The sequence below is a fragment of the Hordeum vulgare genome, chromosome 1H (assembly GCF_904849725.1).
Source record: "Hordeum vulgare subsp. vulgare chromosome 1H, MorexV3_pseudomolecules_assembly, whole genome shotgun sequence".
Classification (NCBI taxonomy): domain Eukaryota; kingdom Viridiplantae; phylum Streptophyta; class Magnoliopsida; order Poales; family Poaceae; genus Hordeum; species Hordeum vulgare.
This window is the reverse complement of record NC_058518.1, coordinates 176,772,121-176,844,209: the sequence shown is the minus strand read 5'-3', so window position 1 is coordinate 176,844,209 and position 72,089 is coordinate 176,772,121. Positions and strand designations below refer to the sequence as shown.

At 48.1% G+C, this 72,089-nt stretch overlaps 1 protein-coding gene across 1 annotated transcript; it reads right to left on the bottom strand.

Moving 5' to 3' along the window:
- Positions 1–14,533: 14,533 nt before the first annotated feature.
- LOC123428140 (maspardin) lies at positions 14,534–60,167 on the bottom strand. The gene is made up of 8 exons (XM_045112305.1): positions 59,975–60,167; positions 32,120–32,245; positions 31,399–31,497; positions 30,172–30,314; positions 15,914–16,022; positions 15,683–15,790; positions 15,221–15,361; positions 14,534–15,144 (listed from the first exon to the last, which is right to left on the bottom strand). The coding sequence occupies exons 1-8, from the start codon at positions 60,053–60,055 to the stop codon at positions 14,872–14,874; spliced, it is 1,080 nt and encodes a 359-aa protein (XP_044968240.1). The 5' UTR covers positions 60,056–60,167; the 3' UTR covers positions 14,534–14,871.
- Positions 60,168–72,089: the final 11,922 nt, after the last annotated feature.

Sequence of the window (72,089 nt, the reverse complement as noted above, 5' to 3'; positions counted from 1 at the left end):
CTGATTTTGGAACGGAGTCCAAGCGGAATAAAATCACCTAAATGATTTTTTCCCGAACGGAAGAAGATCAGGGGGCCTGTGGGCCAAGCCAAGAGGGCTCCTGGGAGCCCACAAGCCCCCACTCCGCCACCAGGGGAGGCGGCGGTGGCAGGGCTTGTGCCCTCCCTGGTCGCCCCCTGACCTAGATCCTTGACCTATATATTCCCTAAAATACAGCAAACAATCAGGGGAGCCTCGAAAATACTTTTCCGCCGCCGCAAGCGTCCGTTTCCGCGAGATCTCATCTGGAGACCCTTCCCGGCGCCCTGTCGGAGGGGACTTTGGAGTTGGAGGGCTTCTTCATCGTCATCATCACCCCTCCAATGACTCGTGAGTAGTTCACTTCAGACCTATGGGTCTGTAGTTAGTAGCTATATGGCTTCTTCTCTCTCTTGGATCTTCACTACAAAGTTCTCCATGATCTTCATGGAGATCTATCCGATGTAATCTTCTTTGGCGGTGTGTTTGTCGAGATCCAATGAATTGTGGATTTGTGATCAGATTATCTATGATATATATATTTGAGTCTTTGCTGATTTCTTATATGCATGATTTGATATCCTTGTAAGTCTCTCCGAGTCTTGGGTTTTGTTTGGCCAACTAGATCTATGATTCTTGCAATGGGAGAAGTGCTTGGTTTTGGGTTCTACCATGTGGTGACCTTTCCTAGTGACAGTAGGGGCAACAAGGCACACATTAAGTAGTTGCCATCAAGGGTAACAAGATGGGCTCTGTCGTTGATATGAGATTGTCCATCTACATCATGTCATCTTGCTTAAGGCGTTACTCTGTTCTTTTGGACTTAATACACTAGATGCATGCTGGATAGCGGTCGACGTGTGGAGTAATAGTAGTAGATGCAGAAAGTATCGGTCTACTTGTTTTGGACGTGATGCCTATAGATATAATCATTGCCATAGATATCGTCATGACTTTGCGCCGTTCTATCAATTGCTTGACAGTAATTTGTTCACCCACCGTCTACTTGCTTTCATGAGATAAGTCACTAGTAAACACTACGGACCAGGGTCTATTCACATCCATCGTTTACACCTCCGCTTTTACTTTGCTTTGTTACTTTGTTGCTTTCAGTTCTCACTTGGCGAACAATCTATAAGGGATTGACAACCCCTTCATAGCGTTGGGAGCAAGCTTTTGTGTTTGTGCATGATCTTGTGATACTCCTCCACTGGATTGATACCTTGGTTCTCAAACTGAGGGAAATACTTACCACCGCTGTGCTACATCACCCTTTCCGCTTCGAGGGAACACCAACGCAAGGCTCCATAGCCGTAGCAGAAGGATTCCTGGTGCCGTCGACACGACTATTCCTGTCGCCGTTGCCAGGGAAGCACAACTGACATCAGACGCCGGGGTTGGCATGTAGTACAATACCACCGAAGGTGAAAAGCTGGCCAGGGATGAAGGCACCACCGCAGCAACACTGTTGTCAACTATAGACTAGTCATCCATCCTGGTGATCTACACATCGAGCTATCAATGAAAGCACCAAAGTCGGTGTCAAAGTTGATAGATCTCGGGAAGGGGTCCCGAGTTGTGAGACCGGGTCGAGGGTAACAGAAGATAAAGATCATAAGGCTTTTACCCAGGTTCGGGCCCTCTCGATGGGGGTAAAACCCTACGTCATGTTCTTGTTGTATTGACATTGTAGCAATTACATAGTTGATCTACCTCAAGATAGTGAGATTGTGGGCTAAAACCCTAGGGGTTAAGATGTTTTGTAAGGGTATGTGTATATTTTTGTCCTCTACGGGCTATACCCCACGACTTATATAGGCACCGGGGGTATCTAGGGTTACATAAATGTCAGTTACCATCTATGGATTACATGTGGAACAAATCATCCTTCCCTTAGAGCGTACACAAGACTTGGTAGAATCCGGAGTATCCACACTTCGTCATAAGGCCTTTGTAGTCCTTCTTCTTGATGGGCTTCCAGTCCGGCCCATGGACTAAACCACCTCGGCCGAAACCCCGAAGTCCAAGACTCCCTCACGTGCTCCTCTACTGTCGTCGTTGTCATGGGAATCACACGCAAAGCATGTTTGCTGCAGCGGTGGCGACAACGCTTCTCCTCGACCAGCGCTTCGGTCAAGGTGGCGGCGGTCCATGCCATTTGGAGCTATGGCAGTGGCGCGGGGCGGCGGCGGCCAGATTCGCATGCAAGCAGCGGTGTACAGTGACAGGTCCATCGGCGGTGGCTTGGGCGCCTGATCTAGAATCAGATGGGCATTAGCGGGTTGCACATCCTGATATCATGTATGATCCTTGTGCCATCAACTGCATGCTGCCTCTGGGCTCGACCTCCAACACGAGGATGTCAGGGGCTCTGGCCCTGGGCTTGGCGGTGGTAGCCACCTGCTTCGTCGGAGATGGTTGGCTTGAGGCTGGGTGGTCGGATCTCAAGATCTGTCATCTAGTACCGGCTGCGAGTTGGGGAGCCATAGTTGTCGCTGAAACCCCAACCAATGGCGGTCGATGGTGGTGTTTTGCATTGTTACCTTGATAAAGGCATCATCGCGTAACTACTCTCGACCCGCTCGTGCTCCTTCGGGGAAACCCTAGGATCTCGTCTTCCAAATCGAACCATGGTGGTACTATGATGTCATTTCTCTGTTGGGAGCATCGTTTGTGGAGACGCGCCAGAAGATAGAGGCAAGAGGTGGATCTGCTTCGTCTGGCATGAAGCTTGTGTGCAGATTTCAAGGCATACCTGGCCGACAGGTGCTACATTGTTTCATGACTAGTGGGCAGGTGCTACGCACGACAGATCTTTCAGAGTCTTCGCGTCTGGATGGACGAGCGCATGGTGGTGGCGCCAGTGGGCATCGTGGTGGCATCGATGTCGGGACTAGCAAGGATGATACAGATCTCTCTCTTGAAGATGGGTCAACGATCTGATGATGATGGCGACTTATAAAAGATGTGCATGTGGTGTGCACTTTAGGTCTATTGCACCGTCTATTGGTGTTGATATGTTATGTGGATGGATCAACGACGTCACCAATTTTAGATACGGGGAGTGAGAGCACTCCGAATTATTGAGTTTGTAGGTGTGAGTGGTCGCTCCGAGTGACTTGATGTATGTTCTTGAAAGACTTTTGTTGAATGATTAATAAAGATGGTTGTATGCATCGATTAATGTAGAGGTCGGGGTTTAACCTCCTTTTCTAAAAAAATATGTATCACAAGCTCTTTCATGGATTCAGCTACAGTCTTATGTTAACTTCCTGCAGGTCTAGCTATATTTGTAAACTATACTTTGACTTGTCCTCTAATCATAGAAGTGTCCCAAGTAAATGTTCTCATTTATATTTTCCTTTGTACACATACCACTAAGACCGCCATGTAGTAAACATAAGTCCTAAGAAATAGGCCACCAAGTCACTAACACACTCCAAGTTTCGGACATCAAGATTTCAGTCATTTTATGTACTGTAGAAACAAAGTTTCAATATAAGTAAGTTTTTTTTGAAACGCGGTCCCTTAGGTACCGATCTCATTAAAAAAGGTCAAAGAGAGTTGTCCGGTTAATAATCGGAAAACCGGACTAAAACCGTCACAATGCGCCCGCCACGACAAGGCACACAGGGCGACCTGGCAACCTACACAAGAACGCACACACGCTGCCTAGGGGAAGAGCTCCGTCAAGGTTGTAATCCGGCGTCATAGTCATCACGCATCCGCGAGGGCAACTCCGACTTCACCATCGACGACCACCGATGTAGCCTCCACCGCAGACAAGCGTAGAGGCCTGCGTCGGACAACGCCAAAAGTCCACCACACGCGTTGGCGACCAGGCAGCTTTGACTCAGCCGACAAGCATTGAAGGAAGAAAAGCACAGGACCTGCGTCGAGCCAGCGCCAGAACCGACCACCCGTCTTCACGTCATCGTCGTCGCAAGGATCCCCCTCAAACAGCCCCGACTTCAGAAGACAAGAGAGGCACGGCGACCCCTCGAACACGCCGGACGAGACCGACTACCAAAACCCAACATCAAATCCTTCTTCCCATGAAGGGGCCATCGTTGCCGCACAAGAAGCCGTGCAGATCATCCACATTGCCGGACGAGCCCCAGCCGACCGCAATGTCGCGAGCGTCTAGCCCCTGGAGAGTGCAATCGAAATCCAAAGCTCTTCAAGACGACGCCCCCAAGGAGGAAGCGACGATGCCGACGCCATCGTCCGACCCAACTCGGCCTAAGGTTTTCACCCAAATAATTGGATCCGAGGGTGTGTAGGGACAGAACTCCTCAACGGTGCCTCCAAGAAGGTGAGAAGACGTCCACAGCCGCCGCCACCGCCGGCCGGCAAGCTCTTGCCCATCAAGCTTTCGCCCGGAGCACCTCCCAACACCACAACCCCACGCACAACACCTCCACTAGCCCACACGCCTCCCACGAAGCCACCGCGCCAGCGGCACCGGGGAGCCACCAAGCACGTCCTCCATGCAGCACCGCAGCAGCCCCAGCGACACGACACCTCCGAAGCCACCATGACCTAGGCCCGAGCACCACCAGATCCAGATCCAGATCCAGATCGGGGTCAAGGGCAGGCCGCAGCCGCTGCGGAGGCAGCACCACTGGACGACGCCCTGCCTCCAGCCCGCTAGAGGACCCAGCCCAGGCCGGAACTCCGCCGCACCACGCCGCCAAGCCGCCATCGCGGGACCCGCACCCTGGACCATCACCAACCCAAGCGGGGGAGAAGGCGTGCCAAGGCCCAGCCCCGCCAAGCCACCCACGCCGCCATCACCGGGCCGTCGCCCCGACGACCAGCCTCGTCGAGCCGTCCGTGCCGCCGCCCCGACGCCCAACCTCGCGGAGCAAGCCGCGCCGTCCAGGGCCGGTCCCGGGATGCATCCGCGCGAGAGAGGCCCGCCGCCGCCGGCTGTTGCACGCAGCGACGCCCGACGGTGGCGGGGGCGGGGAGGAGCGGGTGGGGAGGCGGCGGCGGTGCTAGGGGACGCTCGGGCCGCTTCCCTGGAGAGCGACGCGAGCGCGTAATGCTGTAGTGGTAGTATAAGTAAGTTGTTCTTCACATACACTAGAAAAATTGTCATCATGCAGAAACTCACAACGCTTGTAAGTTCGTTTAGGGCTTCCAGGAAGTGGTTGCGGCGGCCTGGAGCAGTGTACCTACGATGACAGACCCAATTTCCTCTTTCTAGAACAGTAGCACGGGCGCTGTCGGTTTGGAGCAAGGCCAGAATTGGGAACCTGTAGCTGCAGCTTCTCACGGCACAAGAACTAATTCTCCGGTTGGATTTTGCCCAGGATGAACGCGCTCTCGCACCTCACGAAAGCGCAACCAGACTGAACCTTAAGTCAAGGTGTCTAGGACTAGCAGTTTTGCTGAGAATTAAACAACGACATCGTGTGAGCATGATCCATTCACTATTAGACCCTCTTGGAACGCTTCTGAGCGACCAACCAAGCATCATCAATGCGGTTGGCGAACATTTTTCCGCTGTTGTGGGAACACCGACTGAAATTTCAAAATATTTTTGCTGGGACTTCCTTCAAATTACTCCTGAATATCTCCAGGATCTTGAGCATGGTTTCTCTCTTGAAGAAATCAAGAATGCAATCTAGGACATGCCAATGGATAAAGCGCCTGGCCCCGACGGCTTCCCAGGAGCGTTTTATCGCGCGTGCTGGGAGATTATTAAGGAAGATCTGCTCGTTGTTTTCCAACGGCTTTTTAACCTCAACACCAGATCGTTTCATAAGGTCAATGATGCTTTGATTGTGCTGATACCCAAAAAAGCAAGACCCTACACAGATTGGAGATTACAGACCAATCAGCCTGATCCACAGCCTCATGAAATTAGTAACGAATGTGCTCGCAAGAAGGCTAGCACCACGGCTACCTTCCCTTATTTCAAACTACCAGAGCGCATTCATGAGCGGACACAGCATACAGGAAAATTTTCTCTATGTAGAGAGTCTATCAAAGCACTACCATCGGACACGGCTCCTATCAGTCCTGCTAAAACTTGATCTCGCAAAAGCTTTTGACACCGTTTCCTGGCCATACATCTTAAACTGTATGCAGGCAATGGGTTTTGGACAACGATGGTGTTCTTGGATCGGCATGATCTTATCCTCCTCTTCATCAATGGTCATGGTCAATGGTGTGCCGACTGCAAGGATCTGGCATAAATGTGGAGTTCGACAAGGAGATCCAATATCACCTTTCCTCTTCATCATCGCTATGGAGCCCCTCCACAGGATTTTAGACATGGCAACCTAACATGGGCTCCTCTCACCACTTCGGGGACGGGCAGCCACAATGAGAACATCACTGTACGCTGATGACCTGGCGCTTTTCGTAAACCCGGTTCAAGAGGACATGCCAATGGTTGGATTGATCCTACGGATATTCCAGGAGGTAACTGGCCTTCATACCAATTTTGCAAAGAGTGTTGCGTTGCCAATCCGTTGTGATGGCCTTGACCTCCAACAAGTGTTGCTGCCACTGGGAGTACCAATTGGCACATTTCCCTCAACCTACCTTGGGATGGCGCTCTGTGTCAAGAAACTACTGAAAATTCACTACCTCAACATCATGTCCAAGTTTGACAACAGAATGGCTGGATGGAAAGGCAAGCTAATGTCCAAGGGGGATAGTCTAACCCTCGCAAAAGCGGTTCTACAATCCCTGTTTATCTACATGCTCTCATCGCATAAACCTCCAAAATGGCTACTAAAATGGTTTGACCAGCGCACTAGAGCCTGGTTTTGGTGTGCCGAAGAAAAATGAAATGGAGGGCAATGCAGGGTAAGATGGGACGTCATCTGTCGCCCAAAACGGCTTGGAGGTCTTGGGTTGCATGACATGGAGAAGTTTGCTCATGCACTCAGATTAAGATGGATTTGGCTATGATGGACCGATGCCAATATTCCGATTGCTCGCGCAGGAGGACCATGTGATGATAGAGATTTCGTTATATTTGTCGGGGCTACTAAAGTCAACATAGGTGATGGAAAAACATCTCTTTTTTGGAAGGATGCATGGCTACAGGGGATGGCACCAAGAGATACTCCACCAAATCTGTTTGCGGGCTCATCCAGGAAAGGTAGAACCGTCCATGATGCGCTGTTGAGAGATAACTGGGTCCACGACCTCCAGCGCAACTGGCGTGATGATATGATTGATGAGCTTATTAACCTCTCCAATTTGTTGGATCAAACTCATCTGAGCACGACGATCAGAGACTCAATTGCATGGAAGCTAACCACTGATGTTACATACTCTGCCAGATCTGCCTACCTCTTCCAATTCGAGTGTATGATCAACTACAATCTATACACCTCGATATGGCGGACCTGGGCACCTCCCAAATGCAAGATATTCCTCTGGATGGCCATGCAAAAGAAGATCCTCACCGCAGACGTGCTGCTATTGCGAGGTTGGGACAATAATTATTTTTGCCCTCTCTGCATCTGCTGCCTGGAGACAGCCGCGCATCTCCTGTGTGAATGCTCATGGCCGAGGAACGTTTGGGTCGCAATGGCTGTTTCTGCAGGTAGGCCATCCTTGCAGCCCGCTTCCTGGATGGCTGAGCGATCCCTCAGCGATTGATTTCAGGCTCTAAGCCCTCCTGACTTGGACGCACATCGTAGGAAAGGGATACGGGCACTTGCAATGTTGATCTGCTGGGAGCTTTGGCTCGAACGCAACCGTAGGATTTTCTAGAAAAAAAAGCTTCCGATGTCGGCGTTGATTACACGTATTAGAGATGAAGCTCCAGCCTGGAAACTTGCTGGCTGCCCAATTACTTTTGACCCGGGCTGAAACCTTACTATTTCGTCCCGTTTGTTGCCTGGCAAAGCCGGCAACAGTTGTCTTCTCTTTTCATTGTGTTCTTTTTCTCTTTTGCATAACGTTGTAATTGGCCATCGGCCTCTTTCTCCTTAACAGAATCACAGCAGATCTCCTGCTGTCTTACTAAAAACAATTTGGGCGAAACAATACTTCCAAGTTCTCACTTTTTGTCTAGTGATTTAAACATCTTCCTTCACAACAGGACACCAAGCATACTCACTACTAACACAAAATCTTGCAAATATCCCAGCCTAAGATAGTTAGAGTAGATAATATTCATTCCATCGCTACTGTCCCTCGTGAAATAAACTCTCCCGCCAGCTTCTCATGGCTGGCTGATCCATCTAGGCAGTGCACTGCTCGACCTATGTACGGCACGCTTTGCCAAGGATTGGAGAGAGTACCATTTGCAGCTTGTATATGAAAGAGTTGGGCACCTTAAAAGTGCAAAATACACTTGGGACGCGTTTGGTAGACTGCATAGAGCCCAACCAGGCCCTGGCAGGATGAAAATGGGTCGTTTGGTTGCCTGCATTGAGTCTTGGCTCGCATCGGCATGAAATTTAGAGCAACCCAGAGCCTGGCTCGCTAGGAATGCTGGAATCGTCTGTTTCCATCGAGCCATGCTGAGTCGGGCGCAAAAGGAAAACGCGGCATAGGACACGGTGCAGGGTGGATTCGGTCAAAGATGGTGGGAGGGGGAAATCTGCGGAGACGGGATGGCGCGAAATATATCCACACCACCCCATTTACTCGCTCACCCCTAGCTCTATGACAAGCCATCCTATGTTATTGCATCGACGACAACGATGGCTCGGATCTACGGGTGCGACGACGGCGACGACATTGGTGGTGGCAGAAGCACTCCCCAACACCGACATATGCTTGTCCTCTTATTTGACTCCATCCGACTATCCTCGTCTCCGGCATGTCTCCCCCAACCCGGAAGTTGGTAAGCTACCCCCTCCCCTCCTCTTCTAAGACTGTTTTATGGTTGGTAGTGCGTAGGCTCGCCGCATCATGGATGTTGCTTAGGTTGTCGATGAATGGACAAAGCTTCTAGTTCAGGCAGCATCACTGATAAATTTGGTTCAGGCCTGGATCCTATTGGTCCATAAGAGAGTTGTTCATCAGAATGAGAGACCTCTCATCCGGTATGGTCCGATGTTAATCCGGGGTAGGGAGAGGTTAGCGAATCTAAACTACATCTACAACTGCAATGACACAAAGGCTTTGTGGATGCTTAGAATGAAAAGAGTACCATTTTCAATACTTGTCCACACCTTCAGGAGTAAGGGGCTGCTAAAAGATATCATCCACACCAGTGTTGAAGAGCAAGTGGCCATGTTCCTTCATGTTGTTGGACATAACTAGAGGTTTAGGGTTATCCACAACACGTTCATGAGATCAATGGAGGTCGTCTCCGAGTACTTCAAGAAAGTATTGTATGTTATTAGGGAACTCAGAGGAGAGATGATCGTGTCACCAAGCGGCTGGGCTCCTACCAAGATTCGCACTAGTCCAAGATGGTATCCATACTTCAGGGTGAGCATTGACAATATGTTGTTAATGCTTACATATGTTGTTCTTGTTCTGTTGTAGACATAACACTGTCTTTTAATGCCATTCCAGGATTGCATTGGTGCAATAGATGGTACTCATGTCACTGCCAGAGTGTTGATGTCACAAGCTGCAGCATATAGAGGGAGAAAGCACTACACAAGCCACAATGTTCTTGTTGTTGTTGACATTGATCTGAAGTTTACATATGTCTTGGCTCCCTCGGAAGGATCAGCACATGATGCTAACATTCTCAGTGACAGCATGTGTAGGCCTAATGGCATCAACATCACAGATGGCAAGTTCTACCTAGGAGATGGCTATGCTTCTCGGTGAGGTGTTCTTCCACCCTTCAGGAAAACCAGGTACCATGTGAACGAGTTCTCTAGTAGGAACTATCCTAGGACTCCACAGGAGTTGTTCAATCTCAAACAGTCGAGCCTTAGAGTAACTATTGAAAGGGCATTTGGAGCTCTGAAGAATAGGTTTAAGATCCTGGATCAAAAGGCATTCCAACCTTACCCTACCCAGGTCAAGCTAGTTCTTGCATGTTGCATCATTTACAACTAGATCCTATAATGGTGAACTAATGAACTTGTGCTAAAGGAGGATGATGTGAGTCCTAATGAGGTGATCAACTCCGGCCATGGTGTGGAGGCGTTTGAGAATGAAGCATGGAAGACCAAACGGTTGGAGTGGGCTCGGGCAATGTGGGATAACAGAGGTCAAACCATGATTTGAAGAAGAATAAGAAGAAGAAGAGAATGAGAGGAAGAGGGAGAGGAAGAGGAAGAAGATGAACTTACACCTAGTTAGCATCATTGAACTTTCGACTATTCAGCTATATTGACACTTAATAATTTGTACTCTCATTTGCTAGTCGCTAGAATACACTGCCATTTGTTTCCTAGCTAGGAGAAGACAATGTTGTGTGTGTGTGGTAAGGTCACCACTAGTGAGAAGTGGTGATCACATGTTTAGCCGATTGCAATCAGACAACATGTTATTTGTCTAACAACAACGATGGAGGCAACCAAACAGCATGCTAACATATTGCCCCCCTCATGCGAATAGCCTAATGCAGATGGCCAAACTACATGGAGATGTTGTTTTTTAGCCTGCATTAACTCAGCCAGGCCCAGCCGTGACAAGTATGAAAAAAATCCCTCAAACACAGATGTGAACCAAACGCATCCTTGGCTGGTTGTTCAACATCGGTTAGACGTGCCAAGCATGCACTACAAGACCAACGATCACCATGTTACACGTGCTTGCAAGAGGAGGATAACATGGAACACATCAACATACAATGTATATATGTTAGGCTAGTATGGGACAAGTGCCTAGCTAGTCTGAACTTGGAAGTGCAATACCCGCAACTAGAAGACAACATGTTGGAGTGGTGGCTACAAGCAAGAAGAAGTTTCACACTGTGGGGAAGAGATGATTCGACAAGTTTGTTATTGCGGTGGCTTGGTCGTTTTGGGAACAAAGAAATGCTCCTATGTTCAACCGGATTGACCAACAAAAAAGATCGGCGAGCTACACAACCACATAGGATATTGGACTAGGTGTTGGTGTTCTCAACCGTTTTGTGAGAGAGTAGATTTATGCTTACGTGTTGGAGTAGGAGTGTTGTGGTTCACTTGCGTTGATGTTCCCATCGATCGCAAGTTCTTGTAAATAACTTTCTATCTTCTATAAAAATATGGTACGTCATTGGCGTACTCTCGAAAAAAGAACAAATATTGTCGTTACTTATCTATGGAAGTATGTGTATAGTAAATGGGGAAATCCTGTCGGTATATGCATTTGATGTTTATGCTTGTTGGAGGTGGTGCACCTCTTTATGATCTTTCTAGCAAGTTTATGCTATTATGAAATGTAAGCTATGTATGTGCACCCCTTATTGCAAGTTATGTTGTGAAAAAAATATTATTGACTCTTCTCTTGTTTTTCTTTATTTCTTATTTAACTCGTGCTTATTAGCATATGTGAAAGACAAGAAGGTGATTGGAAAAGAAGATATGCAGTTGACGGAAAAGCTGCTTTGCAAGTATGAAATTAGCCTTTCAATTTATCTTATAAAAATAATTTTGGGACAAATTATATCGTTTATTTTGAAGTGTTGTTGAATTCTGTGTTTGTATCCATGGCTTAATATGCATTTTAAAATTATGAAACACCTTAAAATTGGTGTCAAATCCTCGTTAAAAGATGTTTTTGCATTGAATGCATGCAAAAATATTAAAAGTATGTGTTTGTTTCATGAAATTGAAATCAAAGCGCATGTGTTGTATTGTGATTACAATGTCGGGGCCGAAGCAAGTAAACTTATAATTTTACAAGTGGGATCCAAACAGAACACTGAATCTGTTGTTACACCTCTGGTTCTAGCGTTTCCTATTTCCATTCGCCTTTCCGTTTGTCAAACAAACACCTCCAAAGTTACCCCCTACGAAGCACCGATACTTCAGAAATCTGTGTATCGCCGTTCAGTACTTCGTCGATACTCCGATACGTCAGATACGTCTTCGATACGTGTATCCCCGAAGTATCGTCTTTTTAAATTTAAAAATAAAAGAAAAAATAGCGATACGGGTATCCTTGAAGTATCGCCACTGAGTATTGCTCATAACTTAATGTATCGATGATCTGTTCATATAGTTAGTGTACGTGTACTGTGTACTGATGTAGTAGTTGGATAAAAGTGCTTTCTAAGAATGTTGTTTGCTGGATAAAATTGCTTGTTGATGTTATTGGCTCGTTGTTTGTTGATTTTTATGGCGTAAAATTACTTGCTGATGTTGTTGATGTCTCCTATTGCTAAGAAAGAAGATACAAATATAAATCATGTCATCTTTTAACTTTTGCATTATTGATGTGTATTGCTTGCTGATTTTAATTATCGTCGTGTTCATAGGTGAGAGTTTTTATATATTTATTATTATGAGAATAAAGAGCTCAATGAAGATTGTGCTCTCTATATCGTTATTAAGAAAAAACTTTTAAAATGTTGGAAGAAGAGTAGTACCCCTCCATTATTTGGCCAACTTGTGCAATCTAAGGTTGCTCTTTATATATGTTTGTCATTTAACAATCTTAAGTTTTTAACACTAAAAGATTTGTTGACTTTATGTTGTCATGTTAATATGTATTACAGTTCAAATTAGATTGTGGCAGTCTATGATCGATTGGTTGTGTTACCCCATTGCTGATAGTGCGGTTTTTAGAATGAGAAACACGAAGGTATGGAATCAATTAGGCAATCAGTGATGCGGTATTTTGATCTCATCTCATACATTTTGTTACGTTAGCTTTTTTACATGTTATTTTATCATTATTTATATATGCCTAACGTATCGCCGTATTGCTGTTTTTAAAAATTACCGTATCCGGTATCGATGCTTCGTAGGTTACCCCACAAAGAAGCACACCACAAGGAAGGTCCATCAAAACACAACATTATGGATATGCATCACACGTAGCAAAGTCCGAGGACCGGACTTGCCCTCGCGTCACCTCTCTGTCGTGACTCGGGGGATCTCCCCGGCGCCGTTACCACCCCAGCCCCCTCCTCCTCCTCACCTCACCACCGCCTGAGGAGCCCGCCGGCGAAGCCCGGGCTGGCTCCGGGTGGTGGTGGGGGGGGGGGGGGGGGGTGGATCTGGCGAGTAGGGCGTGCGGGCACGGCTTCGTTGCTGGTCAGCGCGAATCCGACGGCCCTAAAGAAGACGGCGTGGTGGCGGGCTACTGGCGGCCACTAGCAGCATGGACACGGTGGGGATGGTGTGCACGCATGGTGGAGGTCCGGTTGGGCGAGGCGGGCGCGCGCAGAGGTGGATGGTTCATGGCATGCGCGTGCAGCGTGCACGAAGGTGGCTAGGGCGCGGCTCCGACGACGGGTGACTCGGCTCTGGCGGGGGATGGCACAGATCCACTGGTCTCAGGAGGGAGGGGAGGGACGACACATCGGCATACTCGTGGTGGCTTCATGCGGCACGGCTGCACGACGGGTTGTGTTGGTGCTCCTGCGGGGCAGATCTAACGAATGTGTGGTGGTCGGACGCGGGGGCAGTGGCCCCAAACCCCTTCTTCGATGATGGCGGTCGTGGAGGTTGTGTGGGCAGCGCCACACCTGGAGCTTGGGTACATTGGAACTCTACGGCAGTGCGTCGGTCCTCAATCATGTCAGGGACGCTTGGTGATGGCCGCATCGAGGGGAAGAGTTCTTTTGGCTTCTGGAGGTGAAAGCCTTGCTCTAGCCTTGGCCAAAGCAGACGACGGCAACACTTGTGGGCGCCCCACACCTTCTTGAAGGCGTCTTCGTTCGAGGGCCTAAGACCTCTTCTCTCGTGCTCCGGGGAAACCCCTGTTGCAGGTTCCTAGAACAGACTATGGCGGCGGCGTTTTGGAATGGTCTTGGCCTGCAAGAGCAATCGACTCGTGTGATGCGCAACCTTGGGGCTGGCCTGGAAGTCAAAGCGATGATTTCGAAGCTCATCATCATGGAGGGGTGTTGGCATTGGTCTCGTGGGTGACAGTGTTGTTGACCAACCTGGGGCGTAGCCTCAAGGTCGACTTTGATGTCGAAGCGACGACTCCAGATATGGTTGTGTGGTGTCGAGTTCAATTACTTGGATGATGAAGCTCGCGGCTTGCCTAGTGCACGGCCTCAGAGACGACATGCGTGGTTACTGTTTGTATGTCAAAGCGGCTACTTCAAAGATAGATGTAGGATGTCGGCTATGAGTTTGCTCAGATGACAGAGACGACGATGCGCGGCCTCAGGGTCAACGTGTGTTGTTGGTGCCCCGCGAAGGATGTGTTGGTCTCCTCACAGTTTCCGTTAATTAACCGAGCAACTCTCCTCGATCTTAATTGATTCAAATTAATGAATCAGGGTCTAAGGGACTGTGTTTAAAAAGAACACAACATTATAGAAAAAGGAAAACACACTCCATCTTCCCCACACGCCATAGCAAATAACAATTTTTCTATGAAAAAAATCCCAACACCAGTGACGCAGCAAAGCGCGTCTAACTATTCCTGTAGAGATTAAAACAGGGAAGACACTACAAAATTATCTGAGATTATGCAATTTATTCTGTTCAAAGAAAAACAAGCAACCACAATCATGTCTCAGGCATCTACAATTCATCAATATACAAGCCTACAAACACAAAATAAAGAAGAAATTCCTATTACACAAAATACATGAATGAATTCCATCAGTTGCTGTGTAACTTCCTGGCAGCAGTGACGAGATAGAACCAGTTCCAATGCAGTTGCGCCACTCACGGGTCTGCTGATATTCTAAAAGATGAGTTCTATATTCCGGCAAATGGCATAATTCGCTACTTCATACAATAAACAACCGGCTTGAAGAAATATACAAAACAGATGTATAGTAATGGTGCATCATGAGCAGACGCATACGGAAACATGCAGAGCTGAACTGACCATACCTAGCACTATGCTTGTTGGTACCAGTCCATCTGAATTAGGTGGCCCTGATTCAGAGCGCTCCGTCTTACGGCCATCTCTTCCTGAACTACGGTGCCCATCATCTCTAGTATGGTCATCAAAACTGTTTCCATCTTCGTGGTCGTTTGAGCTCCCGGAGCTACCACCCCGTGTGAAACCCTGGACTAGATCCGGTCTTGGTTCTACTCCAACTCGCCTTAAGTGTAGCTGCCAGTGTTTTGCAATCTGTTCTTCAAAGTTCCACATTAACAAACAAATGGAAAAGGAAGGTAATCAACAATACCTGAAGGTACAGATTGACCTCATCTGGACGTGACAGGAAGGGAAAATCCCCACCAGTCCTCAGTACTGCACGCTTTGCACTTGGGTACCTTTCATTCACTTGGTCCTTCAACTGCTGAGGAACAGCAGAGTAGTCGCTCGTCTGTGCATAGAAGTTAACTGAACATAGTTACCGTACAAGGGATGCTGGAGTGTCAAAACTAATAGATAGGAGAAAGAATCAATCTTGGATGTCCTTATGAATTGAGGGTTTCAAATGCAGAGATTATTATATGCTACACAAGATTAACATGCTTGTCTAAGCATAAGAGTCACAGAGGTTAGGAACTGATTTATTAATCTTAAATTAACCAAAGACCACAGCAAAAACTCTCGCAGGCAATCGTTGGAATTATGTAAAAATAATAAAGAAAAACTTAAATGCACTAATCTGTCATGTTATATAACTGAGTTGGGTACTTACATCCATTATGGTGACGAATGAATCAGGTAGTGATAATGACCCAACTGATGCAACATTAACATTTAATATCAACCTTGACGAAAGGTCTTCCCTTGATAATGTCTCTACCTGGCATGCAGAAGTTCAATCTTACCAAATCATAAACTAGGAAAAACAGAAGAGCATCAAGATCCATTACTTATAGATTACTTATTATTTATAACATGCCTAAGTATTTGAACGTGATACAACCTGACCGACTACAAAATCCACAGAATCTGCAATGAATGGTTCATGTGGACCATCTCGGATTCCTGTTAAGAGATATCTCTTCAGCAAAAAAGAAGGGGTCCAGCTGACACTGCAATATCAGAAAGTAGTTGAGACAGAATAAATGATTAGTATCTGTAGTTATGATTTACAGGAAAAATACAAACATAAAATATTAGCTAATGTTGCATCGAAGAAATCTTTTGACATTTTCTTTTCTTTTCAAACCATGCAGAAGAGCTGCATGTAATTTCATTATGATACAATGCTAAGATAGGCACGGCCCATGCATCGCCACAGAGGCATGGCCCAACTACAGAACCAAACGACCAAAGGATCGCCAACCTAAGAATCGGCGATCCTCTACTAGAAGACCGACAAGCCCAGCCTAAACTAGAACAAGAGTGCCTGGCAGGGCAGTAGATAGCAAAGACAACGTCCACTGTGAGAGCCTGAACAACAGCCAGCAACAACACGACCCATACAGGATTACAAAGACGATGACAAACACGACTGCACAAGCATCACAGGGACAAGTCCGCCAACATCTATTTCTGCAAATCAATCCTTCTTTCTTTGCGTGTGCCATAGGAACCGAGGTCAATTCTCTCCTACTTGAGCTCCATATGCATTTGGATGAGACTTGGCTACTACCTCAAAGTGAAACCTTATGCATGATTAGGTACAACAATGACCACCACGAAGAAGCGAGGAAGGAACCTCAAGTCCATGAAAGGGAGTTGGATGGAGGCATGGAAGACGGTGCCCAGAGTTTGAAGACTCTCTGGACACCCCGTGCCCACGGGGCTCTGACCACCCGCGCGCACAGTGTACCCCCGACCTATCCCCTACCTCCAGCCACTATATATTTTGTACCTCTTGCACTTTCTGGGGTTAGCAAAGCATTAGACAAGATCTTGAGAGAGCTTTGCTCATCTTATCTCCTCCTAAAGGATCAAGACCTCCTACTAGGAGAAGAATCCTCCTAAAACATAGTTGGGGCGTGCTCGACCAGAGATTGCCATGCCTCCCGCACGGACTCGATAGACCCCGAGCGCGTCGGGGTCGTGGCATGTCCGACCAGAGCGTCGCGCCTCCTGCACAGCCTCGTTGGTCACCAGAGTCACGGTCGAGGCCTTGCCGCCCCATGACTGTCTCTTCATCGCCTCCCAGTTGATAGGCCTCGAAAACAACGTTGTCGGGGAGTGGCTTGTCAGAGTTGATGTTAAGGCGAACAAAGAGTGCCGCGTCACCCACACGGGCTTGGAGAACCCCGAGAACCTGGTTTTCGGGGTGTGGCCGACGTAAGTTGACGTGCGCTCCTGCACGGGCTCACTGGTCGCGGAGGTGGCCCACCAGATGTGTTGTTGTCGTGCCTCCTGACACGGGTTTGTCGTCTCGAGGTTGTGGGGGACGCCATTGCCGTGCCAACTTGCACGGGCTTGTCGGTTCTCAAGGATGTCGGGGCCGCAATTGTCATGCCAACTTGCACGGGCTTGACTGGCGTCGCAGGGGACGTGGTTGCCGGGGTGTGGCTCCCCCACACTCCGCTCTTCATTGCCTCCCAATCGTAGGCCCCCGAGAACGTTGTTGTCGGGGAGAGTGCTACCGATGTTGGGAGGGGATTAGTGGAAGAACTCTGTGCCTCCCGCACGGACTTGACGGTAGCCGGCACCATGGTCGCGTGAGGTGTTGCGCCCTCCTGCACAGCTTCGATGCTTGTCGGGACCATGGTCACCGGAGGCGCTGGGCCCTCCTGCATGGTCTTGACGCAAGCCATCATCATTGCTAACCCACCGTCCTCTTCAGCCTGCGGCATCCTCGTCAGCTATCCTTTTGCGGCAAACACGGGCCCAGTGGCCCTTGATGCTGCAATATCGGCACCTGTCTCGGTCGTCCTTGTTGGCACTTCGTCCGGCCCCGCCCTGGGTGTGATCGCCGCCTTTGCCGGTGTCGCCTTCTCTGCTCGGGGCATTGCCACCATGTCCTTGACGCTTCCTCACCTCCCACTCCTTCGAGAGTAGGAGTTGTCCGCCACCAAATCTCTCGCGTTTGTCCTCAAGGCGGTCCCCGACAACCCGCACCCGGACTGTGAGCTCCTCGATGGAAAGCTCGATCAGGTCAAGCAAGGTCTCGATGGAGACTGCTACCCGAGCGAAGCGAGGTGGCAGAACGAGGAGAAATTTCCACATGACTCTTGCATCGTCCATGGTGTCGTCAAGCGCGTGGAGCTGCGACGCAAGGCTGGAGATCCGCAAAGAGAAGTCATCAACGAGCTCACCCTCCTTGAAGGCGATGTTCTCGAAGTCCGCCTGCAGCTTTTGCGCGTTCCCCTCACGCACGCGGTTGCTGCCGAGACGCTGGGTCCGGATGGCTTCCACGCCTGCTTGGCGCTTGCCTTCGTAGCGAGCATGGTGTGCATCTTCGATGGCATGGCGCGCATGAGTGTCGTCATGGCTTTCCTGCCCTCCTTTCTCTCGACCGTGTCGTCCTCCATGGGAACCCAGAGGGTCGCCGCATGATGGTTGCACTCCATGATTAACGCCCACTCGTCGTAGTTCGAACACATGAGCATCTGGAAGGTGATGGGCATGCTACCACTGACTACGGCTTCGCACACGATCTCCCTAACCACGACCTCACCGCCACGGCCACGACTTGACTGGTTGCGCCCTCGGCGCTCCCGCAGAGCCGGCGACTGGGAGCTACTGTTATGTAGGCGCCAACTCCCAGTTCTTTCTCTTCTTTCTTTTTGATTTTTTATTCTCATTTTTTTACTATAAACGTATGATCTCCTTTCCGAGGAAGGGGTAACATACACGGAGGCACATGTAGACAGATACAAACTTTTTCAATCTTTCTCTGATCCTAGCATGTGATGTCTGTAACTTGGAACCACCCGACATGACTACCGCAACCTGAGGCTCTGATGTCAATTGTTAGCCCAAACTACGAAGTAGCTGGCTCTCGAGGATCAGACGAAGTCGAAGAAGAGCTGAACTACGCAGGGTAGCGGCTATGTGGTATTGCTACTTGCGCTCAGCCTTTCTAAATTACTATGCGCGCACACACTAGTGAACCGCAGTAGTACTAGAACCCGAATGGCTTGCTTTTGATTTGGCCTGGAATGGATTGGTGTGGAATGAGTTTTACAACCCGATGTGCAGCTCCTTTTATAGGAGAATTGAACCGACTAACTCTAGTAGTTGATCTAAGCACATAGGTCATATACCCTAATGTCAGTGCTTACCTACAACAGTGAAAATCAAAATGGTCTTGCCGACCTGTCATTTGCTACTTCACTTTGTAGCTAAGTGATGTGCTGCCGCTCGTGAATGCATGCTGCCGACATGCACATGCATGTCTACTGTAGACAGAATTTAAAGCCTACAGAGAATCTGCCTCTGTCCTTGAGATAAGTTTCTATACTTGGCTTCAATTGTTGATCTAGACACAACTGTTTATTTCTTGCTTCTCCATGACTCCAAATTTCCTCCCACAGAACACAATAGCCAGAAGTTGATCTTCTATCATCTTGACAACTGACCCAATCAGAGTCACTATAGTCATCCACCTCAAGATGCCCACTCTTCGCAAACCACAACCCTTTACCCGGAGTGCCCTTGAAGTATATCAGGATTCTGTGCACAATATCGAGATGCCCACTCTTTTGTTCATGAATGTATCCCACCACAACCAACACATGCATAATGTCAGGCCTGGTATGGCACAAGTACAATAACCTCCCAACCAGTTTCTAATAATCTTTCTTATTCACTAGCTCTCCTGATTGTGTCGTCACTTGATGGTTTTGTTCAATCAGAGTAAGGGTTGCACAGCATCCCATCATGCCCATGTCACTCAAGAGATCCAAGGTGTATTTCGTTGGCACAAAGATTTTTTTTTTGAACGGAGGATATTCCCTTCGCTGTCCGGGCCACTTCAATGCCAACCAAGGAAGTTTTTTAGGTTGCTCATATCCTTTACCTCAAACTCCTTGCTCAGACACCCCTTCAATCTTTCTATTTCCTTCTTATTATCTTCAGTGATGATAATGTCATCCACATAAACTGCAACAATGGTGATATTTCAATCAAAGTGACTGTAGAACACCATGTGGTCACTGTTACATTGACCCATACCACGGACAACAAGTTTGAACCTATCAAACCATGACCTCGACGATTGCTTTAGTGTATACAAGGACTTCTTCATCCTGCGTACCTTTCCCGTAGTTGGTTCCGTACCAAAACCTGGTGGTATCTCCATGTATACCTCTTCCTGCAAGTCACCATGTAAAAAGGCATTCTTGACATCTAATTCATGGAATTTTCACCAAAATTTTGCAGCACAAAAACCAGTATCCTTACTATGTTCATCTTTGGAACAGGAGCAAATGTTTCATCATAGTCCATCCCATAAGTTTGACTATATCCATTGGCGACCAATCTGGCCTTATACCATTACACCTTCCCCTCAGGATTTTGCTTCATGGTATAGATCCACTTACAAACTCACTACGTTCTTTTCTGCCGGCAATGTGGTGTGTTTTGTTTTTCTTCAGTGCTTCCAACTCCTCTATCATCGTTTCATGCCACTTTCGATCTTGCTTTCCAGCCATCCAATCCTTTGGGATTGTCATTGTTTGTAGCGAGAGACAAAACACTCTACAGGAAAGAGACAAATCCTCATAAGGCACAAAACTGCCAATTTCATGATCATCAAAAATATCCAATGGTAGAGCCTTCTTTGCCGCTTCACGTGTCCCCTTTCGCAACACAATAGGCAGTTCCATTGAGTCGGATGAGCTTGCATCACTACATTGCTGCTTCCCTTGCACTGGTTGCTCCTTCTACACATGTGGTTGTCGTCGTGAGTACCAACCAGAATTGTACTCACTATTGGCTGGACCTGAGCCTGCACCTCATCATCAGTGTTAGTCCCTCAGAATCACCATGAGTATGAGAGACGGCCTTCTCCCCCTCTTGACCATCTTCGACGGGGTGTAGGTGATCAAGCTACGCAAACAACAGACTCAGGTCTGTCGGCTCACCATAGAATGGCTCGGACTTCTTGAAGGTGACATTCATACTTACAAATCTGCGTTTCTCATAGGTACACCAACATTGATACCCCTACAGCCTAGAAGCATAGCCTAGAAAAATACATTTCACTGCTCGCGGATCTAGCTTTCCAACAGAAGGTCGGTGATCACAAACAAAGAAAATACTTCCAAACAACTTTGGGGGAACAACAAACTTATTTTCTCCAAACAACAACTCACTCGGAGGTTTCACGGCAAGCATCCTTGAAGGTGTCCGGTTGATCATGTATGTGATTGGCATAGCTGCTCCACTCGGTAAACATCCATTCTAGGGGGGGGGGGGGGGGGGGGGGGAGTTTGATGAAGAATCCCTTGGTCATACAATAACGCCCCAAAAGTGTTGTTCACAGACTTTGTGCCATTATCAATCCTGATCACATGTACCTGCATCTGAAACTGATTATTTACAAGAGCATGGAAGTCTAAACACCTCATCCTTGTGAGGTATCAAATAAATCCAGATCACATGAGAATAGCAGCCGATAAAGGTAACAAAATACTTCATTCCATTCACTGACACCACTGGGCTAGTCCATATGCTCTTAGGGTGTGTTTGGTTGAGGTCATCAAGTGGAATGTAACGGGTCGATTCCATCCCCAGAGCCCATTCCAGTGTTTGGTTTGCCGAAGGAACAAGAACCAACCGATTCCAAAGAATGGCATATTCCCTGTTTATGTGGAACTAGGCGATACCTCCGAATCGAGCGGATGACACGAAACGGCCCGCTCGACTCTCGCTCACCTTTTCTTCCTAGGCGCCGCATCTCCATCCCCAACCTTGCGCACGCCGACGCCAGCAGCCCCAACGTGCGCGGCCATGAATGGCTGCCGCCGCACCCGTCGCGCTCGCAGCCGGCCCGGACATCCCCTCATCTCCCCCCTCACCGGCGCAGCAGCTCCCGCTACCTTGCGTGAGCTGCCATCGTTAGCCCCACAGCACGTGGCCATGACTGGCCCACTGCCACATCCTCGCGCTGTCGCGTGGCCGAATCCCAACCGGGCGCACTTGATGCGTCCCGCCCAGCAAGGAGGTCGGGTGGCCTTCCCAATCGTCTTCTTCGGTCAAGCAGGCAGGACGGACAGCCCTCTCAATCGAGTTCTTCAGCCGGGCAAGGAGGCTGGGCGCACCTAAGGCGCCATGGTCATCGAGGAGCCCATGGTGTGCAGTCACATTCTCCGTGGGTGGGTGTTCTTTTGCAAGACTTGAACTCCAATATATTTTGTTCTTCTATATTCAGCATTCAGTATTCCGTGGCTGTTCTTCTGTACTACAACGGCAAGTAACATCTATTCATTACACTCGATGTAACGAACTATTCAACATTCATTTTAGATTTCTACCAAAATCTAATTTAGTATGAATCAAAGTAATGAGGTGAGATGAACAATTTCATTCCATTCCATCTCTCAAATCAAACACTAAGATATAACCATTCCATTCCTCGAAACTACCCCTACCAAACATAGGGGCGAAACCGACCCATTACACTAGAATGGAACCATGACATTCCGTTCCACTTTGTCCCCGAACCAAACACACCCTTAAGCCCCTTATTCACAACTCTTGTGTGTTCAGCATATTAGCAAGCATCAAAACACAAGTTGCCCTTGCCTATGCCGCAGTTCGTGTTGTTTGGCATTCACTGCTATCAACAGTTGTTGTCGGTCCTCTACCCGTTTCCTTTACTTCCTTGCTAGCCACGACGGTCCTCTCCTCCTTGATGCCTCTACCTCTTCGAGATCCCTGATGAAGCTTGTCGTGTTCATCATGCGAGCCACCCTTGCACGTGCAACATCAAAGGCTGCTTCGACGGAGGTTAGACGTTCATGCAACAACTACCACCTTGATGACGGTGAGCGGTGATGGATAAGTCTATGTACTATGGTCTTTTGTGGGACTGCAGCACATAGTCCTTTGTGGGGCTGCAGCACATGGTCCTTGTGGCTGTTAGGATAGAATCCTTGACCATCAAGGACTGGCAGTTAGGATAGCATCTTGGACTAGCATCTTAGACTAGCATCTTAGCATATGCTTGGCTGGCTAGCAGCCTATAAGTATGTATCCCCAACCCCTCAGGTTGGCATGGCATTGTGTGAGAAATAAACCAACGAAAATTGTCCCAACTCTCCTAGTGTCATCCACAACTATCAATGCTCAGGCTGAAAGGTCTAACAAGTGGTATCAGAGCCTCGTTATCTTGTACCCTGACCATTTCCTGCTCACCTCTCTCACCGGGAGCTGAGCAGCCTAAGCCGGTAGCAGCAGCTGCTCCGACTTCCCCTAGCTACCTCCCTCCCTCCGGACTGTCGAGCAGCAGCTCGTCAGCAACAGCCTCCTCTTCACGCAACAGCCCCCCTGCAGCGAGCCATGTCTGCAGGTCGCTCTCAGCACACGGCTACCTCGAGCATACGGCGCCGGCAGGAGGCCGAGCGCGCCGTGGCAGAGGAGCGTGAGCGAGCAGCTGTAGCAGCAGCTGCTGCGTCAGCAAGGGTGTCGAGGCTGGCTGCAGCGGAGCTGGAAGCAGCCAGGGCGGAGGTAGAAGCAGCAGCGGAGGCAGCACGTGAGGCTACAGCGGATGCCAAGGCACTCCGCGTCGGCTCCGGCAGCTCCAACGGCTCCGCGCCTGCGGACGACGGCGCCGACGCAGACCGCGCCAAAGTGGCGCAAGAGCGGACAGCGCAGTGGGCAGCCGAGCACGCCCGCGCTCCAGGTGGAGGTGCGCACGGCGACGGCGGCTGCAACGACCAAGACCGCGGCCTCTACGAGGTCCGGACTGTGGTCAGGGATGTTGGTCCCAGTGTTGGGTGGCCTACCCTCACTAAAACCAACTACGTCGAGCGGGCCGCGATCATGAAGATCAGGCTCCAGGTGCGGCGGCTGTGGGAGGCAGTCCAGGACAGCAACGTCGACCACCAAGAAGATCGACGGGCGCTGGACTCCCTCATCGCCGCAGTCCCGCCCGAGATGCAGTTCTCGCTTTCCAACAAGCGGACTGCCAAGGAGGCTTGGGACGCCATCGCCGCGGCACGCATCGGCAGCGACCGTGCTCGCAAGTCCACACTGCAGGCACTTCGTGAGGAGTGGGAGAGCCTGGCTTTCAAGCCAGGTGAGGACGTTGATGACTTTGCTCTCCGTCTCAACACTCTGCTGCAGAAGATGGTGAAGTTCGGCGATGCCACCTACACCGAGGAGAGAGCTGTCGAGAAGCTTTTCCGGTGCATTCCCGAGAAGTACAAGCAGATGGCTCGCTCGATCGAGTCTTTGCTGGACCTCTCCACGATGACGATCGAGGAGGCGATAGGTCGCCTCAAGGTCGTCGACACCGACGAGCCACAGCCTCCCTCGGGGCCCATCACCACCGGCGGGAAGCTGCTCCTAACTCGGGAGCAGTGGGATGCCAGCCTTGGTGACAAGAAGAAGGGGGAGCCTTCTTCCACGACGGGCGGCCGCAAGCGCGGCAAGCAGCGCAAGGCGCGAAGGGGCGGCAAGGCACAAGGACGTGCCGAAGGTGACGCCCGCGGAGGCGCCAAGGACGGCGTCGCTGGCAAGCCCAAGCCGGCACAGGACAACAGCTGCCACAACTGTGGCCGGCTTGGCCATTGGGCCAATGAGTGTCGCCAACCACGACAAGGCCAGGCTCACGTCGCACAGGCGGCGGAGGAGGAGACGGCTCTGTTCATGGCGCATGCAAGCATCGAGCTACCTTCAGCGACACCAGTCGCAAAGGCTCCCCTCCACCTCGACGAGCCAAAAGCACACGCTCTTCTCGGCGATGGCTCCGGGAAGGACAAGACTGCGGGGTGGTGCCTCGATACCGGCGCCACCCACCACATGACCGGTCGAAGGGAATTCTTCGCCGAGCTCGACTCCGACGCGCGAGGCTCCGTCAAGTTTGGGGATGCCTCAGCGGTGGAAATTAAGGGCGTCGGCTCCGTCATCTTCACCACCAAGACGGGAGAGCACCGGCTGCTCACCGGGGTCTACTACATCCCCGCGCTAAGGAACTCCATCATCAGCTTGGGACAGCTGCATGAGAACGGCTCACGCGTGCTGATTGAGCATGGGGTCCTACGCATCTGGGATCGCCAGCGTCGCCTTCTCGCCAAGGTACCCAGAGGTGAAAATCGACTCTACGTCCTTGATGTGCAGGTGGCACAACCGGTCTGTCTCGCTGTCCGTCGGGACGACGAGGCGTGGCAATGGAATGAGCGCTTTGGGCACCTTCATTTTGAGGCCCTGAAGCGTCTAAGTGCCAAGGAGATGGTGCGAGGCCTGCCATGCCTCGACCATGTGGAGCAGTTCTGCGACATCTGTGTGCTGACGAAGCAGAGACGACTCCCCTTTCCCCAGCAGGCGAGTTTTCGGGTCAAGGAGAGGCTGGAGCTCGTGCACGGAGATCTGTGCGGCCCGGTGACGCCAGCCACACCAGGAGGTCGACGCTACTTCCTGCTGCTCGTCGACGACCTCTCTCGCTACATGTGGGTGATGGTCCTCGGCAGTAAGGGAGAGGCGCCGGACGCCATCAGGCTGTGCGCAGGTTGCTGTGGAGGCGGAGAGCGGCCGCAAACTGCGCGTGTTGCGCACTGACAACGGTGGCGAATTCACGGCGGCTGAATTCGCGTCGTACTGCGCTGATGAGGGCATCCAGCGCCACTACTCCGCGCCGTACAGCCCGCAGCAAAACGGCGTCGTCGAGCGGCGCAACCAGACGGTTGTGGGGATGGCTCGGGCTCTCCTCAAGCAGAGAGGGATGCCGGCTATTTTCTGGGGAGAGGCGGTGCTAACAGCCGTCTACATCCTCAACCGCTCGCCTACTAAGGCACTCGACGGCAGGACGCCGTACGAGGCCTGGCATGGGCGGAAGCCGGCGGTCTCTCACTTGCGGGTCTTTGGCTGCCTTGCGTTCGCCAAAGAGCTCGGCCACATCGGCAAGCTCGACGACAGGAGTACTCCGGGAGTCTTCATCAGCTATGCGGAGGGCTCAAAGGCCTACCGCATCCTCGACCCAGAGACACAGCGTGTGCGCACGGCGCGAGACGTCGTGTTCAACGAAGGGCGAGGGTGGAAATGGGACAAGGCGGTGGACGACGGCTCGACGCCGACGTATGACGACTTCATTGTCGAGTACGTCCACTTCAAGGAAGCTGGGGGAGCAAGCAGCTCCTCTTCGCCGAGCACGTCTACCCCAGCCCCCAAAACTACATCGACTCCGGTGCCTGCTACGCCGACGGCACCACAACCGGCGACGCCGCATACTCCAGCCCCGACAGTCACCACTCCGGGCTCGTCTTCATCAGCACCAGCTCACGCAGAGCACAACCCGATGAAGTTCGCTTCCCCGCTCACTCACGACGAGGAGCGCATCGACGCGTATCATAGCGGCGAACCGCTACGGTATCGTACGATGGATAATCTACTCGGCGACCAGCCGGTGCCGGGACTGGTGCCACGCGACCTGGAGGCGCAGCTACAACTTGCGTGTGAGGACGGCGAACCTCGGTCTTTTGCAGAGGCCGAGAAAGACGCGGCATGGCGCGCCGCGATGCAGTTGGAGATGGATGCGGTCGAGCAGAACCGCACCTGGGAGCTCGCTGACCTCCCTCGTGGTCACCGCGCAATCACCCTTAAGTGGGTGTTCAAGCTGAAGAGGGATGGAGCCGGCGCCATCATCAAGCACAAGGCTCGCTTGGTGGCCCGAGGCTTCTTGCAGCAGGAAGGAGTCGACTTCGACGACGCTTTCGCTCCCGTGGCACGGATGGAGTTCGTGCGACTTCTCCTTGCGCTAGCTGCCCAGGAGGGCTGGCGTGTCCATCACATGGATGTCAAGTCGGCATTCCTCAACGGCGACTTGAAGGAGGAAGTCTATGTGCATCAGCCACCGGGATTTGCGATCCCTGGACAGGAGGGCAAGGTACTCCGCCTGCGTAAGGCTCTCTACGGCCTACGGCAAGCACCTAGGGCGTGGAACGCCAAGCTGGACTCCACGCTAAAGAAGATGGGCTTCGAGCAAAGCCCGCATGAGGCGGCCGTCTACCGACGGGGCAGTGGAGGAAATGCCCTGATGGTGGGCGTCTATGTTGACGACTTGGTGATCACCGGCATCAAAGATGCAGAGGTGGCGGCGTTCAAGGAAGACATGAAGGCCACCTTCCAGATGAGTGATCTGGGGCTCCTCTCCTTCTATCTAGGGATCGAGGTGCACCAGGATCACTCCGGGATCGCGCTTCGACAGTCCGCCTACGCCAAGCGCATCGTTGAGCTAGCTGGGCTCACCGACTGCCACCCAGCTCTCACTCCGATGGAGGAGAGGCTGAAACTGAGCCGCGACAGCATGACGGAGGAAGTGGACGCTACGCAGTACCGACGCCTTGTGGGGAGCCTTCGCTACCTCGCCCACACACGGCCGGACTTGGCATTCTCCGTCGGCTATGTCAGTCGGTTCATGGAGCGACCGACGTCGGAGCACCAGCAGGCAGTGAAGAGGATCGTCCGCTACGTGGCAGGGACCCTCGACCACGGCCTCCACTACCCTAGGTGTCCGGGGGCGGCACACCTCGTCGGGTACAGCGACAGCGACCACGCCGGCGACATCGACACCATCAAGAGCACGAGCGGGATCCTTTTCTTCCTTGGCAAGTGTCTCGTGAGCTGGCAATCGGTCAAGCAGCAGGTGGTGGCCCTGTCCAGCTGTGAGGCCGAGTACATAGCGGCCTCCACCGCCTGCACTCAGGCGCTTTGGCTCGCTCGACTGCTTGGTGATCTCCTCGTCCGAGACACCAGAACGGTGCAGCTCCTGGTGGACAGCAAGTCCGCCCTGGCCCTGGCAAAGAACCCCGTTTTTCATGAACGGAGCAAGCACATCCGATTGAGGTATCACTTCATCCGCAGCTGCTTGGAAGAAGGGAGCATCGAGGCGAGCTACATCAACACCACGGACCAGCTCGCTGACCTGCTCACCAAGCCTCTTGGGAGGATCAAGTTCCTCGAACTCTGCTCCAGGATTGGGATGATTCGACTCTCCCACAAGACGACGTACAAGACTTAGGGGGAGAATGATGGATAAGTCTATGTACTATGGTCTTTGTGGGGCTGCAGCACATGGTCCTTGTGGCTGTTAGGATAGAATCCTTGACCATCAAGGACTGGCAGTTAGGATAGCATCTTGGACTAGCATCTTAGCAGCATCTTAGACTAGCATCTTAGCATATGCTTGGCTGGCTAGCAGCCTATAAGTATGTATCCCCAACCCCTCAGGTTGGCATGGCATTGTGTGAGAAATAAACCAACGAAAATTGTCCCAACTCTCCTAGTGTCATCCACAACTATCAATGCTCAGGCTGAAAGGTCTAACAAGCGGGGCATCGTTCAAGCACCTGCACCCAGCTACATCTTCCTTTTCGGGCAGCCACATGCAGCAATCTCCTCTAGAGCCCATCAAGCAGTGATGTTGTTGCTGCCTCTCCATCCACCGCAGCAGCCCCAGCAACCTCGACAACCGCAATTGCATCCTAAATCACAGCAGTCCCTACAACCTCCACTACATCTCCTTGGGCTCAACCAAAGCAACACTTGCGTAACCTCAACTGCAGCTCCATTTGCAACCCCGACAACACACACCATTGCTGTTGTTGCATGTCCTCCTCCTCGAGCCCTCTCCATCGCCTTCACCTCCTGGAGCGGCGGCAAGGACGCGCCCGCTGCCTCCTCACGGTCACCGCCATAGATGGCCGCCATGACACAGCAAAGCCCTCCATGGCAAGCGCGAGCAAGAACGCGACGAGGGCCTCCCTACGCACCGCCGTCGTGCCCGTGGTGCCAAAAGCCACCATTGCCTCCGCAGGCACCGCTCTCCTCCACAACTCACTTTCCCGAGTTGTTGAATCTCACCTCTCTTCTTTCTATGGCTATGGCGGCTGATGTCTGGTCGGGGGTGCCCGCTACTAGGTTCTCTTGCTAGAGAGAGAGAGAGCTCTCCATGCTCCTCATGCTCTGTGAAGATGATGTGCTGCTAGTCGACGATAGTCGGACGAGGGTTAACAGAAAGTTAGAGCTACGGAGACAGGTTTTGGAATCAAACAGTTTAGCTTAGTAGAACTCAAACTGAGTAAATGAAGTGCGCTTTTAGTACTACTAGGCACAAGGAGGTCAGACTTGTGGTACCTCAGAAAAACACCTTTTGATATTTGGATCAATGTTGTAGAAGGATGGCGATATCGATGAAGATGTGAGTCATCAAATCAAAGCTGGATGGATGAAGTGGGGCCAAGCTTCGGACACTATGAGAATTGAATGCCACAAAAGCTAAAAGGAAGATTCTATAGGACGGCGATTCGACATACAATGTTGTATGGCACTGAATGTTGGTCAACTAAAGAGCGACATGTCCGACGGTTAGGCGTAGTAGAGATGCGCATGTTGAGATGGATATGTGGCCACACAAGAAAGGATCGGGTTCAAAATGATGGTATGCAAGATAGAGTTGGAGCAACACCGACTGAAGAGAAGCTTGTCCAACATCGTCTGAGATGGTTTTGGCATATACAACGCTGACCTCTAGAAGTGTTAGGGCATAGCAGACGGTTAAAGTGTGATGATAATGTAAAGAGAGGTCAGGATAGACGAAACTTGATATGGGAGGGCTCCGTAAAGAGAGCTCTGAAGGACTCAAATATCACCAAAGAACTAGCCATAAGACAGGGTGTGTGAAAGTTAGTTATCCACGTGCAAGAACCATGGCATGACTTGGTTTTGAGATCTTATGGATTTCAATTCTAGCCTACCCAAATTTGTTTGGGACAGAAAGGCTTTGTTGTTGTTATGAATCTATAAGTACATTTTGTAACTTTTAAAAATATAGGGATCAATGCAATTTGGAAACCAAATATTACTGCCAGAATTTCAGACCTCACAAACCATTATATTGTATTCTAATAAAAAATATACATCTTGCTTCTAAGGTGTATTTCCAGCTAATTCTATACAGAATGCTAATATGCATGTGACTAAGACTTTATACGTATAGAAGTGTGTAGGCATGTAAACACAATAAAACATTTTCGCATGTGCATATCACTAGGCTATAATAAAGCAATCATGTGATCTTACAAAAAAAAGTTCTTAAAATAGACTACATACAGTGGAGACCATGGCATAGCAGCAGCAAACTTGTGTGTCTCAAGAAAGGTATTTGATAGCACCAAGGACTTCACTCTCCTTGGGCGGTATTGAGCAAATATTTGTGCAAGAAATCCACCAAGAGATGTACCACAGATATGAACCTGCTTCATAAGATGGATGAATATAAATCAGTACCACGTCATCCACTACTAACTATTTGAGTTAGCTTTCACCTAAGTAAAAATTCTCTATATTTTACCAAGTCTGAAAAAAATGTGCAAATATCTACATAATGGAAATATATTCTATCATTAATCTAATGAAACTAATTTGATGTTGTGGATGTTGATATCTTTTATATGGACACAACTATGTAGCAGCCGCTGCGTCTTAGTCTTTCCATGGGGCCATCCAACCTCTCTCTTTCTTTCAGACAAGCATGGTATAGTATTGCATGCAAAACAAGACATATATTTTAATATATTCTCTGTTTTGACTTTTAATATATTTGAAAGTGCAGTGTAGAGATGCAGAGAGGCCGAATCAAACCAGGACATCTTGGCAGAAGTGGGGAGTACTTCACCACTGCGAATCGCTAATCGGTGTGAGACAAGTCATTTTAAAAATTCCAATTTAGCAATTAATGCAGATGAAGTCAACATGTCGAGGCAGATTCCTGCCCTATTGGAAGGTGCAACAAATGTGCATGTGTGTGCCCATTAGATTGTCAAATTTTACAGACTTGGTTAAAACTTAAAAATGTTTGACATAGTACAAAGCTAGAATTTCAAATAATTTGGAACGGAGGAAGTACTTCGCAATAGTCCCTCAGGGATTAAGCAAATAAAATACAACATCTGCTGTTAATTTGCACAGAATAGGCAATTAAGTTAGAAAACCATGCTACAGCCGTCCCCTGAGGGAATCATAGAAAACTAGTAAGTACAAACTGTACCACGTGTATTCCAAGAACAGGTAGGAGCAGAACTAATTTAGGTTCACATGTTGATACATCATGATACCGTGCTTATATATTTTTAGATGTACCAATAAAAACTTGAACAAGACTACAAAAGTAATTCAGGATTATAGGTGCAGCAGGCACACACACATGAAGTGAAGATGCATTAGATCCTAGGAAATATGGGTTCCCCATTTTAAGCAACGCTGGAAATGAAATAGAGCAACAGATTATTAGGCTAGCAGCCTCGTAAAAAAAAGGAAAGTATTATTATACTTCCTTACATGATGGATATTCATGGAGTCCAAGAACTTTTCAAATGAATGAATCCATTCATGGTGATTCCAAACTTGGGGAACATCAATAGATATTACTCGATAACCCTGAAAAAAATGAAGACAAAAATATTAGGTTGGTCTGATATGTATCTAACAATTATACATGTGTCAAGCAGAACTAAAGGAGGATTCTGCAATTGTTGACCTCTGTAATAAAATTTCAAGAAGAGAGAGATGGCTATTCAAATTGGATACACTTAACAGTGCCACCACAATTTGGACGTCACTCAAAGCATGAATAACTCATAAAATACTAATGTAGCACAAAGAGATCAAGGCATCTTGCCCACACTGATGCATTTTTATGTCAATTTCATTTCTTGTTGTAGGTATAGAAGATGAAGAGATCCTTTTCGCCAGTGCATTGAGTTTAAATTCTTGATTTAATGAACAATTAAGCTTTTTTTGTATATTTTCTTCTTGGATATTTTTGGAATGTATGAGGTATTTTTGGGGTAGTTTATAAGTGTCAAAGTCTATCCATGTTGCCAGAAAAAAATTGGCCCAGGGTTTGCTTCAATGCTGGCTCTGCCACTGTATGTCAGCTATCGCATTGTGTATACATTTGCAGGTACATATGAACACTCAAGACAGCTATCAAAATCAGAAAAGATGTGTGCGGAACTGACAATGGAATGGGACTCATTCATTCTTATTGTATAAGCACCTTCATAGAGAGGGACATTATCTGTTTATAGTATACATCAGCCGTCCCAGCAATTCCTGGGATGCAGATAAGGGGTGGCACAACCTTGGGGCCAAAATCATAATACCTCCACAATTTTGATCCAATCTACAAAATCCAATAGAAAGAAATAATTTAGGATCTCGCTAACCATAAGAAATGATAGAAACAAGTTAAAAATATATATTTTTTGAGCAATACTTTCCCTTCTTTCTTACAAAAGGCATGAATCACAGAGTGTATTTTAGTAATCAGATTCAAAACTGGATTGATAAGATTGTAAAACATACATTTGATTTTGTACATGACAGGGGACTTGTTAATATGCGTGTATATTTGTACGATCGCGTGCGTGCCAGTTAAATGGATAGGTAGCCATAGCCAATAAATTAATTTTATTATCAAATATGCAACATCTATTTGCTGGGTCCAAGGGCCGGTATATACAAGTACAAATGGTAAATATGCAAGAAACCCCTCATACAACAAGGAAAATACATAGGCTATACATGGAACATAATATAACAACACCCCCCTCAAACACAGGGTGGATCCATGATTCACGCAAAATACTGATAGCACATGTACGATTGAACAATAGTGACAGACACACCAAACTCTTGAAGTAATCACCATAACCAAGTCACCTTTGCCATCAAAAGAGTGTCACAGCTCGCAACTAAGCCTCTTCGTAAGGAATAAGGATGTTCCAAAAATAGGAGCATCAGGAGCTGATTCGAGTGCATATTCCACTATACGCACTAGTGATGTAGAATGCTTCAAGTGTGGAGGTCGTGGACATATGAAGCGTGAATGTCCTAGTGAGAAGAGAGTATTAATCACAAAAGATGGATACATCAGCTAGTAATGAAGAAAAAGTTGATAACAGATCTACTGAGAAGTCTGAAGATCTTGAAAAAGAGTCCATGAGTTTTGAAGATGTTGAATCATATTCGTCCTTGATGGTGCAGCGAGTACAAGACCATATTGAGGACAAGGGGCAGCTCTGGAATATTATTCAGCCTGAGTGCAAAATCAACGACACCAATTGTAAGTTGATCATCGATGAAGGAAGCTACACTAATGAGGTCAGCAAGGGGTTGGAGGATTCTTTAGGATTACGTGTGTGGAAACACCCACAACCCCACTTAGTCAAGTGGATGTATCACATTGGAAAGTTAAAAGGTTACTCAGAAGGTGTGCATCAATTTTTCGGTTGGCAACTATATTGATAGGGTGATATGTGATGTTTTGCCAATTGGGTGCATGCCACTTATTGGGGAAGGCCATGGCAACATGATCGTGGTCTCACACATGAGGGGAGGTCTAACACTTATTCATTTAATGGGAAACGACATGGCTACAACCGATGTTTGCCAATGATATCAAGGTGAATGCTATTATTTCAGTTCCAAAGAAGGTCCCCAACGAACCCACAAAACCAAAGACAACTTTATTTCAAGAGGGAGGGAATGATGTGGCAACTAGAGCCTTCTTCGGCCACGACACGGACACGAGAATGTCTTCATGAAATAGTATTGTTTGCTCAAGACAAGAAAGATGGCAAAGAAAACCTGGGAATTGCACCATATGCTAAATCTGCTAACACAAATTTGAATGGTGAATGTAGTGTCGGAGGAGGTCGTTTTTTTGTTGAGAGTTAGGAAAGTACAGGAAAGCTACAAAGTTGATCTTTTGATTGTTGCATCTCAAGAGCACGGCAAGAGTTGCTAGGAGACTGATTTCTGATCTATCTTGTGTTGGTTTTGTTACTTTGGTTTCTCGCATCTCACTTGATCCATAGTATTTGTCCGGCTACATCTACTTCGTTGCGTCTTCGTTTCGTCAAGTACAGTGAAAATTGGGAAATCCACACATGTGAATTTGTCACACATGTGAATTTGCGTCTCGATTGTTCATGTTTCATCACGCAGCTAGCAAGCACCGAAGTAATGTAATCTCCTGCTCAGTCAGGGGCTCAACTGAAGAAGTTGACATAGATGCACCCGGAAATGGAGAACCGGAGGCAATAAGCAGGTCGCGAAGGCACGCAGTCTCCTACTCGGTGAAGGACCCACGTAGCAGCACCAGGAGAGGAGCGGGCACTACCACCCATGGAAGTAGCTAGAGGAGGCAGTGTAGCACGACCAGCGTCGGTCCACAAAAGCCAGTAGAGGAGACAAGGTCGCAGGCACACACACAGCAAGGGTAGACGTGCATGTGGAACGGAGTCGGTGTAGCAGTTTGCACCAATACCGCCGATGAAAGTCAGAGGGGAATCAACTTTACATCTTTGACCACTAATATATACCAAAATATACAGATTCTGCATATATGAACGGAAACATTATCTTAAAAAAACTGCCATGTCTTTATAATAATTTTGTAGACATATTATAAGCAACATCATAGGAGGTGATCTCAATGGCCACGTGGACACATCTAACACAGGTTTCGAACGGGTGCGTGAGGGCTTTGGCTATGGCATCAGAAATCAAGGAGATGTCTTCCTAACATGGTATCAGAGCTCTAAGTTTTTTTCACACCCGCGACTCGTGCTCCTTCCGATCCAATTTCTTGCACGGCCATTGTCGTCGTTGTTCTCTCTCCCGTCGGCCCCTGTTTCCGTGCCTCTCCGTCCTGCCCGCGTCACATCTCCAGCCGCATGAGCTTCACGGTCACGCTCGTGCAAGGTGTCCCAACTCCCGATCAATCCCCTCCGCCGTCGGCCAGTTCAACACGCCGCCAACCCGATTCACCGGCCTCCCATCCAGGTCGGTACCGCCGACCCGATTCCTTGAGCACCAGCTGCTGTCAGGTCCTTGTCGTGTCCTTGCTGCTGGCACGTGCTCCAGAAACGGCGAGTATCAACACGGGCCTCCAGGCCAACGCCCACCGCCCCGTCCAGCAGCTCTCTGCCGTTGCCTCGTGCAGGCATCCTCAGCTGGCTGCTGGTCCCTTCAGCTGCTCTCCCTTCATCTGTCGGCGTTGTTCCCGCGTCTCCACCTGCAGGTCAAAGCTCATGATATACGCGTCCGCTCGACCAGGCCGGGAGCGGCTGCAGGTGCTCCACGCACATCCTTCTCTAGCTATAGGTGCTCCACGACCATGCTAGCGTTGGGTGTTGGATCCAATCCACTTGGTCCAGATCGATCCAGTCGTTGACTGTTGCTCCTCTCATGACTCGTCGCTCCAACCGTCATCCCGCCATCCCAGATCGAGCCACCAACGCACCAAGCACTCAAAATTTCAACGATCGGCATCCTTCTAGGCCACCCGTTCCACTCCTGTCATCGAATACGACGGGCCGCGTGAGGGCCTCCTCGGGTTGTGTTGACCTTCCATCTGTTTTGTTTACTTAAAGAAGAAAAAACAAACAAATATGATGTTTCGGTCGGGCATGCATCTTCATTCCTACTCGCAGACTTCCGGTGTTCCCTATATTGATCCTGTCTCGCACATACGCCGTCGCTCGGTGCTTGGTGCTCATCCGTCTATGACTTGTTCCATACGACATCTTCCACAGGTTATGTTGGTCGTTATTCGTCAACTCTTCTCATGGCTTCTACCCACGGTGGTGGTGCCTGCTCTACGCTGCTTCCTCTCGCAGCTTTCGTGCGCGCCGGTGACCGCTCTACGTCGACTCCCCTAGTGCCTTCCACATGCGGCTCTACGTCGACTCGCTACTCTCGACCGACTCTACACGTTGTTTCCACAGGTGGTGGCGACTGCTCATCGCCGGCTTCCACGGATGTTTCTACCTTGACCTCTTCCGTCGTGTCCCTGCGTGCACGTGAGATTGCATAGCTGCGATGCATGCTTGCTACTTGGGATTCTTCACTGACAGGTTCTGCAGGTTCTGTGACCGACTCTTCTGGCACTGAGAAACCACCTTCTACTCATTCAGGTACATCCCCATGGATTCTTGATACTGGACCGTCTTTTCATATGACTTATGATTCTTCCACTTTGACCTCCGTTCGACCTGTCGAATCTCATGTTCGTGTTCTTACGGCTGATGGCACTCCCCTCCCTGTAGCTAGTCGAGGGTACTCTTAGCACTTCTTCATTTCATGTTCCTCCTGCCGCTCATGTCCCTCGACTTACCATGCAACTTATATCTGGTGGTCGGATTATTGACTCTAGTTGTAGGGTCATTCTCGACATTGGTTCGTGTTCTGTCCAGGGTCGTCGCACGGGCACTCTACTTTGTGCTGGCCCTCGCCGCTCTGATGGTCTCTGGGAGCTTGACTGGCTTCGTCTTCCTTCCACTGCCACAACCGCCAGTCTCGTAGCCCCTGTCGCTGCATCTACCAGCTCTTTTCAGCAATGGCATCATCGCTTGGTCATTTATGTGGTTCTCGTCTCTCGTCTTTGGTTCATCAAGGTGTTCTAGGGTCTGTCTTCGGTAATGCTTCGTTGGATTGTCTGGGTTGTAGGCTTGGTAAGCAGATTCAGCTACCATATCCTCACAGTGAATCAGTGTCCGAGCGCCCTTTTGATTTCATCCACTCTGATGTCTGAGGTACGGCTCCCTTCGCCTCGAAAGGGGGTCATTGCTACTATAATATCTTTGTAGACGATTTTTCTCGGTACACTTGGATCTATTTCATGTCTTCTCATATTGAGGTCTTATCAATATACAAAAAAATTGATGCCATCGCTCATCCCAGTCTTCCACTCCTATTTGTGTTTTCGCGCAGATTCGGCTAGTGAGTATATCTCCCATGCGCTGCGAGGATTCCTTGCTGAGCAGTGTACTCTTCCTCAGTTCTCTTGCTCTGGTGCCCATGCTCAGACTGGACTGGCTGAGCGCAAGCATCGTCAGCTTCTTGAGACAGTGCATGCGATGATGATAGCCGCCTTTCTTCCGCCTCACTTCTAGGCTAAGGTTGTTACCACTTCCACTTATCTCATCAACATTCAATCATCTACTGCTCTATGGGGTGGTATTCCTCTCAAGCGTCTTTCTGGCCGTTCTCCTGATTATTCGGCGCTCCGTTTGTTTGGTTGCGTTTGCTATTTTTGCTTGCCCCTCTGAGGACGCACGAAATTAACCGCGCGGTCTGTTGAGTGTCTTTCTCGGATACAGCGATGAGCACAAGGGTTTTCGGTGTTGGGATCCTGTCGGTCGCCGAATGAGTATTCCTCGGGATGTGACCTTCGATGAATCTCGTCCCTTCTACCCACGTCCATCCTCCTCGGCCTTTTCCACAGAGGACATCTCTTTTCTTACATTCTTGGATACACCTCCCTCTGTGCCCAGTATTCGTACTCGTCGTCCCGCTGTGGCAGATCCGACGTCATCCTCTCCTACGGTTTCTTCTCGTCCCTCATCGCATGACTCTCCACCTTCGTCATTGATACCTTCCCCTTCTCCACCTTCGTCATCGTTAGCTTCCCCTTCTCCACCTTCATCACTGATACATTTGCCGTCTCCACCTCCAGTTATTCCACCTCTTCAGTCCTTTCCATTATACTCGTCGTTTACTTGTCGTGGACAAGTCTACCGATGTACCCTCTACTTCTGTTGTGTCATCTTCTTCCTCTCAACCGACTTATGGTCTTCGTTCTGAGCCTTGTCTGCCCCCTAACCGATATGCTCCTTTCAGTATGGTCTTTCGGCCGTTCTTGAGCCGACTTCTTATCGAGATGTTATTGTTCATCCTAAATGGCAGTTTGTGATGGCAGAGAAGATTGCTGCCCTTGAGCGCAATTGCACATGGGACCTGGTTTCTCTTCCTCCCCGTGTTCGTCCCACCACTTGTAAGTGGGTCTATAAGATTAAGACTCGCTCTGATGGTTCTCTTGAGCGTTATAAAGCTCGTCTTGTGGCTCGTGGCTTTCAGCAGGAGCATGGTGAAAGTGCAATCATGCCCTTAATCATATTTTGATGTTGTTAATAACATACACATAGGGAACTAATCACCTCTGTCAAGTGCGTTTCAGGTTTAGTTCCCAAGAGATTATTTGTGTGGATCATAACTGACATTTTCACGATACTCAAAGTATGAAGAAACAAGACAAAAAGCTCTATCTCTTTTGGTTTACTCTTGAGTATTGGGATCACGCACTATTAAGAGGGGATCACTAGTTCGTGGTAGACTTGCTCAAAAATCTAAGAAAAAACCCATGGTTGGGTTCCTATCTGAACTATACAGTTTTGGCCTCTGCTGGCTCGGACGTCCGATGGTCTCCAGACGTCCGACGCTTCACAGCTCTCGGATGCCCGACGTCCCCGGAGGTCCAGAGCTACCTCATTAGCAAAGAATCCTCGAATTTCTGGCCCTTCCGGTCGACCGGCCTTCGGACGTCCGTGTGTGGCTGGAAATCCGATGCCATCCCAACAGAACCAAATTATCGGACGTCCGGCCCTTACGGACGACCGACGCCCTTCGGTCGTCCTACACTGTGCTTCAACCTCCCTCTGTTGCGCTGACCCGCTCTCTCTGATGGTCGGTCGTTCGACCCCTGTCGGACGTCCAAGCCTTCCTTTCGGTCCGAACGACCGGAGCCTATCAGACGTCCAGCAAGTGCGCAGACTAAGTGACTTCCAACGGCCATTTTCTACTACTACTATATATACCCTCTTCCCAGCTCGGGTGAGGGTTGTCCAACAACAACAACCAAGCCTTTCAGTCCCAAACAAGTTGGGGTAGGCTAGAGTTGAAACCCATAAGATCTCGAAGCCAAGTCATGGCTCTGGAACGTGGATAGCTAACTTCCACGCACCCCTGTCCATGGCTAACTCTTTGTCGATATTCCAAACCTTCAGGTCTCTCTTAACGGACTCCTCCCATGTCAAGTTTGGTCTACCACGACCCCTCTTAACATTCTCAACACGCTTTATCCGTCCGCTATGCACCGGCGCTTCCGGTGGCCTCCGTTGAATATGTCCCAACCATCTGAGACGATGCTGGACCAGCTTCTCTTCAATCGGTGCTACCCCAAGTCTCTCTCGTATATTGTCATTCCGTACCCGATCCTTCCTTGTGTGGCCACATATCCATCTCAACATGCGCATCTCTGCTACACCTAACTGTTGGATATGTCGTCTCTTGGTTAGCCAACACTCCGCGCCATACAACATCGCAGGTCGGATAGCTGTCCTATAAAACCTGCCTTTTAGCTTTTGTGGCACTCTCTTGTCACAGAGTAAGCCAGAAGCTTGGCGCCACTTCATCCACCCAGCCTTGATTCGGTGGCCCACGTCTTCATCGATATCGCCATCCTTCTGCAACATGGACCCCAAATATCGAAATGTGTCTCTCTCCGATACCACCTGCCCACCAAGGCTAACCTCTCCATCCCCGTGCCTAGTAGCACTAAAACTGCACCTCATGTATTCAGTTTTAGTTCTACTAAGCCTAAAACCTTTCGATTCTAGAGTCCGCCTCCATAACTCTAACTTTCTATTAACCCCCGTTCGGCTATCATCAACTAGCACCACATCATCCGCAAAGAGCATACACCATGGGATATCTCCTTGTATATCCCTTGTGACCTCATCCATCACCAAATCAAAAAGATAAGGTCTCAAAGCTGACCCTTGGTGTAGCCCTATTCTAATCGGAAAGTCATCGGTGTCGCCATCACTTGTTCGAACACTTGTCATAACATTATCATACATATCCTTGATGAGGGTAATGTACTTTATTGGGACTTTGTGTTTCTCCAAGGCCCATCACATGACATTCCGAGGTATCATATCATAGGCCTTCTCCAAATCAATGAACACCATATGAAGGTCCTTCTTTTGCTCCATGTATCTCTCCATCAGCTGTCGTACCAAGAAGATGGCTTCCATGGTAGACCTCCCAGGCATGAAACCAAATTGGTTTTTGGTCACGCTTGTCAACCTTCTTAAGCGGTGTTCAATGACTCTCTCCCATAGCTTCATAGTATGGCTCCTCAGCTTGATTCCGCGGTAATTAGTACAACTTTGAACATCCCCCTTGTTCTTAAAGATTGGTACTAAAATACTCCGCCTTCATTCTTCGGGCATCTTGTTTGACCGAAAAATGAGGTTGAAAAGCTTAGTTAGCCATACTATCGCTATGTCTCCAAGGCCTCTCCACACCTCGATGGGGATACCATCAGGACCCATCGCCTTGCCTACTTTCATCCTTTTTAACGCCTCCTTAACCTCACACTCCTGGATACGTCGCACAAAGCACATGCTGGTATCATCAAAGGAGTCGTCTAGCTCAATGGTAGAGCTGTCAACCTCTCCATTGTAAAGGTTGTCAAAGTACTCCCGCCATCTACGCTTGATCGCCTCATCCTTCACAAGAAGCCGATCATCTCCGTCCTTGATGCATTTCACCATTAAAAAAGACATTGATAAGCAAGTTCTTTAAAAATAGGTGCAAACATTGATAAGCACACTAAAGAACTTGCCTCCTTGAAAAAGACAAAGTGTTATAATGTGTTAATAAATGACAAGTGTAAGCTTGAAGAGTCGCATGCCACTCTTTCTAAGGATTGTGAGCTCTTACTTTTGTCTCTCAAGACAAAGGAAGAGGAGTTCAACATTCTTACAAAGAAGTTTGACGAACTCAAGCTTACATATCTTAACATTCTTGGAAAAATTTACTCCTCTCCTATTATAAATGTTGATGCTTGTGCTACTAACCCAAGTGGTGACCTAGCTAGCGTACTTGAGGAGAATCGGTTGCTAAAGACTCAAATTGAAAAAGGGCTCATGTCATGTGCCCAAGGACAAAAGAACCCCAATGAAGTGTTGAGCCAACACAAGGAGGTAGTGGCTAAGGAAGGGCTTGGATTTGATCCAAGCACAAGCAAGAATAAAAAGGCGACACATAAGTCCACAACTCCCCTCAAGGAGATATTTGTGCAAGAAGGGCACGAGGAGAAAGGATTGGCTAACGTTGGGAAGGTTGCGAGTAGGAAGGCCGCAAGGGGGCAGCCTACTCCTTACAAGCCAAAAGAATGTATGCCTCCATCATATGTGCTTCGTAAGGCAAAAGATGGAGATGTCTATGCTCAATTTGTTGGGCCTCGAAATGCTTTTCGTTTCTATGCAATTTGGGTTCCTAAGACTCTTGTTACTAACATGAGAGGTCCCATTGTAAAATGAGTGCCTCTAACCAAGACTTCAAACGTGTGTAGGTTGCTTTTTCCGGTGGAGTCAAATGGGTGATTGATAGCGGGTGCACCAATCATATGACCGGAGATGGCACATTGCTCATGGACTTCATGGAAGCAATTCAACCATTTATGAACACTGTCCTTGGTGGTGGGTCTAAAGGACATATACTTGGTTTGGGCAAGGTGGCTATCACAAATGAAATGTCACTTGCAAATGTCATGCTTGTCCAATCCCTTAAATATCACTTGCTTTTTGTTCGTCAATTAGCTTCTGTTGGCGATGATACACTTTTTGTCCAATCCCTTAAATATCACTCTTGAAGTTGCCTTTGTGGGGGAGTTGGATGCAACCTTTACACGGTTGATTTCTCGAAAGAGAGCACATTCCATGGAACTTGCCTCATGGCCAAGGCCGACAAGGGATGGCTATGGCATCGTCGGCTAGCCCATGTCGGCATGAGAAATCTTCAAGATCTCTTAAAGGGTGAACACATCCTTGGACTAACCAATGTATCTTTTGAGAAAGATCGTGTGTGCAGTGCATGCATAGCCGGGAAGCAGCATCAATCAAAGCATCCCCCCCAAGAATATAGTATCAACTTCAAGATCTTTGGAGCTCCTTCATGTGGATCTCTTTGGGCCTCCTTCATGGGATAGTCTTGGTGGGAAGAAGTATGGGTTTGTCATTGTTGATGATTACTCAAGATACACATGGGTGTTCTTTCTTAAATCCAAGGATGAGACAAAAATCACTTTCATTGATTTTGCAAAGCAAGTTCAACGCAAGTTTGACAAAGAAATCATGGCAATAAGAAGTGACAATGGATCCGAATTCAAGAACACCCTGGAAGAGTTCCTTAATGATGAAGGAATTGAGCATCAATACTCCGCACCATACACCCCACAACAAAATGGGGTAGCCGAAAGGAAGAACCGCACTCTTGTGGAGATGGCAAGATCCATGTTGGATGAGTACAAGTCTCCCCATAGCTTTTGGGCAGAAGCCGTAAACACCGCATGAGCATCAATACTCCACACCATACACCCCACAACAAAATGGGATAGCCGAAAGGAAGAACCGCACTCTTGTGGAGATGGCAAGATCCATGTTGGATGAGTACAAGTCTCCCTATAGCTTTTGGGCAGAAGCCGTAAACACCGCATGCCATGCTTCAAATCGTCTCTTCCTCCGCAAGATCTTGGAGAAGAGCCCATATGAGCTCATAACCGGAAACAAGCCAAATGTCAAGTATTTCCGGGTATTTGGTTGCAAATGCTTCATTCTCAACAAGAGAGAACAGTTTGGAAAATTCCAATCTAAAACAACCGAAGGAATGTTTGTTGGTTATGGATCAAACTCTCATGCCTATAGGATCTACAACAAATCCACCAGATGCATCGTAGAAACTTGTGGCGTGGTGTTTGATGAATTTAATGATTCCCATGGGGAGCAAGTTGATCTAAGTGATGCAGGTGATGAAGATCCTTCACAGGACATTTTGACCATGGGTGTAGGTGCTCTCCTTCCAATGGAACATGTTCCTTGTGAAGGTGAAGATGAGGACACAAGCACCACTCATGCTCAACCAACTACTACACCTTCATCACCACAAGATCTAATCCCTTAAGAGGAGTCCATAATTCAAGGACAAGAAGATGTTCACCATCAAGTACAAGAACACGAACAAGTTCATCATCAAGTACAAGAGCAAGAACATCTACATGTCGATGATGACTAACCTTCTGATGATGGTGAAACTCAACAAATGATGCATGAAGAAGATCTCCCACCACACATTATAGATCCTTATGTTGAAGATGTTGATGATGGGAACGAAGTCGAACCTCGTGAAACCTTAACCTCCATCATGCCTCGTGTGGCCGGTCGTGTTGATGTTGATCAAATTCTTACCGGGATATCGGAAGGTAGAGTCACTCCTAAACAATTGACAAACTTTTGTGCTCACTTTTTGTTTGTCTCTAGTGTTGTGCCACTCAAGGCACAAGATGCGTTGACGGACAACGACTGTCTTGTTACAATGCAAGAAGAATTGAACAGCTTCGAGCGCAATAAAGTGTGCCAAGGAGCACGGTGTCATTGGGACAAAATGAGTCTTCAAGAACAAACAAGATGAGAATGGTGTAATCATCAGAAACAAGGCAAGGTTAGTGGCACAAGGGTTCTCACAAGTTGAGGGTTTGAACTTTGATAAGACCTTTGCTCCCGTTGCCCGTCTTGAATCAATTCGCATTTTACTTGCTTATGCTGCTTTCAACGGTTTTACTTTACATCAAATGGACGTGAAAAGTGCTTTTCTTAACGGTCCTTTACAAGAATAAGTATATGTATCACAACCACCCGGTTTCGTTGACCCCGATCACAAAGACTATGTTTACAAACTTCACAAGGCTTTGCATGGCCTCAAACAAGCACCTCGTGCTTGGTATGATCATCTTAAGAAGTTTCTACTCGATGATGGTTTTGTGAGAGGGGTGGTTGACCCTACTCTCTTCACTAAGAGGGAAAAGGGTGATTTGATCTTATGCCAAATTTACGTAGATGATATCATTTTTAGTTCTCCTAACATCTGTTTATGCAAGAAGTTTGCGGAATCCATGACCAAGACCTTTGAGATGTCACTTAATGCGGACTTGAAGTTCTTTCTCGGTTTTCAAATTCAACAATGTCAAGAAGGAATTTTCTTGTCTCAAACTAAGTATCTCAAGGACATTCTTCCAAAGTTCGGAATGACAGACGCCAGTCCATGCAAGACGCCCATGCCAACCAAACTTGCTCTTAACGAAGAAACAAACGGTATTCCGGTTAACCCATCTCTTTACCGCTCTATGATTAGTTCATTGCTTTATCTTTGTGCATCTAGACCAGATATCATGTTAAGTGTAGGCATTTGTGTAAGATTTCAAGCTTCCCCTAGGGAAAGTCATCGTAAGGCGGTTAAGCTTAATCTTAGATGCCTTGTTCACACCCCAAAGTTGGGTCTATGGTACCCCAAGGATGCCAAGTTTGATCTCGTGGGGTACACCGATGCAGATTGGGCAGGAGACAAGGTAGGAAGGAAGTCTACCTACAGGGCATGTCAATTTCTTGGACGCTCCTTGGTTAGTTGGTCCTCCAAGAAGCAAAAATGTGTCTCTATCCACCGCCGAAGCCGAGTATATTGTAACCGCAAGTTGTGCAACTCAATTGCTATGGATGTGGCAAACTTTGAAGGACTATGGTATAACCTACAGACATGTGCCTCTTCTATGCAACAATCGAAGTGCCATCAAGATTGCGGAGAATCCTATTGATCACCCTTGTACCAAGCACATTGACATTCGGTATCACTTCTTAAGAGACCATGTGCAAAAGGGTGACATTGATATTGGTCATGTTGGTACGGATATACAGCTTGCTGACATCTTCACCAAACCACTAGATGAAGCTCGTTTTTGTCAACTTAGGCATGAACTTGGTATCTTGGAGCTTGATAGCATTATGTGAAAGTTTGTACACATGCATACATTTATTTCATGTCTTGTCTAGATGTAGGCATTTATCTAAGGGGAGACACTCAATTCATGAGTTCTTTCACCCTATATGATGCATAAATAAACCAAGCACTCTCAAAGTTACTGTGATCGCTTTTGTGACTTGGTAGTTTAAATGATGGAGTTGTGGCAATGGGCTCAAGGTTCATATCTTCGCAGTGCCATGCCACGTTCGCTCAAACATGGTGGCCATGCCACCTCTCCTATGAACAATGTTAGAGCAGCTCAATTATCTCATATAGGGTCATCATTGCTTGGTATGGTCGTATTCATTGTGTTCTATATACCGCATTTCATCATCTCATTGTTAGGACCATTTGTGTCATTGAAATTGCCTCTAGTTATCCTCACGGACGTCCGGCCACCTCCGGTTGTCCGACAGTCCCCGGTTGTCCGATTGCCCCCAGACGTCCGACAGCCCGCGGTCGTCCGACTCCTCTCGGTCGTCCGACATCTCGACCGCGCATACATAAAAATTTGGGGGTACGCGTGGCTGGGCAGTTACCCTAATCCTCCACGCCGCCCCGTCTTGATCCTCTTTTTTGCCTCAGCGCCGCCGGGCCGTCGCTGGACGAACTCCGTTTGTTTCCCTCTGTTTCTCTGGCCCAAGGTAGTTCTTTTCATCCTCTTCCTCCAGAACCGGTTCCTTCTTCGAAAATTCCTGACTGAATATGGGATTTGAGAGCCTCTTCTCTCATAGCCTGCTCGTCGAGACTTTGGCGATTCCCCATGCTGAAGATTAAGCACACCGGGCTCAAGACCTCCGCGGGATCGTCTGCCCGAGCCTCCCGTCGTGATGGCTCCGATTGTTAGGAAAGCAACTTATCTTTAATACTAAAAAAATGATAATCCAAATCTGCGTCTTGAAGGTGTTGTCGTAGCATGAAGAGTCTTCAAAACCTGTCGAGTCAAGCCAAAGGGGATAACAAAGAGATGGCACATCAGAGGAAGACGTCGCATCACTTGAAGATACAACATGAGTATCAAGAGAAGATGGGTTGTCAAAAGAAGATGGCACATCAAAAGAATGAAACATTGCTTAAAGAATCATGGCCCATAAAACCGACGGCGAAAGAAGCTCGGCGGCAAGAGAACGGGCTTAGATCAACAATGCAAACAGAATAAAGCATTGCACAAAAAATCATAGCCCACGAGAACCGACGACGAAAGAAGCTCGGCGGTTAAGGCACGATGGGTGTAGATCGACAATGCAAAAGGAGTCCAGAAAATCCTATAGAAAACAACAAGGGCAAGTAGGCCACAAAAGTTGTATAGAAAGGATCAGGACCAGAAAAGGCTGACGGACAAAGGTATGGTGGACTCGCATGACGGTGAGAAACACAAAATATCAACGGATTTGGTGGACGCATCGGAAATTATAGAAAACTAGAAAGATAGAAAGCACAGACAAAACGAAGATGCATTGCAAGGAGCAACATGTGAGCAGCGGTAGTAGCTACAGAAAAGAGCCAGCATGTAGACAAGTAGCACATGGGTCAGCACGAAGCCATGCAGACAATGCGTAAAGAGCCCATGCAAAGCGGTATCAACTATCAACGCAGCAGCACACACGTGGACGTGCGGGAATAGAGCAGGAGCCAGCCAGGAGGAGCATACACGGGTGAAGCAGCGCATACGTCCTTGCCAGGGAGGTGGATTTGGAGCTGGATAAGGCGACCTCAATTTGGAGCTGGACGAGGTAAACCGATCCGACGCATGGGTGTGAACGCAACGCAGTAGCCAACCAAGATGAGGCAAGGCTTTGATCCATGCGGGTGATCACGGCTGGGCAGGCGCACGTCACGGGCGGCACGCTCATCATGGGCGCACTTGTCACCGGCTTGGATCGAGCGAAGCAGCTGGGCGGCAGGTGCCCCGTGCAGCTTTGAGAACGTCAGCGGAAGACGAGATCGATCGAGAACAAATCGATCTAGAGGGAGAAGGGAAAAAGAGTTGGATCATTAGAACGAGTTGCAGCGTCCGGAGACCTAAACCTAGGCTCTAATACCATGTTAGGAAAACAACTTATCTTTATTGAAGGCCCAAGGGGCATATATATATTACACAAGACTTGAGGTGCAAGGAAAGTAAACATAGACTAATAGGACTCCTAGACCAATAGTAATACTTCCTAACACCGATGACTCCCAAGACCGGACCCGTCCTCGTAAGCGCCTTGCCAAGCGTCCCATCCGCGATGTTGTTTCTTCTACGGAGGGTTGTGACTATGAGGAAGACATGGAGTATGAAGAACGGGCTGAATATGCCGGTGTTCGCGTCAATGCCCCAAAGCATGGTACTCTGAGGCCCTCGTACATGCCTCCTCCACCTCCGGATCAGCCTCAAGGTGATGCTCGACGCATCTCTTTTGAAACCCCTCCCTCTCTTGGTCGCGAGATAAAGGATTTCACCCTAGTTTCCAAGCCAACTTATCTTAAGTTTCGTCGCGACATTGACCAGTTTTCTGTCGAGCATGACTCTTGATTCTTGTTTCTGTACAAATGTTCAGGCAGACATTTCTCCACTGTCATTTTCCCCAAGGGTTTGTCTATTCATCACTACATTGACTTAGAGCATATTCGCGCTCACCCGGCGAAATATCCGGGTGCCATTGCGCTCATTGAGTCTTCTGGTCTTGCTGCCCCGTTTGCCTTTGAACATGATTTCAATCATGCTGCCATTCATCAGTTCTATGCCACTTGTTTCTTTGGTCCTAACAAGATCGTCACTTGGATGACTTCTAACAACGAGCTCTCCGCTACTTATCCTCAGTTTGTCGCTGCTCTTGGTTTTCCTGACTCTGGTTTCAAAATCCACGAGGATGATCCTCATCATGCGCCCAAAGCCGTTGAGGCTTGTGGCTATCTTCTAAAATCCCTTGATGAGCTTGAGGATGATGAAAAGGGCAAGGATCTAAATCAAGTTTCTATTTGCCGAGGCTTGTGGCTATCTTCTAAAATCCCTTGATGAGCTTGAGGATGATGAAAAGGGCAAGGATCTAAATCAAGTTTCTATTTGCCTTTCTTTACCATTTTTCAATGTCATTCGCACCACCTATCCCAAAATGGGTGACAAGGGGACCTGTAGCGGGTACTCTATTGATCTTATGTCTCGCCTTAATGAGCAGCTGAAAGGGAAGATTAATTTTCCTCACTTTCTATGGCATAAGATTTGTATCGCTAGTTTTCAGTACAAGCGAGCCTTTCCTCATGCTCCTTTTATTCAGCCTCTCAGCGAGCATGTGGCCCCTTTCCCCATTGCTCGCACTCATGTGCATCAACAGTGGGTCATTCCACCTCATATGGCAGATGATTGGGCTCCCAAGAAATCCTCCTCTGACCCCATTCGACGGGCTGCTGCCCGGTCTCATTCTGCTCCCTCTGGCTCAACCCCCTTCGGTCGCATTGCTCGCTTTCAAGGGAAGGCCCACTCTGCCATGATGAAGGCCTTCTCCTTTCAGTGCTCACAAAACCACGATGTGGTCACTTGCATGATCTCCTCTAAGAATGCTTTGAAGGCTCGTTTGAGAGACTCTGGAGCAACTGATGTGAGTGAGGATGAGCGTCTCCCTGAGGCTCCTCCTTCTAATTTGGGCTTCCCATCAGGCCCTGAATGGGCTGATTTCTTTGGCGATGTAGGAGGCAGTGGGACCCATGGTGCTGAAGATGATGATGATGATCTTTGATTGTGGGACCCATCTGGCCCGACGCCATCCTCTCCTACGGTTTCTTCTCGTCCCTCATCGCATGACTCTCCACCTTCGTCACTGATACCTTCCCCTTCTCCACCTTCATCATCGATAGCTTCCCCTTCTCTACCTTCATCACTAATACATTTGCCATCTCCACCTCCAGTGATTCCACCTCTTCAGTCCTTTCCTTTCCATTATACTCATCGTTTACTTGTCGTGGACAAGTCTACCGATGTGCCCTCTACTTCTGTTGTGTCATCTTCCTCCTCTCAACCAACTTATGGTCTTCGTTCTTAGCCTTGTCTGCCCCCTGACTGATATGCTCCTTTCAGTATGGTCTTTCGACCGTTCTTGAGCCGACTTCTTATCGAGATGTTATTGTTCATCCTGAATGGCAGTTTGCGATGGCAGAGGAGATTGTTGCCCTTGAACGCAATGTCACATGGGACCTGGTTTCTCTTCCTCCCCGTGTTCGTCCCACCACTTGTAAGTGGGTCTATAAGATTAAGACTCGCTCTGATGGTTCTCTTGAGCGTTATAAAGCTCGTCTTGTGGCTCGTGGCTTTCAACAGGAGCATGGTGAAAGTGCAATCATGCCCTTAATCATATTTTGATGTTGTTGACAACATACATATAGGGAACTAATCACCTCTATCAAGTGCGTTTCAGGTTTAGTTCCCAAGAGATTATTTGTGTGGATCATAACTGACATTTTCACGATACTCAAAGTATGAAGAAACAAGACAAAAAGCTCTATCTCTTTTGGTTTACTCTTGAGTATAGGGATCACGCACTACTAAGAGGGGATCACTGGTTCGTGGTAGACTTGCTCAAAAATCTAAGAAAAAACCCATGGTTGAGTTCCTATCTTAACTATACAGTTTTGGTCTCTGCTGGCTCAGACGTCCGACGCTTCACAGCTCTCGGATGCCCGACGTCCCCGGAGGTCCAGAGCTACCTCGTTAGCAAAGAATCCTCGAATTTCTGGCCCTTCTGGTCGACCGGCCTTGGGACGTCCGTGTGTGGCCGGAAATCCGATGCCATCCCAACAGAACCAAATTGTCGGACGTCCGGCTCTTACGAACGACCGTGCACCGGACGACCAACGCCCTTCGGTCGTCCTACACTGTGCTTTAGCCTCCCTCTGTTGCGCTGACCCGCTCTCTCCGGTGGTCGGTCGTCCGACCCCTGTCGGACGTCCAACCCTTCCTTTCGGTCCGGACGACCGGAGCCTGTGAGACGCCCGGCAAGTGCGCAGACTAAGTGACTTCCAACGGCCATTTTCCACTACTATATATACCCTCTTCCCAGCTCGAGTGAGGGTTGTCCAACACACCAAAAAAATTCCAAGAACACTTTTCTCTCACTCTCCCCTCCTCACCAAATCCCAGATCCCAAGAGCATTTGTGAGGATTGTTGGGTGTTGTTCCAGTCAAAAGATAGATCGTCCCTCTCCCCTCCTCTCAACCAAAGCAGTTCATGATTTGAGCAAAGCCTTGAGCGGTTCCCTTGATCTTGTTACTCTTGGAGGTTGGAGACTCCTAGGCGGTAGGAGTTCTTTGGAGAAGAATTGAACCATTGTGATTTCCCCCGAAAAGTTTGTGAGGGTTTGGAGGCCACCTCAAGGCCTACCACTAGTGGTTGAGAAACGCCTTCGTGGTGTTGTCTCAAGGAGATAAAAGGGTGAGCCTTTGTGGCGTTGGTGTGCCTTCGTGGTAACATCCACCTCTCTAAACGGTGGCGTAGCTTCCCTCCAAGGAAGTGAACACCGGGATACATCCTCGTCTTTCGAAGTTGCGGTTATTCCTAACCCTAGCTCCTTACTTGTGGTTACTTGTCTCCTTACCTGTTTCACTTGTTTTCATATTAAGGTTTGTTTATCTATTTAGGTGCTTAACTTGTATATCATACTTGTCACCTTATCACCGGTGCAATTGTTAGGCTAAAGTTCATATTCCACATTATTGCCTAAAATTGCTAAGTAACAATTAAAATTTGTAATTGTACCTATTCAACCCCCCCCCCCCCCTCTAGGTCCATCTCGATCCTTTCACATGGTCGTGATTACGATGAGACTTTTGCTCTTGTGGCCCATATGACCATTGTCCTCACATTTCTCTTTGTGGCTTCTGTTCATGACTGGTCCGTGTCTCAGCTCGATGTTAAGAATGTCTTTCTTAATGGTGAGTTGCATGAAGAAGTTTATATGCAGCCACCACCTGGGTATTCAGCTCCCGACGGCATGGTTTGTCGTCTTCGTCGCTCTCTATATGGCCTTAAGCAAGCCCCCGCGCTTGGTTTGAGTGTTTTGCCTATGTGCTCACTGCAACTGGTTTTTCGCCCAGTGCTCATGATCCAGCGTAGTTTGTCCACCTTTCTGCTCGTGGTTATATTGATGATGGCCTTTGGCCTTTTGTATTCTTGCCTTTTGGCATCCTCTTGTACATTATATGTGTGTTGGCTTTGGCCTCCTAGTAGTATAAGTTGCATATTTCTTAATAGTCTTAAGCTTTGCTCTAGGCTACGACATTATCGTAGCTAACACCCTCTTTAAGAAGAGAGAATCACATCTAGTGACTTTTAGTAGTGGTCAATGTTAGGAAATATGCAACTTGTATTCCCATGAGGCCATACGCCGATATATATACATGTACAGGTGTGGAATATATGCAAAGAACCTCTTATACAATGGGATAAGTACGAAAGGTTACATGGCTATATTATATATACTCTAACAACCCCCCTCAAGCTCATGGTGGATGAACAACACTGAGTTTGGAGAGATAGAAGCCATGTTGCGCTCTAGTCTAGGCCTTCGTCGGAAAATCCGCCAACTGTAACTCGGAAGACACATACTGAAGAGCAATAACCTGATCCTACACACCAGCGCACACATAGAAAGCATCAACACCAATATGCTTGGTGAGCTCACGCTTCACAAGATCGCGCGCAATGCTAATAGCACATGTACTGTCAGGTAATAACATAGTAGGTGTACTGACAGAAACACCAAAATCCTGAAGTAACCACCGTAACCAAGTCACCTCAGCCGTCAAAAGAGCCATAGCTCGCAACTCAGCCTCTGCACTTGAATGGGAAACTGGAGTCTGTTTCTTCGTCTTCCCGGTAATGAGAGAACCACCAAGAAACATACAGTAAGCAGAAAGTGAACGGTGATCTGAGGAATCACTAGCCCACGTAGCATCCGAATAAGCCTGAAGCTGTAAAGAACTGGAGTGAGGAAAGAATAGACGGTGAGAGATCGTGCCCCGAAGATATCGTAGAACACGAAGAAGGTGAGTATAGTGGATCGAAATGGGAGCGGAGACAAACAGACTCAGAATATGAACCGGATAAGAGATATCCGGACGAGTGGTAGCTAGATAGACAAGACTCCCAATAAGATGACGATAACGCGTCGGATCAGGCAAGGGGTCACCATCAGTATCACGGAGGTGAACATTAAGCTCCATGGGAGTCTCAACAATGCGCTCATCAGTAAGAGCAGCATGAGCAAGGAGATCCTGGATATACTTTTCCTGAGATATAAAAAAGCCATCAGAGGTAGAAGAGACTTCAATCCCAAGAATGTAGCGAAGAGGTCCAAGATCGGACATAAGAAACTGCTCACTAAGACGAGCCTTTACAAAGGCAATATACTCGGGGTCATCCCCAATGATGATCATGTCATTGACATATAGAAGAAGAAGAGTCCGACCACGAGGTGAAAGATGGACAAGCAATGTTGGATCATGAGCACTTATTGAAAAACCAGCGGCAGTCACCACAGAGGCAAAACGCTCAAACCAGGCACGGGGGGCTTGCTTAAGGCCATAGAGAGAGCGGCGAAGACGACATACCATGCCATCAGGAACCGAATACCCAGGTGGTGGCTGCATACATACCTCTTCACGCAGCTCACCATTAAGAAAAGCATTCTTAACATTAAGCTGAGAGACAGACCAGTGACATGAAGAGGCCACAACAAGAAGTGTACGATAATGGTCATATGGGCCACAGGAGCAAAAGTCTCGTCGTAATCACGACCATGCTCCTGCTGAAAACCACGAGACACAAGACAAGCTTTGTACCGCTCAAGAGAACCATCGAAGCGAGTCTTAACCTTGTAGACCCACTTACAAGTGATAGGACAGACATCTGGAGAAAGAGAAACAAGATCCCATGTACCGGTGCATTCAAGAGCAGCAATCTCCTCTGCCATCGCAAACTGCCATTCAGGATGAACAATAGCCTCACGATAAGAAGTCGGATCAAGAACAGCAGCACTAGCGGTTGAAAAACCAAGGCGATCAACAGATGGAAGCAGACGAGGACGCAAACCATAGGTAGGCTGAGAGGAGGAGGACGACACATTAGTAGACGCATCCACATGATGTGAATGACGAGTATAATGCTGAGGAAAAGATGGACAATGCGAGGAGGAATCGTCGAAATAGAATCAGGGGGTGGAGACAAAGAAGTCGGCGGAAAGGAAGGTGCAGAATCCGGGGACATGCGAGGTGAGGAAACCGTGGAAGATGGTGGCGGCGAATCAATAAGAGGTGGAGAAGCAGAGTGAGCAGGACGGGTAAACAAAGGCTCGGCGGGGGTGATAGGTATGTCAGGAAAAGTGAGGAAAGAAATATCCTCCACTGAAAAGGTCGAGGAAGATGGACGCGGGTAGAAAGTCACATCCCAAGAAATACGGATCCGACGACCGATAGGATCCCAACAACGATAGCCCTTATGTTCATCACTGTAGCCTAAGAAAACACACTCAACAGACTGAGCAGTCGGTTTGGTGCGTTCGCGAGGGGCAAGAACATAGCAAACACAACCAAACAAACGAAGCGTCGAATAATCAGGAAAACGATCGAAAAGACGCTCGAAAGGAACACCGCCCTGTAGAGCAACGGACGGCTGAAGATTGACGAGATAGGTGGAGGTGAAGACAACCTCAGCCCAAAAAGGAGGCGGGAGAGAGGCGGCGATCATCAATGCACGAGCTGTCTCACGAAGGTGGCGATGCTTACGCTCAGTCACACCATTCTGAGCATGAGCACCAGGACAAGAGAACTGAGAGAGTCCCTTGCTCAGCAAGAACACCACGCAACATCTTGGAAATATACTCGCCAGCGGAGTCAGCACGAAACACACGAATAGGTGAAGAGAACTGAGTGTGAACCATGACAGCAAAACGCTTATATATAGATAAAACTTCACTGCGAGAAGTCATAAAGTATAGCCAAGTGTAACTAGAGAAATCATCTATGAAAATAATATAGTATCGATGACCACCTTTCGAAGCGAAGGGAGCCGGTCCCCATACATCGGAGTGGACTAAATCAAAAGGACGATGGGACACTGACTCACTGGTAGGATAAGGTAACTGAATCTGTTTACCAAGCCGACAACCCTGACACTCTAAAGAGACATCTCCTGGGACAGACCCCGGAAGGTCTCGGCAAACAAAAGACGACAAACGAGAACCACAAAGATGACCAAGTCGGTGATGCCACTTCTGAAAGGAGCCGGTAACTGAAGCCACAGAAGCAGATGAACTGGTGATAGTGGTGGCATCGGAAGGAACATGAAGCCAGTCAAGCTCCCAGTGACTCTGAGAGTCATGGCGGCGAGGGCCAACCCCAAGCAAAGTGTGCGTTCGACGATCCTGAACAGAACAAGAGTCAACGTCAAGGATCACGCGACAACCAGAATCAGTAAGTTGACCAACAGAAAAAAGATTCATGGTAAGTCGAGGAACATGAGCAACATCAGGAACAGAATAAGAGGGTGTGGTAAGATTGCCTCGACTAGCAACAGAAAGAGGAGTACCATCAGCAGTGAGTACATGAACAGGAAAATCAAGTGGTCTAAGAGAGGACAACTTGGAAGAATGAGAAGACATATGAAAAGAAGCTCCGGAGTCTAGAACCCACGAGGATGTACCTGACTATGTAGAGGGTGGTGGTTGCTCAGTGCGGGAAGCATCAGTCACAGAACTTGCAGTACCTGTCAAAGAAGAACCTAAAGCAGCAAGTAGACGCTTAAGCCTCAAAATATCCTGCTCAGTCAAGGCCGTGGCAGACGGTGTCGAAGGAGAGTTCCCTGATGATGATGACCGCGCCTTACGCAGGTGACGCTTCTTCTGGAAGCACTGATACTCAGCATGCCCATCCATATTGCAGTAGCCGCAATGAGGACGAGAGCGACCCTGACCACCTGTAGGAGTAGGCAAGAGCGGTGGAGCACTGGAGCGGGAAGGAGCCGGTGCAACAGGCGTATAGCAGGAACTCGAGCAGCAAGCACAGAGGGAACCTCAAGTAACTCAGCGCCACGTAGGCGAGTCTCCTCAGCACAAATCTCAGAAAGCGCCTCCATGAGGGAGATACGTCCACGAGCAAACAACTGAGCACGTCGGAGCTCAAAGTCCTTACGAAGCCGAGACAAGGACTCATAGACACGATGAAACTCCAAATCGGCCGCACAGCCTAGCAACACTGACAAGTACGACAACCAGCAGTGCGGAGAGAATCAAGCTGACGCCAGATAGCAGAACTCTGTGCAAAGAAATCATCAACAATGGAGTCACCCTACTGAAGAGCATGCTCCTGACGGACCACAGAGAGGTACAAGGCATCACCAGAGGGCTCATAGCGCTGACGGAGACGGGTCCACATCTCAAATACAATAGGAAGGCCCAGAAACTCAGAGGCAAACTGAGGCAAAACACTAGCAGTGAGAACAGCTGCAACACGAGCATCATCATCAAGCCACTATGTGTAAACAGACAAAGCACCATGATACGCCTGAAGAGCCTCCTCATAAGTCAAAAACTGCTCATCATAAGCACGAACAGCGGCCTCATCAGCAAGTTTAGTGGCATCCTTCGCGGCCTGATTAGCATCCACAGGAAGAACCGGTGGCTTCGGCGGAGTGGGGGCCACAGGAGGAACTAGACGTGACGGACAGCGGACCTCACCAGAAAGAACACCCCACAGTGAATGCGCATATGAAGGCGCATGAAGCCAACGAACTCAGTGTAGTTTGTGCCATCAAAAATCACCGAACAACGAGGAACGACAACATAGCCAGATGCAGCAGACATTTTTTAGAACATACGCAGCTCTCCCGGCGGCAGAAGAGACCACGAGAACCAACAGCAGAGCAGGGGCGGGATCAGGCGAGACGACGGAGAGCAGCTACTGGCAGCAAGGTCCGGCGAGATCCGGCGAGGGGCGCAGGTCCGGCGAGAGCCAGCGGCTGGCAGAGGAGGCCGGCGGCTTCGAGTCTGACGAGGGGCTGCAGGATCGGGCGAGCGGTGGGATCCAGAAGGGTGGAACGAAGACGGCGACGACAGAGGACGGCGGGATCCAACGACTTCGGTCGAGGGGCTTCGATCTGGAGCGGCTTCGAGCGAGACCCGGCGAGAGCAGCTTCGTGCGAGACCCAGGCACCCAGCGACAGCGTCTTCGAGCGAGAGAGGACCCGGTGGCTGCGCTCCTCGATCCAGACGAGGAGAAAAGCAGCGGCGACGCCACGGAAGATCAATAGCATGAGTTGAGCGTGCAAAAGATTGACCTAGCCAAATTGTATTCCCATGAGGCCATAGGCCGGTATATATACATGTACAGGCGTGGAATATATGCAGGGAACCCCTTATACGATGGGATAAGTACGAAGGTTACATGGCTATATTATATATACTCTAACAATCAACACTCTAGCCAAATTGATTTCATCCTCTCGAGAAGAGAAGACACACGTGCATGCCTACATTGTAAGGTGATACCTGGAGAGAGTGTTGTCCCTCAGCATAAGCTTGTGGTTGTTGACTTCCGCTTTAGCTCAAGGGGGAGGAGGTAGCTCAGGCGTTCAAGGAGAGGGTCATTAAGGAGGGCCCTTGGAAGGAAGGAGGTGATGCAGACAATATGTGGATGAAGATGACGACTTGCATTCGTAAGGTGGCCTCAAAGGAGTTTGGAGTGTTCAGGAGAAGTAGAAGTGAAACTAAAGATACCTGGTGGTGGAACGATGATGTCCGAAAGGCTATGAAGGAGAAGAAAAATTGTTTCTAATGCCTGTACCTGGATAGGAGTGCGGACAACATAAAGAAGTACAAAATAGCAAAGAAGACCGCAAAGCGAGTCGTAAATGAAGCAAGGGGTCGGGCGTATGAGGACCTCTGCTAGCGGTTAGACACGAAGGAAGGCGAAAGGGACATTTATAAAATGGCCAAGATCAAAGAGAGGAAGGCGAGGGGTGTCGACCAAGTCAAATGCATCAAGGACAGAGCAGACCAGCTCCTGGTGAAGGACGAGGAGATTAAGCATAGATGGTGGGAGTACTTCAACAAGTTGTTCAACGGGGAGAATGAGAGCTCTGCCATTAAACTGGATGACTCCTTTGATGATACTACCAGCGTTTTGTGCGGCGAATCAAGGAGTAGGAGGTCAAAGAGGCTTTAAAAAGGTTGAAAGGAGGCAAGGCGATGGGCCATGATTGTATCCCCATTGAGGCGTGGAGAGGCATCGGGGACATAGCGATAGTATGGCTAACCAAGCTTTTCAACCTCATTTTTCGGGCAAACAAGATGCCAGAAGAATGGAGACGGAGTACATTAGTGCCAATATTGAAGCACAAGGGGGATGTTCAGAGTTGTACTAACTACCGTGGAATTAAGTTGATGAGGCATACAATGAAGCTACGGGAGAGAGTCATTGAGCATCGCTTAAGAAGAATGACAAGCGTGACCACAAAAATCAGTTTGGTTTCATGCCTGGGAGGTCGACCATGGAAGCCATTTTCTTGGTATGACAACTTATGGACAGATAGAGGAAGCAAAAGGACCTACATATGGTATTCATTGACTTGGAGAAGGCCTATGATAAGATACCAAAGAATGTCATGTGGCGGGGCTTGAAGAAACACAAAGTTCCAGCAATTATACATTACCCTCATCAAAGACATATACAATAATGTTGTGACAAGTGTTCAAACAAGTGATAGCGTCAATGATGACTTCCCGATTAAAATAAGACTACACCAGGGGTCAGCTTTGAGCCCTTATCTTTCTTTTTGCCTTGATGATGGATGAGGTCACAAGGGACATACAAGGAGATATCCCATGGTGTATTTGCGGATGATGCAGTGCTAGAGAGCGGACAACAATGACTACTGCACCTGTCTTGGCATTACATGATTTTTTTTCTGCCTTTCATGCTACAAGTTCACGCAAGTGGTACTTCTATAGGAGTTGTTCTCATGCAAAACAGACATCTATTGCCTACATCAGTAAGTGTTTAGGTCCAAATGCAACTGCACAGTCCACATATGAAAATAGGCAATTGCAATTTTGGAAGGCTTGAAAAAGTGGAGACATTATTTCACTGGCAACAAACAGACAATAGAAGTCTCAAGCTCATGTCCAGTCATGAGATAACTAAAGGGGATACAACACAAACTCATGCTCAAGCTCTTGGAGTATGATTATGCTATTAAGTGCAAAAAAAGGAGTAGAAAACAAGGTAGCAATCCAAGAAAGACCAACAAAATGAAGTGGTTGTTGTAATGCAATCTCAATGGCAATCTCGTTTGAGTAAAAGTGGAAGAATCATACAAAACCGATCACAAGTGCTTGAAACTACTACAGGAACTGGTCGTAGCTCCCTCAAGCAAACGAAAATATTCATTTGAAGTTCACAACCTCGGGTACAAAAGAATAATTTATGTTGGCAACTCCAACAACCTCAGGAAACAAACCCTCACCTTCTTTCAATTCTTCCATCATTCGAGGGTATTCTCGCAGAAGAGTGACATATCATAGAATTAAGAAGCTCTTGTATTGGTACGGGTTAGAAGGAGAAATTGAGCAGTACCTTGCTTAGTGTCCAAATTGTGAAAGTTACTAAAGGAGAAACAGTTAATTACCCAAGTTCGCTCAACCCACTCGGAATTCCTAAAGGCATGATCCCAAATCTCCATGAATTTTATAGAGGGGTTGCCTAATCCAAGGGCAAAGATGTCATTCTAGTTGTGGTTGATCAACTGACAAATTATGCACACCTCCTGCCATTGGTTCACCCATTCACTGTGCAAACTGTGGCAAAACTCTTCATGGATAATATCCATAAGCTACATGGCCTGCCTCGGGTGATTGTATGTGATCAAGATAGGATGGATTTCTTTCACACCTCTCGTTGTATAACTGAAGTAGTCCACCACTCATCACCTAGAAACTGACGGGCAGACTGAACCTAAACGTGTAAATCAATGTCTTGAAAGCTACCTCGGTAGCATGACATTTCAGGAATCCAAGCGTTGTTGTGATCTGCTGCCAGCAGCAGAATGGTGGTACAACACGTCGTACCACATATCCTCGAAAACTTCTCCATTCAAGGCTCTGTAAGGGTATCAGCCACCTCAGATTGCTGAAATGGCAATTCCTTGCACTGTCACTGACAAAGCCAGAGCTGCACTAATTGACACAGAAGCTACAATGGCAAAACTGCAGGAAAATGGGGATCATGCTTAGGCCAGAATCAATAAATATGCAGACCTGAAGCAGACAGAACGCACCTCAACGTGGGAGATATGGTATACCTTAAACTTCAAGCATATACAGAACTACTGCATTTGATCTCCGTTCCACCTTGACGGTGCAGTCCAAATACTACGGCCCCTTTCACATCCTTCAGAAAGTGGGCAAGGTGTCTTATAAATTGCAACATCTGGAGAGCACTCAAATCCACCAAGTGTTTCATGTCAGTAATCAAAAGTAGCACTTGGGCCACAATGCTCTCCCAAACCCTCAACTGCCTATGATCAGCTCTTCCAGCAATCCCTCTCGCAACAATGCTGCAACGATGCAATGGCTTGTGCATATCTGCGAGGATGTGCATTCATTCAAAAGGTATTTCCTACATTTTAGCCTTGAAACAAAATCTCAGGAGGTGCAGTGTCAGCACCCAAATATCCAAGTCCGAACTTTTCGACAGTCAGTCTATTCACCAGAAGAGTAACAAGGGAACGGGCGAACGTTGTGTTCCTCAAACGGTCTAGATCCCTCAAATGCAGCGGCAAATTACCTTTCCTGTTCACTTTCATCTCGGCTTTGTAATAATTACACTCCAGTTTAAACTCTATAAGTGAGCTACTATTGATTCATCGCAAGAGTAGTATATATACTCGGAGCTGGATATGAAAGGGATAAGCAGAAAAACCCTGAAATACTTGCCTTTACATTTTCGCAACTAGAACCCTAGCGCAGCTATCTCTCCTCCCCTCTCTTCTTCCGTCAGGATTTTCCCAAAATCCCCCTACCTATCCACTTCGATCCTGAGAACTATCAACGACCTCAGAATCAGAACAAAACAGAACCCGACTACACCACCCGAGCCCGAGACCACGGCGCCACGCTAAAGTCTGTGTCCACGTTGGTTGACGGCGAGACCGAAGAGGGGTTCGGAAAGGCCGGAGCTTACAGATATCTTGTGGAGCGGGACGACGGACTTGAAGTAGATGTAGTCGCCGGGCGACGCCGCGCCGCCGCCTAGTGCCGTCATCTTCCTCTCACACAGCCTCCAACCCGAGCGGCAGCAACCGGGGACGGCAAATCGGAGAGACGGAGAGGAAGAGCAAATCGCATCCAAGTGGGCTGGCTTTACGTGTATTACAGTGGGCACGGGCGTACGCACGCGAGGAGACCAGATCAGACTGTCCTCTCTCTCCAGGACCCGTTAAGGAGACCAGATCAGACTGTCCTCTCCAGGACCCGTTAAGGGGATGTACAATAGTGGGATACACATGCCTCATAACAAAAAGTAATTTGAATCATCTATATAAAAAAAATATTTAATGTAAGTTATTTTCCTTCGTCACAGTTTAGAAGACACGTTTAAATTTAAGTGTATTTTCACAATAGACAATGTTTAAGGCGCATTACATTTACTCATAGCAGCTAATTAGTACTCCAATGTACTATTTCTATATGAATGCGTAATGTGAATACTATTTTTCAGCACATCTCATAGTCATCAATAATCATTTAGGTTTCACAGAATTTCCAAACACGCGTTCTGTCGTGGGAGTAAACCTGACAGTAGAGGTGTAGGGTACGAATGGAGAGGGTAGAGTCCTGGCTACGGCAAGATTGTACGCAAGATGTATGAGTTCAGACCCCTCTCTTGAAGGTAACAACCCAACGTCTCAGGTGTTTGGGAGCTCTTGCGGTGTGAATTATGTAATACAGGGGGTGCGAACCCTTGTGCCACACGGGAGGGGTGGCTTATATAGAGTGTGCCACCTCTCATCAATACCTCAGCATCTAAGGGCTTGATCAATATGAGTTAAAAATATATGTTAGTGATAACGTAAGTGGGTAATAAATGCTACTAAAGACCATTAGTTGAACGTGTGTCCGTTGGCCCTTGTGGGTGACTTCTGGTCTTCAATGTCGACTCGAATCCTTCCGAGTGTATACGGGTTGTCGAGTGGATGGAAATGTAATCCGAGTGTTTTCGTACCGAGTGACTTTTAAGTGTCATCTTCATCCAGTCGGAACCTTCTGTCTCACCCTTGGCCTAATAATGAGGTGCCCTTGGGTAGGACATTTAGGTCAGGCTTGTGACCCTACCCTAGGTACATATCCCCATCATTAGCCCCCGAATGGATCGGGGTTCGAGTGATGAAGGAGTCGACGTGAGTTCTTGTCGAGTCATTCTGATCTTGGTCCTTTTCCTGGGATTGACAAAACTTCGAGTCGACTGAAATCTTCGTCATTCGCCTTGATCGATTCTGTTGCGAAGTTTGTCCGAGTGATTTCAGATGCTTGGGCTCATTCCAAGTGACTGACAAGATCTTTTGATATGACTGATCACTGCAGCAGGTCCGGATCTTACGGGATTCGAATTTCCGGTTTCCGCGCGCCTCGCGGGGGTGACGCAATTGTCAGGCAAGTGGAGCAACGACGCCTCGATTATTGCGTCATCATCATCGCCACGCGTCATGTCTCCACTGATATCGGGATAGGTTGAGATCTGGAGGGCCCACTAGTCGGTGACTCGGTCGGTCGCTTATATAAATGCGGCCGGGGCTAGGGTTACGGCTACGCCTTGATCTTTTCGTGCTTCTCCTCCACCTTCACCCCACCAGCTCTGTTCTATCTTCCTTCACCACCACAACCATGCCGAAGGGCAAAACCTCCAAGCTTGAGCGCGCCAAGAAGGGTAGCAAGGGAAGAAAACCCGGTAGGGCTGCAGTGCCGCCAGGGTGGATACAGGGGGATTTTCTCCCGTCCAACGTGACAAAGGAGGACGTCTTGGATCTTGTTGAGAACGGGATGGTGGTGGAGAACTCTTGGAGACTGCCAGGGGAGGAGCTTGAGCCAGCACCTCGTGAGGGGGAGCGAGTCCTTCTCCTCGCCCATGTCAAGAGAGGTTTTTCTCTGCCTCCACACCCTTTCTTCCGTGGCTTCCTCTTTTATTTCGGGATTCAACTTCATCATGTTCCTACCAACACTGTTGCATACCTTTCCGCGTTCATCACTCTGTGTGAGTGTTTCTTGGGCTGCCCTCCTCGTTGGGGGTTGTTCAAAAACATATTTACTGTCCGATCTCAAACAGTGAAAAAATGAATCCCGAGGACACTCGGACCAACGTTATCCAGTTGTGCGGTTGTTTAGGGATTCGGAAAAGGAATAGGAGTACTTATCCTCCGATGACCCTCCCTGAATCGGTTAGGAACTGGCAGTCGTCATGGTTCTACTGCAAGGATATTGCATGTCCGAACATGTCGACTAGCCTTCCCCTTTTCACCTTAGATCGTCCGACTGACCCTGGAATATTAACTATATTCGAGGATGAGAAAGTAGAGGTGGAGATGTTGGCGAGTGAGGTGATTAACTTGGTCAAAAATGGGCTGAGTGGCATGGACCTGCTGGAGACGTTCCTCAGTCGGCGCATCCAGCCCCTTCGGGCGAGGGACCATGCCATGTGGCATTACTCTGGTTCTGAAGATTCCACTCGGTCGCACCCAGAGGAAGTTGATCAACAGACGGTAAGCCAGTGGATCAAAAGCATCACCGGTCCTTGCGACAACCATGTCGGATCCAAATGAGTCGCGACATATTCTGCTGAGAATAAGCCGCGAAAATTGGTATGTTACATCTTTTCCGAGTGTGTTCATGTCTTCGTCGAGTGACTGCATATTTGTCCGATCGACTCGTTGTCTTTCTTCTTTTGCAGGAATGGACCCACTTGCACTCTCGTGTTCCCAACGGGGAGCAGTTCGATCTTGGGACAGAAAACAAAGGCGGAAGCCGAGAGTGAGTATGTTGATGATAGCGAGGAAAGCGAAGATGCTTCAAAGGACAAGAAGAAGAAGAACAGCCTCCTCCATGCCGTGAGCCGCGGACTAAGCAACGCCACGACCCATCAGCCGCACCGAGCAAAACAGTAGCCTCGAGCAGCAGAAATGTGAAGCGGGACCGAGCCGCCGCAACCGACTGTGTAGAGAAGGCTGCTAAGCAGCCAAAGCCTGACGCGCCCAAGCTTCGGAAGGCCTTGCCGCGTATGAGAATTGTCGTTCCGGTCGCCTCAGCGTGAGTGTTTATCTTTTTCATCTTTGCCATTGTGTCTTTTAAAACTTCTTGTAACCGAGTGCAATTTGCTTGCCAGTGCTGCTACTTCGGTGTCGACTCCTGTCGAGACTGGAGAGGATCGTATGGACCTGGACGTCGTGGATCAGCCTGCACCTCGACAAAGTATGATAAGCATTAGCTTCACTGCATTTTAAATATTGGATCTGTCGACTGATTTGACCATCACTGCTACAGCTTCAGACGTCATTTATTTAGATGACGAACAAGAGCTGCAGCAGACAGCTACAGAACAAACTCCTGCTGAGCCAGTTACATCTTCCCTAGGGATGCGTGTGACGCCTGCGTCGAGTGTTCCTCCAGTTGGTTCGGGTGCTATGGCAACAGCCTCTCCGACTAGATCGACTATTGTGACGACTATGCAGAGTGTGCCTCTGGTGACCCAAGCTACCACTGTCGTGATGCCAACTTCCTCATCACTTGCATTCCCCCTGCATCGCATCCCAGAGGAGCGGACTGGTGCTGCCAAAGAGGCTATGATACAGGCCGAGCTGATGATGCAGTGAACGAAAGAGGTGTTCGAGGCCAGCAAGTTGGCGTATGATGCCAGCTCGGCGCTCCAGGCGAACATCCGAGTAAGTTCCACTTTAAGTTAATTTTTGATTGAATCTTGTCAATCTTGCTTTACACTTTACACCCCACTCGGGTTTGCCATGTACTAGTGTAATGCCCCAAGTGTGTAGTTGCCATAATTGGAACCTATCTTATGTGGGTCCACCTTGTCACGAACATGTTTGATCTTAATGCATGTATGATTTCATGTGGCACTTGATCTTCTTTGGTTGTGTGGCTATATTTTTTTTGCATGTCTTGTCATTGTGATTGAGTTGATGTGGGGTTGGCCTTGTGATCACATGTGATGATGGTGTGTGGAGTGTAGGAGTGGTTGCTATGTATTTTCAAAGCTTGTTGCAATTCAGACCCTTCTCTCTTTTATTCCACAAGTGCAATTTCAAGTTGTTCCTAACCTGGATTTAAAATGTTCAGGGTTTAGGAAATATTGTGGGCATAATAGTGTGCTAGATTGGTGAATTGTTTTGGGTGCTAAAGGTGCATGAATAAACACAAAACAACCACTAATATGCTTTTTTGTATTTATTTTATATGCCCCAAAAATCCTTTTAGTATTTTATTTAATTAGCTTACTATTTTTCAGGCCCAGGAACATTTTTGCTTTTATTTTATCTTCTTTGGTTTTCTTTGTGGCCTTTTCCTTTTCTCTGTGATTTTATTTAAAAGGAATTTGAAGGAAGTGGCCTTTTCCTTTTAAGTAACGCTCTCGTGGGCTTCCTCCCACCAGAGAGGCCCATCTCTCCTCTATAGCGTAGCGGCAGCCCGTTCCCGCGTCCCTCTTCCTCCTCGAGAGAACGTCATGGTGTACGACGGCTTCTCGTCCTCGCGATCCTCCATCCTGTCGATCCAGTGGTCAAGCTCCTCCCCCGAGGCGCTATAAAGCCGCAGGAAGCTCCTCCTCCTTCCTAGGTTTCCCCTCCCTCCTCAAGTGCACCGCCACCTCCTCTCTTCTTCTTCCTTCTCCTCTAGTAAGTTTCGTAGGTAGCCAGAGCAGCCCCTCTCCGTCGATCGTTGCCCTCGTCGTCATTCTTCACCGGCGACCATGTCCAGGGGCTCAGGGTTGGTGCCCGCGCCCCATTTTTGCCCTCGATGAGGTCAAGGTGCCTCCTCACCGACGGCAGGGACGACATCTGCGCCGCGGACCCTAAGCCCCCTTGTTCTGCTTCCACGAGCGCCTCGCCGTCGATCTGCTTCCTCTTCGTCGTCGGGCTGCTTCCTCTCCGTCGCCTCTTCCTCCATTCAGTCCTCCCCTTCATTCCCCAAGGTGAGGAACGTTCCCCCTTCCTTCTTCCTCCTTCCCTCGGCCTAGATCCGCCGTAGTTCTCGTCGTACTTCTCTGCTCGTAGCAGATCGGCAGTAGTGCATGCCATGTTGTTGTTCCTGTATGTGCAGTAGCAGAAGATTGTGTAGTAGCGTGTAGACGTGGTGCAATAGCACGCGGAACACTAGCAGGGTGGTAGAACTCATGCCGTGGCGCAGCAGCAGCAATAGCCCCGGCGGTCTCCCTGTCGCCGGTGCTCCCCTGTAGGCAGATGGGCAGTAGCAGTAGTTTCCCTGTTGTGGTGTCCCTCTCTGTTAGTCGTTCGTGTCATAGCGCAGTGGTTCGAGTGGGTGTGTTGTATGTTGGAGATACAGGGTTCGATCCCCACCGAAGCCCCCCCCCTTTTGATTGTATTTGTGGCACAGTTTCTGAAGTAGCGCAGTAGTAATCCTGCTAGGCATCACCTCTCTGTCGAGCCCATGGGCAGTAGCAGAGTGGTGCCCTGTCTGTTGTTGGATCAGCAGGTCCAGGGTTCGGCTCCCCTCAAACCCCCTTTTTATTGCTCTTGTTTTTGCACAGTAGATGTAGGAGATGCTTTGTATTGCTAGAACCCCTCTGTTCTGTCGAAGCCATGACAGTAGGAGGGTGGAGCTGGCTCTGTGCTTGATTCCAGGAGGCCCTGGGTTCGAATCCCAGGCCTGCCACTTATTTTTTTTGCCTTCTTTCCTATTTATTTTTCTTGCCATATTTGCTACTTCTTGTGCCTAAATAATTGGCATAAAAAATAGAGCATTTATTTTGTTCCTCCCTGCAAATGCATTGGAGTTGTGGGTCTTGTATGTGTGTATGTGGCTTAAGTGATGTGTGTGTATGTGTTATTGCTAGTATGTGTTGGTGGTGTAATTGCAGCTAGCTTGTGTGCATAGGAGTTGTGAGTGATGATGATGGTGTACGAATGAAGATATGTGTGTAAGTGGTGCACACAATATATGACTTGTGGTTATGTGGTGCTTAGTAGGAGTGTATGTATGTGATGCTCCATGTTTACTTGCATAGTAGTTTTTCCTTCATGTTGTTCTTGGGATTAAGTGCTTGTGATGAGGTTGTTGTGATGACATGTGTGTGCTGAAAATAGCCCCATTTGCAACACTTGTGCACCTCCTCATGTTCATATGAGGGAGGGCATGATGTGTGTGTGTGTGTGGTCTAGTGAAAGTAGTGCTTGTGATGTTGTTGTGCATGACACAAACATGGGGTTCAAACCCTCATGTCACTATTGTATTTGTGCACATGAGCATAACTATGTAGTAGTTGTTCTAGTGATAGTCACATGAAATGTTGAACTATTCACTATACATGATTTGGAGTAGCTTCTTCCTTCTTAATTTGTGGTCACTTGTTCCAAGTAAGTGCCCACATATTATATATGTTTTGGTGTATAATCTCCCAAGGAACCCATTGGTGAACTCAGTTTTGCCATTGGAACATTTTCTGAAGATGACATATTTCATTTTCTTCTATGTTTAGAGCTTGGTTCCATGTGATTTGTTGAGCACAAAGGATTGCTTCTTGGTTGTGCTAGTAGAGGGTGACTCCCTCTACCTCATGTTGGTTTCATATCTTGATTAGGATTCCATATGTGCAAGTTATGCCCACTCAAAGTAGGCATGTGGCTGAAATTCCAGATTAGTGAGATTTTCACTAAGTCTGAGAATCTGTTTATAATTTCTTCTCCTGTAGATGAGGTTGTGCAGGTCAATGTGTTGTGATCTAGACTTAGCATTCAACTGGAAAGTTGGACCTGATATTTTTGTCTAGCTTCCTGTAAAATTTCAAGTCATTTGGAGTCCTGTAGATATTGCTTTGGCTGCTGTCAAAATGCTTGAGAGCATAGACAGAAAGTGAGAATCTGGAATTTTCACTAAGTCCCTGAAAACTGATGTTTTTGGGCAAGTTTACAGCCTTGTATCTTTCTGTGTTTAATTCCTTTTTGTGTGATTCTTGCTTGTGCTTGTAGTATTCTTGGTTAGCTACATCCACATATATTATTTGCCATATTTGGGTGGTTGTAGGTGCTTTGCATGTAGCTCACAAAGTGCTATGATGCAGTTTATGGCAGATTGTGTAGTTTAGTCATTTTGATGTTTGAGTGTGCTTAGTTGATGATGTGGTGTTCTTATTTGCTCCACCCCATCCATGTTGGTTTTTTTTATGTCTTAGCAACCTGGAAATACCAGAGTTGTGCCAATTGAGTGTGTGGTGATGATTTTGTCACGTAGGGCTTCATGTCTTGTTTCGTTGATTCCCGTTGATCCGTAGCTCCGATTGTAATGTTCTTTATATGGTTTTGCATCGTTTTATCGAGACGCATATGATCATGTCATTCTCATGCATGTAAAAATAGCTTAGGATGCAGTTCTGTCCAGGAACATGTATTTACTCCTTATGCTTGTGCTAGTGATAGAAATAGTGATGCATGCTCATATTCATCTCATGCATCGTGTGCTTGTTGCATCTTGTGGTGATGCTGTTCATTGGATGTTATTCTTATGTTGGGTAGCACCGGCATCGGAGAACGAGTACGTGGATTCAAGAGAGTACGTGCAGGACGAACAAGACCATTCCAAGCTGAGGATATCACAGGCAAGATGATATGACCTTGATTCCATCTCTAGACTTGTTATGCTAGATTACGTTTCCTTGTCTTATGCTCGTTGCCTACCACTGAAATATTTGCCTCTTGATATGCCATGAAACCAAACACTTACCCCTTCCTAGCAAACTTGAATGGCTAAGTAGGCTTTGCTCAGCTACTAATGTTAGCGTTGCTAGATGCAGGTGCTTTGTCTCATGTGATAACATGAGCTTGATATCATTATCTTAAATTATGTTATTTAATTAATGCTCCTATATACTTGGTAAATAACGGAAGGCCTAGCCTTTTGTCGGGTGCTTTGTTCCGTTATTGCCGCCATAGTTACCGGCTACCGGTGTTTGATTCCATATTGATCGCTCCTAACACGTTCGGGGTTGTTATGGGGACCCCCTCGATAAATCACGTAGTGCTAAGACTTGTCCGGCAGGACCCAACATTGGTGTTAATTTGCTAATCACTTAATAATAATATGCATAGGGAATAGCTACCCTGAGGAATTTAATCAACAACCAGGGCCAGTGCTCCTCATGAGTGTTGGTCCAAACTGGGCACTGCTCGGGGCCAACTCAGGGCAACTTGAGTGATTTATATCAGGCCATCGTGCGCGTAGCTCATCCGTCGTGTCCTGAGACTCAGATACGCGGCTCTTATCAGGGTCATCGACACGTCGGGAGGTCCTGCTAGTCTTGTCTTACCTTAGCGATATATCTTGCGTACATGAATCCCGGTGAAGCTTTGGTTCTCCCTAGAGTTGAGGTTTTCCTCTAAGGAATCCGACGAGATCAGGAGATTCGTGATAGAGGATTACTTTGCGGCCTGTGTACATTTGTGATGGACTAGTTGGAGCACCCCTGCAGGGTTTAATCTTTCGAAAATCCGTGCCCGCGGTTATGTGGCAACTTGGAATATTTTGTTAACATTCGATATTAGATAACTTAAACAAAAGCTAATAAAATTGCCAACCGTGTGCGTAACCGTGATTGTCCCCTCGAAGATCTCTCTTCGATCGGGAACACGGTGGGGTTATGATTGACGTATGTAGGTGGTCAGGATCACTTAGTGATCAAGTATTCTCGACCGCTAGTATAGACCTCCTTCATAAATGTTCTACGTAAGTTAGCCACCATATCAAGCTTAGGATGCTGCAACCTTAAACACTCCACCTATCCAACCTAATAACTTGACTAGTTCTAGCACCAAGGTCTTAAATTGCTGAGTCCCGGTGGCTCACAGATTCCTTCACAACACCAACAGGTTCAGGTACCCCAGAGACAGGTGTTCCCAACGGCACGCAGCTGGCATGGCAGTATGATGAGGAGAACGACCGCCTGTACCTGAACTATCCAGAAGATTGAGGCATGGTCGTGATCGTGGGCTAGCAGGCAGGGTAGCATAGCCATTTCCCTTGTTTTGTAGTCCGTAGCGGAACTACTTTGATTGTATGCGTGATGTACTCTGATATATTTATGAGAAGACAATTGAACCCCTGATTGTCTATCTGTTATTATTATTTATGTGTTGTGATACCTTGTTTGCGATACGCTTAGATGCGCTCCTTTCCAATTTGGGGCCTCGATCCCCAGATCGGAAAGGACCGCATCTTAGTCGTTACAAGTTGGTAATCAGATCCTTACGACCATAGGAGCCTTTGAGTGATCGTACTTGGTCGAGTCGAGTCTAGAAAATGTTTTGAGTCTTAGTTATATCGAAGAGTAGGATTCTTTTTTCTCCTCTTCCATCCTCTGGTGAGGTTCCCGACTTAGGAAATCTTTAATTCTACTCCTCTTCTCGCTCAATTTTTTTAGGATCACGCGGGTATTTGTGAAATCTATATGATTTTGATGTGACGGAATCCTGTCTTGGTGCCTCCTATGTACTTTGATTTTCTTCCAGGGAGTTGAGCTCCAGGGGATTCTTGCGCACATCGCCATCATTCAGATTTCTGAGTATCTAAGAACGAAGGATGTTCGTAATTGCTTCAATACTGGTAGTGGCGAGATAACCCCGATGTCCCCAGTACTGGTGCAGATTGTTTGGGAGTACTGCCATACCTAGTATCGTTGTGATCACGAGGGTCTATTGTAGATGAAGGTCCGAGATGCTGGTTGTGTGTTGACGGATGTGATACAGGTGACGAGTTAGTATAGGAGTTGTGTGATATTACTCCTTGTATCCGTGTACCAGATTGCATGACCAGTTATTTCGGGAATTTATAGGTGGGATATCAAGTAGTATCTTATAGGACTATCTTCCTACAGATGCATGATTGAGGTTGGGGAAATCTCGATCATATGTTTGTTCCGAGCAGTTCTAGCTCATACTTGTTTGCAGTGGTCTTAATCGGAATTTTGTCGTCCGTCACCTTGAGGAAGCATTCTTACTATTTGGTTCGAGTGCAATTGCTTATTCCTGTTCAGGTATTCCTGTCTTTTGATTCAGCAATATCTTTAATTTATTGTGTGGGCTAATATGTTGTCCGTCTTCAGGATGGCTCCACCAAGTCGTCAAAACCCAGGGCGTGAGGACATGCCGCCACCACCTCCTCCTCCGGAGAATCCTCCGCCGCCGCCGCCTGCTCCTGCAGAGGCCTGGCAAGCGGTGATGGCTGCTACTAATGCAAACACCCAGATGCTGCTACAGTTGTTGCAAGAGAGAGCCAATCAGCAGCAAGGCAATTTCCAGCATGGTGGCAATTAGTTTGCGAGTCTGAGTGAGTTCATGTCGAATCAGCCAAAGACATTCACGTCATGTGATCAGCCATTTGATGCAGAAGATTGGATCCGTGATATGAACAAGCATTTTGAGTGTAGCAATGTGCGTCCGGAGGATTATGTCAAGTTTGCAACGTTCCAGTTGAAGGGGCAGGCTTCTATATGGTGACAACAGCTGAAGGACTCCAGAGGCGCTAGGGTGATTTCTTGGGATGAGTTATGTCGTGACTTCAGGTCCCACTACATCCCTTCCAGCTTTGTGGAGGAGATGCGTGAGAAGTTCACGCATTTGAAGCAGGGTGGCAATTCCGTGTACAAGTACAATGTTGAGTTCCACGAGCTGGCCCGTTACGCGCTGCAGGATATCCCGGATCAGAAGAGCAATATTTATTAGTTCAGAGGTGGCTTGAAAGAAGATTTGCAGTTATCTCTTGCCTTGCACGATCCTGAGGAGTTCGACAAGTTCTACAACCTTGCTCTGAGAGTAGAGGCAGCCTTGCTCAGGGTGGAGAATTCTAAGAAGCGCTTCAGAGATTCCAGCTCTTCCTCGACTCAGGTGGTTCAGAAGCAACAGAAGTTCTGGGTGTCTCCTCCTCCTCCTCGGCACTCGCAGCAGCTCAAGCACTCTGGTGGTCATGGTTCTTCCCACCCACCCAACCCTGTCTTCCAGCAGAGATACCAACATCAGAAGAAAGGGCCTCCTCAGACTCAGTACTGGCAGCCAGCACAGGTGACTTGTCACAAGTGTGGGCAGAAGGGTCACTATGCCAACAAGTGTACTTCTCAGCTCCGTCTGCCGCTTCCTCCTCCAGGCAAACCTCCAAGCAACGCTCTTATCAAGTTCAACCCCAGATCAGCTCGAGTCAACATGGTGAATGCAGCTGAGGTAGAAAACTCGTCAGATGTGATCATGGGTAACCTCCTTGTCAATGATATTCCTGCTAGAGTGTTATTTTATTCTGGTGCTTCTCATTCGTTCATGTCTAGACCATTTGCATGGAATCATGATTTCATTTCTAAGACCTTGGACAAACCTTTTCGTGTGGTTTCCCTAATGTGGTCATTCTGGATGTTTCTGTCAAGATGGGCGCTTATGCTTTTCTGGCATCTCCTATTGTCTTGGACAATTCCGACATCGACTTGATACTTGGTATGGACTGGCTGGCCATGAACAAGGCGTCAATTCATTGTGAAGCCAAAGAAGTGAAGCTTACCCACTCTTCGAAGGACGTGATTATATTTGCAGCGCGGGATGATACAATCTGCGTGTTCTCTTTGAATGAAAAGGGTGAGATCAATCCTATTTCGCAAGTCCGAGTGGTCTGCGAATATGAAGATGTGTTTCCTGAAGAGCTGCCAGGCATGCCTCCGCACAGAGAAGTTGAGTTTGTGATTGAGCTAGAGCCAGGCACAGAGCCCGTGTGCAAACGGCTATACAAGCTTTGTCCAGAAGAATTGAAGGAACTTAAGAGGCAACTCGATGAGCAGGAGCGTTTGGGTTTGATCAAACCGAGCTTGTCTCCGTGGGGCTATGGTGTTCTGTTTGTTAAGAAGAAGGATGGCACGGACCGGCTATGTGTCGATTACAGTCCATTGAATAAGAAGACAATCAGGAACGAATATCCACTTCCGAACATAACTGAGTTGTTTGAACAACTAAAAGGTGCTAAGGTCTTCTCCAAGCTTGATCTCTGTATGGGCTATCATCAAATTCGCATTCGCGAGGAAGATATTCCGAAGA

Bases quoted from the DNA above. Each gene is read 5' to 3' on its own strand.
- LOC123428140 (XM_045112305.1), bottom strand. From the start codon at position 60,055: ATGACGGCACTAGGCGGCGGCGCGGCGTCGCCCGGCGACTACATCTAC. The intron at 31,498-32,119 runs GTGCTTATACAA...CATTTTTTTCAG, and splicing joins TAATGTCCCTCTCTATGAAG to GGTTATCGAGTAATATCTAT. The intron at 16,023-30,171 runs GTATGTAGTCTA...CTGATATTGCAG, and splicing joins GCTATGCCATGGTCTCCACT to TGTCAGCTGGACCCCTTCTT.